This window comes from Schistocerca gregaria, chromosome 2, assembly GCF_023897955.1.
Source record: "Schistocerca gregaria isolate iqSchGreg1 chromosome 2, iqSchGreg1.2, whole genome shotgun sequence".
Lineage (NCBI taxonomy): Eukaryota > Metazoa > Arthropoda > Insecta > Orthoptera > Acrididae > Schistocerca > Schistocerca gregaria.
In genome coordinates this window covers 716,724,784-716,785,731 of record NC_064921.1, presented here as the reverse complement: position 1 = coordinate 716,785,731, position 60,948 = coordinate 716,724,784, and the positions used below count along the sequence as shown (strand labels likewise).

The 60,948-nt window shown below is 46.1% G+C and overlaps 21 non-coding genes across 21 annotated transcripts; 14 read left to right on the top strand and 7 right to left on the bottom strand.

The window, feature by feature from the left end:
• Positions 1-24,434: 24,434 nt before the first annotated feature.
• Trnav-aac (transfer RNA valine (anticodon AAC)) lies at positions 24,435-24,507 on the top strand. Its single transcript has one exon. It is a non-coding gene; the product is annotated as a tRNA-Val (tRNA).
• A 504-nt stretch (positions 24,508-25,011) lies between these two features.
• Positions 25,012-25,085, top strand: Trnav-uac (transfer RNA valine (anticodon UAC)). The gene has a single exon. It is a non-coding gene; the product is annotated as a tRNA-Val (tRNA).
• A 4,313-nt stretch (positions 25,086-29,398) lies between these two features.
• Trnap-ugg (transfer RNA proline (anticodon UGG)) lies at positions 29,399-29,470 on the top strand. The gene has a single exon. It is a non-coding gene; the product is annotated as a tRNA-Pro (tRNA).
• Positions 29,471-30,109: 639 nt separating this feature from the next.
• Trnav-uac (transfer RNA valine (anticodon UAC)) lies at positions 30,110-30,182 on the bottom strand. The gene has a single exon. It is a non-coding gene; the product is annotated as a tRNA-Val (tRNA).
• Positions 30,183-30,657: 475 nt separating this feature from the next.
• On the bottom strand, positions 30,658-30,730 carry Trnav-aac (transfer RNA valine (anticodon AAC)). The gene has a single exon. It is a non-coding gene; the product is annotated as a tRNA-Val (tRNA).
• A 15,554-nt stretch (positions 30,731-46,284) lies between these two features.
• Trnap-ugg (transfer RNA proline (anticodon UGG)) lies at positions 46,285-46,356 on the top strand. The gene has a single exon. It is a non-coding gene; the product is annotated as a tRNA-Pro (tRNA).
• Positions 46,357-46,992: 636 nt separating this feature from the next.
• Trnav-uac (transfer RNA valine (anticodon UAC)) lies at positions 46,993-47,065 on the bottom strand. Its single transcript has one exon. It is a non-coding gene; the product is annotated as a tRNA-Val (tRNA).
• Positions 47,066-47,286: 221 nt separating this feature from the next.
• On the top strand, positions 47,287-47,358 carry Trnap-cgg (transfer RNA proline (anticodon CGG)). Its single transcript has one exon. It is a non-coding gene; the product is annotated as a tRNA-Pro (tRNA).
• A 1,790-nt stretch (positions 47,359-49,148) lies between these two features.
• Positions 49,149-49,220, top strand: Trnap-ugg (transfer RNA proline (anticodon UGG)). Its single transcript has one exon. It is a non-coding gene; the product is annotated as a tRNA-Pro (tRNA).
• Positions 49,221-49,856: 636 nt separating this feature from the next.
• Positions 49,857-49,929, bottom strand: Trnav-uac (transfer RNA valine (anticodon UAC)). Its single transcript has one exon. It is a non-coding gene; the product is annotated as a tRNA-Val (tRNA).
• A 221-nt stretch (positions 49,930-50,150) lies between these two features.
• Trnap-cgg (transfer RNA proline (anticodon CGG)) lies at positions 50,151-50,222 on the top strand. The gene has a single exon. It is a non-coding gene; the product is annotated as a tRNA-Pro (tRNA).
• A 1,790-nt stretch (positions 50,223-52,012) lies between these two features.
• Trnap-ugg (transfer RNA proline (anticodon UGG)) lies at positions 52,013-52,084 on the top strand. Its single transcript has one exon. It is a non-coding gene; the product is annotated as a tRNA-Pro (tRNA).
• A 636-nt stretch (positions 52,085-52,720) lies between these two features.
• Trnav-uac (transfer RNA valine (anticodon UAC)) lies at positions 52,721-52,793 on the bottom strand. Its single transcript has one exon. It is a non-coding gene; the product is annotated as a tRNA-Val (tRNA).
• Positions 52,794-53,014: 221 nt separating this feature from the next.
• On the top strand, positions 53,015-53,086 carry Trnap-cgg (transfer RNA proline (anticodon CGG)). Its single transcript has one exon. It is a non-coding gene; the product is annotated as a tRNA-Pro (tRNA).
• A 1,790-nt stretch (positions 53,087-54,876) lies between these two features.
• Trnap-ugg (transfer RNA proline (anticodon UGG)) lies at positions 54,877-54,948 on the top strand. The gene has a single exon. It is a non-coding gene; the product is annotated as a tRNA-Pro (tRNA).
• A 636-nt stretch (positions 54,949-55,584) lies between these two features.
• On the bottom strand, positions 55,585-55,657 carry Trnav-uac (transfer RNA valine (anticodon UAC)). Its single transcript has one exon. It is a non-coding gene; the product is annotated as a tRNA-Val (tRNA).
• Positions 55,658-55,878: 221 nt separating this feature from the next.
• Trnap-cgg (transfer RNA proline (anticodon CGG)) lies at positions 55,879-55,950 on the top strand. The gene has a single exon. It is a non-coding gene; the product is annotated as a tRNA-Pro (tRNA).
• Positions 55,951-57,740: 1,790 nt separating this feature from the next.
• On the top strand, positions 57,741-57,812 carry Trnap-ugg (transfer RNA proline (anticodon UGG)). Its single transcript has one exon. It is a non-coding gene; the product is annotated as a tRNA-Pro (tRNA).
• A 636-nt stretch (positions 57,813-58,448) lies between these two features.
• Positions 58,449-58,521, bottom strand: Trnav-uac (transfer RNA valine (anticodon UAC)). The gene has a single exon. It is a non-coding gene; the product is annotated as a tRNA-Val (tRNA).
• Positions 58,522-58,742: 221 nt separating this feature from the next.
• Positions 58,743-58,814, top strand: Trnap-cgg (transfer RNA proline (anticodon CGG)). Its single transcript has one exon. It is a non-coding gene; the product is annotated as a tRNA-Pro (tRNA).
• Positions 58,815-60,604: 1,790 nt separating this feature from the next.
• On the top strand, positions 60,605-60,676 carry Trnap-ugg (transfer RNA proline (anticodon UGG)). The gene has a single exon. It is a non-coding gene; the product is annotated as a tRNA-Pro (tRNA).
• Positions 60,677-60,948: the final 272 nt, after the last annotated feature.

The following is a 60,948-nucleotide window of genomic DNA, read 5'->3' as shown; positions in this document are numbered from 1 at the left end:
GGCCAGTCAGAAAGCGAAGGGAAACTTACTGACCTTAGTTCCCAGTCTGCACGGCCACATTCCTGTACAGCCCAGCTAAACGAAAAAAATATCCATAGTTCTTCACGGGATTAGGGCTGCTTCAATAAAATTTAACGTTCCAAACAAGATTTTATTATCTTAAAGGCTCACACAAATTACTCGAAACTTCTGAAAATGCTAAAGACATTAAATATTGTTAATTCAGCCAATCGTTTAATAGTTCAGAGGCGACTTCTACAGCAAGTTCCTCCCGAATAGTTCATTACTCTAACTAACGGTGCTCTATTAATAGTTCGCAATAATGTTAAAAAAGAAGATTAATGCTCGCCTTAAAAGTGGAGTTAGTCACCACTTGCCACGCGGAATTATACTTCACACGGACGGCACAATAACAGTTTGTTACCGAAGTCTAAACGATCCAGGACGGTGTACAGTCCTCGCGATTTTCAATGTCCGTTTACATTGCTAAGTACGCGCATGTCACAGCCCGCTATGACGTCACCCGAGGCGAGGCGCGATCGGATGTTAAGCTCGCGTGGACTAGGCGTTGGTCTAATGCGGAGTGAGCTTACTACTGCCTCTGCCGCTCTTTTTATATAGCTCCGGCGCGTACCGCCAAGAGAGCATCTGTTCTTTCCGTTCGTATGCAGATGCCTGTAGCCTCCAAATGATTGATATCTCAGGCACATAATCTTAAATATCACATTTAATAATAGCTTTACAAACTTCTCAATTTTTGTATACATACATCTGAGCAGTACAGAAGCACGTAGAAAATCTCAGCCCGCTAAAATTAAAACTTTACTCTCTAGAATTTTTACAATGGAACTAACGGTAGATTGTTACCTCTGAACCATAGCTTTATCAAGACTTGTATCAGCTGTTAATTATGCTACAAGACTAAAACTTGGTGTAGCTTTGTTAATTGTCCTATCTGATCATTGGTCTTAAAGAATTTGTTTTATCATTAAAATTTAAAGTACTTAATCTATAATGCTTATGTACATTTTACTCACAAAAGTAGTTTTTACTAAATTACTAAAAAACTAGAAGAGGTAACTGATTGTGGTATTTCCATTATTATTATTAGGGTGAACTGAAGCATCCTACCAATTTTCAATATTGTAGCTCTATTATTTCGCGCCTCTGATTTTTCCTTCAAAACGTGAATTTTACGTAAACTACTAATTTTATAACATTAAGATTTGTTACCTGAAACATTATTACATAGAACTATACTTTAACAAAGTTTTACACACAAATCTTAATTTTTACTTTTATGTTAAATGTGGTGCAATACTATATGCAGGCGCGTTACGATGACGTGACGCTACTAGCAGTGAACTAGGGTAAGTCCCGTGCACTCGCTCGCCTCTGTATCTTATACATGATACAGCGCTTGCTTTGCTTCACCAGGTCCACAGTAGCGATACCCAGGGATGCGTAATGCCATGAGCAGTTTCTCTAGAATAGCATCACCTCCTCTAATGCATCTCCTAGCACACATGTTATACTTCAATGGTGGTTGTAGACTATGTACGCCCATTATGTAGCATATCGTCATCGTCAATCCAGCTGTTTTGTGTAGCAGGAAAACCAAGCCATTTGACTAGTGCTTTATTTCCCCGGCGTCTTATGAGTCTCTCCACGAGAAAAGCATTCGTTTCTGAGCTTTTCTGCAACTGCTCAGTGTAGAATCCGCCTGCAATTTCTTCACCTTTACTATACTTCAATATATAAGTTCTAGGATTCGTTCGTTGCACCTCTGAAACTGTAATTATCTCAGTTGACCAGTTCAGTAGGTATGATTTCTCAACGCCATCTTGTGTTTTGAGATACACACTAAATCACCTACATTAAATTTCTGTTTGCGTGGATCCAGCATTTTAATGCGACAGTACACTGTATCCATGAGTCCATTATCACGACTATCGATTGGTCTCATTTTTATTGTGTTATGTTTGGTTAATTTAAACTGAGCAATTATTTCCTGGGGATATTTTTCCATTTGTATGAACCATGAAGGTTAAAAAACATCCACACTCTACCTTTTTTTGTTCTGTTAAGAATCTCCGCCGTACTTGCCTTCAGGTGAGTGAATGTTGAGTCGTGATGTGTATCGTACCGGTGCACTCCCCACCATGATCAGTTTGGAGGTTGTCTGGGCATCAATTCGTCCCTGTCTGTAGAAACGCTCAAAAACATCGGCGACATTTCAACCAGTTTTTATTTTGACCAATAATGACCAGGTGGATTTGGAGTATGTATCAATAACCATTAAAATATATTTGAATCCATTATTCTCATGTGAATATTCCCTCATATCTATAAGAACAGCTTGCCACAAGTCATCCAGCCCTTTAATCATAACATGCCTACGAGGGTATGTTTTGCGTATTGGTTTGTGCAGTTCTCGAACTACTGTCTCCATACTTATTCGATGATACCTCTCTCTCAAAGCTGCGAGATTATTCAAACAACCTCATTCGAATGAGCTGTATTACCTGGAGCAGCTGATGCCATGAGCAGCCGTAGTCAATCTATTAGCTCGTTGCAGTCTGTACTGCGGGATTAGATTGTTCACTGCTTTATGCTCAATGTCAGTACCATCACAGCTGCTGCTGCTGCTGCTGCTGCTGTTGTTGTTTTCGCCTTCAAGTATTGCTTTTATAAAGGTTTTATATTTCTTGTTGATAAGGCTTTTTGAAATCTCATCTACACCAGTCATGTGCAGTATTTCACGGTACGTTTCTCTATCATTAACTGAATAATATATGGGTTTTTTGGTAGCTCTTAGGAAAATAAGATTCATTAAGTCGTGTGTTCTCTCAAACCGTTTTTCACTAATCTGTATGGTGTCATCAGTTGCAGTTATAGGATGTGTACCCAACATGAACGGTCTTCCCCTGCTTACACCGAATACTCTGTTTATCTGACAGGGGGTGTGACGAACACTGAATTCGTCAATGGCAACACCCTCGTAATCGTGTGTTTTTGTTTTTCTTAAGAGCTGTCGGAGGGATTCAGTAACTAGCTTAAAGGCCTGTCTTAGAGTTTGCTGTCAATCCATATACCCTAACCTCATCAACTGTAATTCCACACTAACTGCTTTCCGCCCTTGAATCACTCTCTGCTTCATAGACATCTCGGTGTATACTAATCAGACATCTCTGCAGCGTAAGGCTTTATATATCCGATCATTTTCTTTTTCCTCTTACTATGTACCTGCTGCCCATTCTCAACAAGGAACTCTACATCTATCTTCCCCCCAATAGCCTCAACCTTTTCAGTTAAGTCGGCTACTTTCTTACCAACTTCATTAACTAACTCATTTAACGCATTCACCATTCTCAAAAGAATCTGGTAATATGTCTCTAGTTCCATGTGCATACCTCCAACTGTATTCACAATAGCCTGAATTTTCACATCCGTCTACAGGCGAAAGTTCTGTCCTTGTACACCTACTCTCTCGGGTTCAGAGCCAGACATACGCGAGAATTTGGCCATGGGGCAGAGTTTCCTGATGTACTGACCACTCCTACCGCACTATATATGCAAAAACTCTTGAAAGTTTTGCTTGTAACTAAAATCACTCAATTTTCTTGTTTTAACAATAACGAGAAACCCATACTGTGAATTATTCCCGCAATCAGCACGTAATCCTTACAGAATCATTGAAGGACATGTCAGTTCCGACATGTGCTTGATAAATGTGTTTCAAATTCAGGTGGTCTTGTTTGAAGGCTATAATGAGATTTGCGTTATCCCTAATTAACTGGTTAGATTTCTGGAAAATGTTTGGCTTAGATGAAATACATCAGCACCCATATGACGACCGAAACAGAAATATTCTCGAATTTGCTCTTGGTTTTCCGCAGCAACATCGTCAAATATGAAGACTGTGTTTGGCTTTGCTTTTTAAGGTGGAGAGATATCATCACTTTCACTGAATGTCGTGTATGTAACATCATCTACACCATGCATTATCTCCTGCTATAAAGATACCTGGATTGAAATAGTGTTTTTGAGAATACACAAACATGTTCAAATCGGACTCCATCTACATGTGTAAGCAGAGTCATGAGGACACTAGTCTTCCCACAATTGGATGGACCTACAATAATTGCTTGTATATTATCAGGAAGGAGAATTCCATTCTTTTTGTTCTTCTTCAGGTGTTCTCTTGCAGCTTCACAGGACCAGTCACCGACAACAAAGTCCTTGTGATGAGGATGTTTCACCCACCTTGCCATTATACTATTTGTGCCAGGTACAGACAAGTAGTTGGCATATACAGAAAAATACATTGGAAAGGATAATAATAGTATGTGTAGCCACTATAAAATGGTTCTAAGCACTATGAGACTTAGAACTACTTAAACCTAACTAACCTAAGGAAACCACACACATCCATGCCCGAGACAGGATTCGAACCTGGGACCGTAGTGGTCGTGTACTTCCAGACTATGGCGCCCAGAACCGTTCGGTCACTCCAGCCGGTTGTAGCCACTATTGTTCCATCACTTATCCGACTGAGCTATATTAGCTACACAGAGAAAACAGCTATATACTTTCCTCATGAATAGTTACATGATCAATCATCATCCCAATAACTTGTGTAGCACTGAAAGAAAAACGAATAATTGTAATACTTCGACAATAATGAGAGACGTATGAAATAAAACACAAACACAGTTTCAGATTATATATACATAAATTACTTATTTACTTAAGTATCATACATGTGGTGTAGTATTTCAAGAATATCATTAGAATCTGTATATATCTTCTTCTTCTTCTTCTTTTCACCTGTACAGTATTTACCAAATAAAGCTTTCTGAAATGGAATAAATTGGCGCGTATCTCTCTCAGGCCAATAGTACTTAGGTTTTTCACTCACACACATTTAATCTGTTTCTCTTTAGGTTCAGCGTTCATGTGCGAAGAAAGGTGCCGCTTAAGATGGTCAACATGTACACTCTGTACACGTAGGGAGTTTACAACATCACTGCATGCAGAATCTTTGCTAGGGAACAATTGATCCAGTCTCTCCAACGCAAGTCGCATGGCAGTGTCCAGACCATATAACTTCATAACTGAGGCATGTCTTAGATAAACACTGTTGTCTCCCGATTTCACACATAATGCAGTCATCATACACTGTTTTAATAGAGAGTGTCACACCAGTAAGACGAAAGTCTGCGGGGGTGGGGGGACGAGTTGGATATTACTCTGTAGTCATCTGCAGATTGATGTAGCGCTCTGCACGATGTATTTCATCCCAGTCGAACTCGGAAATGGGCAGTTTAACACTTTTGGATACATTTTCAATCTCTTTTTTCGCATGCAACCCCCAAATATGATACTCTTCTATAGCAATGTTCACTCGCTTCGATCCACTGAGAGTTAAATTGTATGTGGAGGTGAAAAGCATAGATGCATTCGACTCCTTTTTATGTGCTGTAACTGCACCCTGTTGTTGCACTATCACAGGGGTATTTTGCTGGAATGGATCATATGTTGGTGACCAGTACTGACCTAAAACTTGTTGTTTAACACCGCCAGCGACACCATTTGATGTGTCAGGGGCAGATTGTGTATCCTCATCACACAAAACGATGAGTGGGACGGACAACAGCAACTCCTTCCCCTGCTCCATCAAGTGAGCTATTTGCGCTACTGGATCCCACGTGGCTGGTTCAGACATGCTGTAGGCTATTGCATCAGGTCTCGACAAGATGCGAGCCAAGATTTCCTCAGGTCAATTTTCGCAATATTTTTCTGTAATTTCAAAACGTTTTACCCAATTACTCGAACCACTGCTCTCGACTTGTCACGTCAACAAAAGGTCTCATCGAGTTGATCCAATGATGGTCTCAGCCAATGTCATTGCAGCATGACCTCAATTTCTGAATCATTGTTAAACTACCCCTTCATTACTAACTTGTGTGTGTGACGTTGATTGAAATAATACAACAAGCAATATCCCTCGTGCAAATTCCTAAATATCAAAACGTTCTCTATGTGTGTGATCCTAAAGATGCGTGTATGCAGGGACGTCAGACCTCACACTAAACGTGATTTTGCTTGCAAACCTGCATTGGTGACTACGGTGGACTTTTAGAAGAATCTGGCACTTTAATGTCACTCACGACGACCGGAAATACTAGCCTCATTGAGTGTCCTAACCCAAAAATCTTTGGGCACGTTTGACACTACTACAACAGTCTGCGTCTTTCAGGGTGCATTCATTCCTATGACGTACGATGCAGAAATGCATTTTGTGGGGAGCTCTTGGTACAACAGCAGTCATGGTCAGTATATAATTTCAGCATGTTCTAGTTCACTCATTAAAGAAAACTCGTGAGCAAATTTTACTTGCTCACTCGTTTTCTTTTAAAAAATTTGACGCAGAACCTGCTAAAATTATCTATTATCGTCCAATTTTTAGCTGTAACTCACTTATTTTCATTAAAAACGTAATTTTACTATAAAATTTATAGCAAATCAAGAGGAATGAATCTGTTTTCTTGTTATGTTACTTATTATAAAAATGATCTATTTTATAAAAAGATGTATGTAAGAAAAATAAATAAAAACTATTTTTCTATGTTCTATTCCTTACCAAAAATTCTTGTAATTATTTCCTCTTCAGCAGCGATGACATTGGTGTGAACTGTTGATTTCATATGTTTTTTTAAATGTTTTTGTGACTACAGTTCTACCACATTCACATGTTACTTTTCAGAATTCTTTTTTATATTCTTTACATACACTACAATATCCACCTTTCGATATTTATCTTCATAAAATTCATTAATATTCTTTTTATTCAGACAGTCACCATACTGCTTTAGCTGTTATGTCTTGTCCATTTAAAGAAAATAACATTTAATAGGAAAAAATAAACTTTTTTAAAAAATTCACAGAATAAATTCCAAACCGTATTTAGTACAAAATTCTCAAGTAATTCACAAAGTGAATTCCAGATTATTAAGTTCCTTATCATCAGTTTTAAGTTTCTTCATTCCTTTATATCTCAATTAAATACTCTTTTCTGAAAAAATTGAAGAGCCAAATAATCAATTATTTTTAAATATCTGTTATGTAAAACAATTTTAAAGTCATTATCAAGTTCCAAATACATATTTCTCCATATATGGTAGGTTAATATTCTTAACCATTAATATTATAGAAAGCCTTTACTTTTAACTCAGAAATCTTTCTAAATAAACTACACAGAAGAGCCAAAGAAACTGGTACGCCTTCCTAATATTGTGTAGGGTCCCTGCAGGAAGCGGAAGTGCCGCAACAAGACGTGACATGACCTTGACTAATGTTTGAAGTAGTGCTGGAGGGAATTGATACCATGAATACTGCAGGGCTGTCCATAAATCAGTAAGAATATGAGGGGGTAGAGATCTTTTCTGCACAACACATGTCAAGGGATGCCAGACAATATCAATAATGTTCATGTCTGAGCAGTTTGGTTCCTGGAGCCACTCTGTAGCAGTTCTGGGCGTGTGGTGTCACGTTGTCCTGCTGGAATCGCCCATCCATCAGAATGCACAACAGACGTAAATGGATGTAGGTGATCAGACAAGATGCTTACGTACATGTAACCTGTCAAAGTAATATCTAGATGTACCAGTGGTACCATATCACTCCAACTGTACACACTCACGCTATTACAGAGCCTCCATCAGCTTGAATAATCTCCTTCTGACGTGCAACTTCCATGGATTCATGAGGTTGTCTCCATACCCATACACACCCATTCATTTGATACAATTTGAAACGAGATTTGTCTGACCAGGCAACATATGTCCAATCATCAACAGTCCAATGACGGTGTTGTCAGGCTCAGGCTTGTTGTAAGGCTTGGTGTCAGGCAGTCATCAAGAGTACTTGAGTGGGCCTTCAGCTCCAAAAGCCCATATCGATGCTGTTTTGTTTAATGGTTCACATACTGACACTTGTTGGTAGCACAGCATTGAAATCTGCGCAGCAGTTTGTGGAAGGGTTGCTTTTCTGTCATGATGAACGATTCACTTCAGTTGTTGTTGGTCCCGTTCTTGCAGGGTCTTTTTCTAGCCTCAGTGATGTTGGAGATTTGATATTTTACTGGATTCCTGATATTCACTGTATACTTGTGAAATGGTCATATGGGAAAATCCCCCCTTCATCGCTACCTTGGAGATGCTGTGTCCTATCGCTGCTGCGCCAACTGAAACACCAGTTTCAAACTCATTTAAATCTTGATAGCCTGTCATTGCAGGAGCGGTAACGATTCTAACAACTGCCTCAGATACTTGTGTTATAAGGTGTTGCCGACCACAGCATGTTATTCTGTCTATTTACATATCTCTGTATTGAATATGTATGCCTACACCAGTTTCTTTGGCGCTTTAGTCTAGTATTGGTAACTTGCTTGAGTTTTTTCAGAAATTCTTCCATTTATATAGAAAAAAATGTATTAGATTTTTTTACAATGCATGATGTCCATGGTTATATATCTATTTCATTTTCCGGAAAACATCTTTTACCATCATGAGGACTGAATGCTTTCTTTTTTACCTCAACCATGTAGATTTCACGTTTCTCACTACAGATCATATTTATTGTTCTGTATTGTCCTCTTTTTTGTTAAATGTTCTTCTGTTTGCTGTCGTTATCCTGTATTAAATTACATGTTTCCCTTACATGTAAATATATTCGATGTTCACTGTATTACTTTAATGAAAATAATGAACCCAGTAATCCCACTTTTCACTGCTGTAGGGCTAACTGATGAAGAAGTAGCGGAACTTTTGGCAGTGGAAGATCCAAATATATCTGAATTTGAACTGCCTGAAGAAGAAGATGAGCTAGATAGAGTTGTCAGATCATGAACTCCAGCAGCTGATGAGTCATCATCCGAATCAGATGATGATGGGGTACCTTCAAGTGAGATCCACCACAGAGGTACACAATGGAGACACACGACAGAATGAGTAGTTGCTAGAGTCAAATTTGTATGACACATTTAATGTATAGTTTGCAAAGGTTTACGTTATTTTACTTCATACATCAATATACTAGGACTGGTTTTTCACTGTACACTCTTGCATGACTTTCATGCAGACATTGGTTGCACATGCTTCTATAACTATCTTTTGTGTATTTTTGTGAAGTAAAATTAACAATTGTCTTCTCTGTATTACAATAACTACACAGTTTGAATTGGATGGCTTCCATTTATAGAAAAAAATTAATTTGATCTTCATCAAAATTCTAATTTCTTAAATGTATATTTCAATATATTTACTATGTTACAAATTAATTCTGATGGTTTATTAAATCACTACTAAATGAAGGTACATTAGTTGTAAAAGATTTAACTGAATTTTGAGAGCATTCACTGTAGTCATAAATAGTATCATGCTTGAAAAATATAGTATCCATTAACATATGCGATTGCAGAATTTAATCACATTCGTAAACCTGGAAATTGTTTACTTATAATTCCTCTTGATTCATATTTAAGATCTCGTTCATCTAACTATACATAGAAAAATTCGTTAAAGAGTAAAAATGTTCTACCAGAATAAGTGGTTACTAAGTCAGATAATAACTTTTTTCATAAAAATAGAGTAACAAACCTCGTACTGTTCTCTGGGCATCAACTGCGAATCCACACAAGCCCACATGATAATGAAAAACTAGGCAAACCACCTCAGTCGCATCAGAGTTACACTGAATTTGCAATCCGATGGGCAGCTGAACCTCCTGCAAAAGGTGCAAACAGTTCGTGTATCCATTGCAAGCAAAATGTACTACATGGCCCAGGTACTTACGCCCCTTGAAACGTTGGCAGCGAATATTCAGCGCGCGTGCAGCTGGTTTCTTCTCCATGGCAACATCTTTAAAGTATAGTTCACAGCACTCGTCCTGCCTCCCACACGGGGTATCCTTGGGTTCAACAGCGTCCGACACAAGTGTCTGACGCTCCTCATCGACCAAACGGGAAAAGAAGTACAGTTTCAAGACGCATGCTTTCTTTGCAGTCTCTTAACCAGTATGAGTCCCAGGAGCCTAGCCCCACCGATACACCTTGTAACGATTTCTCCGGAATACCATCAGACCCAGAAATATTTTCTTGAATTTAGTTATGTGTGGTCCAGTACCCCAAACACCTTTCATATACTTAAAAAAACAATAAACACAAATATGGCAAAGACCTCACGTGGAAACCCCAATGAAGAAAGTGAACTACTGGTGAACTTGGCAGTACTGTGGCGAAATATTCACATCAGTTACTGCCTTCACGCTTTCGCTTATATGGTATCTGATTGTCAATGACAAAACTCCAATGGCTGACAAACCTCAGTGAAACAGCCGTCTGCCACATATGCGGAAACTTTGTCTCTCTCGAGTATAGAATTGTTTGCAGAACAGAACAGAACATGCGGAACTTTCTCAACCACCGATTAATGTGCAGGATAACAATCACCGGAAAACCTTTGACAACATTCTGCATATCATGATCAGGGGACTCCACAAGTGCTCTCCATTACGCCAGTTAATAGATCATTGACACTATGTGAAAGCAGAAACTATAGAGGAGTCACTTACAATGCTATAACTATTTCATGTAAGTGATAACAGGCGTGAGAGCAGCAATAGAAGTCAGCAAAAAAACAAGTACATAGATGAATATGAACCTACTCAAAAACAAAAAAAAATTACTTTTCATCGCTTGGAAGATGAACCTTCAGCAACATAAGATTGCGGATAAGATCTTCTCAGTTTTCAAGCTGCGTCAGTTCCAATGACATGCTTAGCTCCGCCATCGTCGTCAGGAGTAAAACTTTTCACTGCCGGGATTTTTTTTTCTTCATTGTGGTTGCACTCTCCTGCCCATATGGGCAGGGGAGTGCTGGCAGCGCACAATTCGCCGCTGTTGCCATGACATGTAATAAAGAGATTAAACGATACATATAAGGCGATAAAAATGGCGACAGAAGAACATAATAGGAGGAGAGACAGTGGGGTGTAAAACAGACACTTACACCGAGACGTTAATTGCGAGACAGTTAAAAAAGTCCACGTAAGGATATAAAACACTCGCACTCTAAAGTCACACGTACATGTTAAAAGTTGGCGTCAATATTAAAACATACAAGAACGACGACGCTTTAAAATCGTTGCATGAGACGGAGTACACACGATGAAGAGTAAAAACTGCTGGAGGAGGGGGGGGGGGGGGGGGGGGATCTGCCAAGGGATGGGAGGTGTGAGAGGAGAGAAAAGAGGGGGAGGAGGGGCACCGAGGGAGGTGGGCTGGAGTGGAAGGGATGAAAAGAAAGCGTTTCGGTGCTGTTGTCAGTTGTTAAAGTTTGCGGTTGCGCTTCACACGTCCATGGCATTAGAGCAACGAAGTGTGATTCGTTTTCTGTGGAGCAAGAGACGGACGCCCACCGAGATCTATAGGGAAATATGTCTCGCTTTGAGAACTGTGACGTGGTGGTGTTTTGACTTCGACAAAGGCCGTGAAGTCTTGCATGACAATGAGTGGTAGGGAGGCCGCGTTCGTCTCTAACTGACAACAAAATTTCCCATGTGGATGCAACAGTGAAAGCAGAGTGTCGTGTGCACATCACAGCTATTTCCCAGGAGCTTGGCATATGGTATGGAAGTGCTTACGACATCGTTTACAGGTCCTTAGGGCACTGGAAGCTTTCATGTTGGTGAGTGCCTGAGCAGCTGGATGACACCATGAAAAACAAGCGGATACTGTCTTCACTGAAACATCTGGAATGGCGCTAAGGAGGGTGATGATTTCCTGGACCGCATTGTTACTGCCGATGAATCGTGGATACTGCATTTCAAGCAGGAATCCAAAGAGAAGAGCATGGTGTGGAAACATTCAAATTCGCCTGTGACAAAACAATTCCGTTCAACGCTGTCTCTTGGGAAAGTGACGTTAATGGCCTCTAGGGATAGTCATTGATCGGTCCTACTGAATTTCGTGCCACAGGTGCAACCACTAGTGTTGACAGCTGTTGTTCCACTCTGTCACGTCTGAGGGCTGTCATCAAACAAAGATGCTGAGGGTTTCTTGATATGGAGAACGTGTCAGCCATGGTGGCGTTGCTGGCATCGTCTTTCGAATTCCTGGCGCCACTAGCTCGATGTGTCGTGTGTTGTACCTCTGATTTGAGGCCACTAAGATCTTTGCTCGAGGATGTTGAGGGTGGATGGAGCTTGTTGCGGAGTGGTAACAGAGCGAGAAATACGGAGTGAGAGGTCTATCTGGCAACTGAGGAGAGCACTTGCCCAAGTGTCTTTGGCACAGAGTAAGGCAAATGGTTGCTGGTAAGATTTGTGGGCCGCTTTGAATCCATGGCAGACTTTGAGTGTTGTCTTCGTGCATAGCCTACCCTACCAGCTCTGGGACGTGGCAAACTGATGAGAGAGTCGAACCCAGTTTCATTGTGCAGAATTCTGGGTCCCCATTGGAACCAGCAAGCTTCAGCATCGATTCATGATCTTCAGTTAAGTTTCAGATTTTCATGTCTGAACTGATGCCTATACGTCTATTGCGATGATTGTTGTTTCTACATCTACATCCATACTCCGCAAGCCACCTGACGGTGTGTGGCGCATGTATTTTACCACCAATTGGTACCTTGAATTGTGGCTCTTTTCTGCTTTTCCTGAGTCGATACTGGCCTTGGTTATTTGTTAATAGGATATCTTAAACTGTGTGAGCCAATGGTATTTCCTGAGCCAGAGCGATAATGCCTGTTTCATCTATGTTGTGGCCAGACTCCCCTGTCGTCATGCAGTACTTAGATGGTTGAGATTTAACTGATCACTCTGCCAAACATCTTCGAACACCAGATAAGTACTTTTCTCTGGTAATATGGCTGGGCATTGGTTTAGTGATAACTTCAGGCATTGTAGACATCATCGCTCTGTTTATTATATTGGCTTAGGAGTTGCTTGCGTCTCAAAATTTGCAATACCTGAGGCTATGTAATTGGGTTTGGCAGACTCTTTTTCCTTCGGGCAATTCGCCGTCGTCTAGAGGCGGTATCTTGCAGTGACATGGCTATACCATTTGGCTGGTTATTGTTGCTTTCACATAATTAACCTTGCTGTGATAATATTTTCGTTTGTCGGTCTGAAACCAAACAAAAAGGGCCTTGAAAGGCCAGTCCTCTCATTGTAAACTTTCTTGGCCTTTCTATTTGGTGTAAACTTGTGCTCCTTGCATAAAAGGTTCCTGTCGTAACCCTTGTGAGGAGGTAAGTGAAACTCTCGGTTACTTAAGTGAATCAGTTGTTCATGAAGGCCGCCTACCTCTTTTCTGTTTGGCAGTCTTACTTAACTGAATCGTTTATTAAGGAAGGCCATCTTGTTTTCTATTTGGCAGTTCTACTTAACTGAACATGTTATTATCGAATGCTTGCCTGTTTTCTATTTGTTATTGTAGCTTAACTGGAGCTGTTATTATTGAAGACTCAGCTTTTCCCTTTTAATTGAATTAAGAGCTATTTCATAATTTGGGTTAGCTGCAACTCTTATTAAACAAAATCTACCTCTTTGTATTGCCATGTTATTGAGATCTGATATCTTACTCACTCTGTATTGCAATAAACTGAAATTGTGATTGCCAAAGAGGTGCCTGTTTCAGAGGTATTTATGTCAACAAGGTGGTAACAGGAAATGACCCATGGTGGTACATGGGCCTTAACCTTTCGCCTTACATTGCTATACCCGTAATTTTAGGTTTCAGAAGGCCTGCCTGTTTTCTATTTGATAATTTTACTATTGAAGGCCTAGTTGTTTTCTGTTTGGTAATTTTACTTAACTGAGGCTATTATTAAAAAAGGACTGCCTGTTTTCCTTTTTGGTAATTTTGCTTAACAGAAGCTGTTATTATTGAAGACCTGCCTGTTGGTGTTTGGTAATTTTACTCAACCTAAGCTGTCATCGTTGAAGGCCTGCCTGCTTTCTATTTGGTAATTTTGCTCACCTGAAGCTGTTACCAAAGAAATAATGTCTGTTTTCTATTTGGTAACTTTACTTAACTGAAGCTGTTATTATTGAAGGTGCATCTGCTATTTGGCAGTTCTGCTTAACTGAAGCTGTTATTATTGAAGATCTGCCTGTTTTCTATTTGGTAGCTTTGCGTAACTGAAGCTGTTATTACTGAATATCTTCCTGTTTTATTTAGTAATTTTTCTTAACTGTATCTGTTATTACTGAAGACTGTCTTTTCCCTTTTACTTAAATTAAAAGCAATATCATAATTTGGGTTATCTGCAACTATTATTAATCAAGATCTACCAGTTTTTATTGCCCTGTTTTTGAGATCTGATACCTTACTCAGTCTCTGTTGCAATTAACTGAAATTATGAATACCAAAGCCCTACCTATTTCAGTAAGTTAGTAAGGGCATAACATTGATGGTGCATGGGCTGTAACCTTTCGCCTTACATCCCTTTATCCATATTTGTAGGTTTCAACGTGACGCTGATTCACGACAATACGAGATCGCATGTGGCAATCAGATCTGCCGGAAAGCTCCAGGGATTTCACTGGGAGATTCTGGATCACTCACAATACAGTCCAGACCCCGCTCCTAGCGATTTCCACATTTTCAGACCTCTAAAGAAGTTCCTGGCAGGACAACTGCTCACAAGTAACAATGAAGCCAAGACAACAGCCCGACGATGGTGTCATAGTCAGGCTGACGAATTCAACCACAGGGGCATATGCGGTGGGACAAATCTGTTGACAGTGTGGGGAGTATGTGTAAAAACAGTTTAAGGTATGTAGAATAGGATGTATATTTGTCTTTAACTGTACGTGCCTTACTTTGACTAATAAAAAATAAGGGCAAAGTTTTCTGATTTGCCCTCGTACTCTAGGAACTTCACTAATTTGTGGCACCTCGTAGCTGATGCCGCTGCTAACGTAGAAAAATCTGTTGCTACTACATGTGTCCCAGTAGTACATCAAAAGAATCGCCATTTCCCTGGTGTAATCAGTTCCGCTTGAGCAACGCTGGTGAGTGAACGCGTTTACTACTGCGCTCTGATAGTGGTGTTTACAGTTTTCTGTTTGCTGTTGCTCTCATAGTTGTCTGTTCGTTGACAGAGCTTGCGTTTACTCGTTTGTAATTTGCCTGGACTGTTCCTCATTACACTGCTGTTCTTCAGAATTTCGGTTTTACAATCGGAATTTCATCACTGTAAGCCAACATGACTACTAACGTCCAGAAAGACACCATGGTTTTCTCGTTTGGAAAGGAGACACGTAAGGTCCAATCAACTTCCCAGGAGATTCATGACTGGACGACAGAGTCATATGGTGTTAACTCTGACTCAGTACATACGATGCAACTGGATAATGATAAATACTACACTTTTGTTAAATTTCTGATACTGTGACTATTGATGAACTGCTAGCGAGATGGAGCAATGAAGTCGAATTTATTCACAGAGGTGACTCGGGAAGCTAAGTTTCCATCTGCGGAGCTGAAGTACGATGAGTAATTCGGTCACAATGAGACTTTTACTTTGTAGCCTCATAACTTTATTCTTAACAAAACAAGAATCAAAAATAATCAGGTATCGTATTAATGTAATAGTACAGTAAATAATAGTATGAACTTCGTACACGACTTATAATAGTTGTTAAATAATGCGCTTTAAATCAAAAATAGCTCGATTTTGTCGTTACTGAAATATTCGGACAGTTGGCAGTGTAGCAACTGTTTTGATCGTTCACGCCAAATCACTTACTCTGACTTAGAAGGCAGTATTCTTTTTACAAGCGCTGTCGACTGTCCAGATGTAACAACGCCACCTGCAACTAATACCAGGATATGGCGTGGGGTGGGTAGTCGCGTTGTTTTCTGTTGGGCATGATGGGTGTGTGTGTCGTCCTTAGCGTAAGATAGTTTAAGTTAGATTATGTGGTGTTTAAGACTATGGACTGATGACCTCAGCAGTTTGGGACCATAGAACTTACCACAAATTTCCAAGATTTTAATATATCATGCTTGTGATTTTTCAGAATGGGAAACGTAGATCATATAGACAGATTGCTACTGTGCTCAACACGAGTAAGATTACTGCGACAGGAACCCTCAGATGATTCACAGAGTAAAGAATCTATATCTCAGAAGGGTCAACCAAATGAATTGGATACACGTGGCAAGAGGAATCTAATACGAAATTTTACCCAAATTAGCAAGTGAGCTTCTATACGAGACTGTAAAGAAGGTACATCCTCAAACTATTCGCAGAACACTGAAAGACAGTGGTATTAATGAAAGACTGGCTAGTAAGAAACTACAGTCAATGAACAGAATCTCAAGATATTGTACGTTACTAAAGAGTTTATTATGAAGGAAGAAACATGTTGAAACGATATCATATTTGCCTACGAAAGTGAATTTAGCTTTTGGGTCAGGTAGATGAAGGTGTAGCGGAAGAAGAATGAAGAATTGAAAATCACCAATATTAAAGCCAACTATGAAGCATGTGGGTGGCAGTGTTCTTGTCCAGATCTCCATATCCACATTTGGAACGGGTGAATTAGTGTTAATAGACAGTATTACAGACAAATACGTATGTCTGTCTGACATTAAAACAAATTTACACAAAAGCGCTTAAAATTTGGATATCAGACACTCTAAGGTGTTATGTAAGTCAGCAGGCTTTCATGGCCATTGTCACTGGGTTATTAGGCCGCCTCGTATTTCTTCTAAAATGATCTACATTTCGACCCTTCTGTTGTGATCTTCCTCAAGATCTTCTGGTGTCCACTACTGTGTTCTATCAGTAGTGGACACCAGAAGGTCCTGAGGAAGATCCCAGCAGAGGAGTCGAAACATAGATCATTTTAGAAGAAATATGACGTGACCTAATTACCCATAAGATTTTAAATATATTCAGGTGTTACCAGGACGATGACCTGAACAATAAGACTCTCATTGTGCGGGAATATTTGGGTAACAATTTCCCGGAAGTCTTCCAATCACAACGTCAATCACCATACCTCGAACCTATTGATCACGTGTTGGGAGAACTAGAGGGACGTATTACAAACATACTGATGTCTTCCAAAGAAACTTCGAAGCTTCCATTAAAAGAATAATGGAATGTTCTATGTACCAACTATTTACAAAAAAGATCATTACCAGTATGCCACAGCATTTGAAAGGAGTGCTTCGAGTTGTGAAGCAATCATGGAACATTTAAAAAAATAGCAATAGGTTGAAGACTAAGTAGCGTGATGTAAATTTATTTTATTATTAGGAAAAAGTCAAAAAAAGATTACAATGGAAAGAAAAAGGTATCTGCACCAAAGAGAAAGGTGAGGGTGTGCACTAGCGACAAATATGGGGGAGGTATAGCGGCCAGGTCTCAGTTTCCTTGACTCCTGCCCGCTTTGCCCCCTCCTGCCAGGTACTGACAAGCTTCTCCAGAGATTAGACGTTAAATAAGAAATGAATTCCAATAAAGAAAAAAAGAACGGACTAAATTTAAGAAGCAAGCATACATTTATGAATATAAAAATTACGCTGCCGTAGATTTTAGTTTCTATTGAATAAGAGTTTACGCTCAGTTAAAACAATGTACATAAAGAGCTTAAAAATATAAATAAAAGAAGGAAAAAAGGAATACAGTGTGGAAGCTCAAGAAGGCATTACTGGGAAGCGTAAAGGACGGGCTGTGAGGGGTGGCTGGAAGGAAAAAAGAAAAACAAAGCGCAGCAAGAGCACAAGTTTGTAATTCTGGAACAAAGACTTAGTGGAGCAATTTTTAAGATTTTGCAGCAACTGCGCTATGAAACGCCCTGCTAAATCCGCAGGACAGGACAGGTACGTTGTGGAAAGGGGCCCAAAATAAGAGGCTGTCAGTTACATTCGAACATACAACCTTTTATTTGATCAAACATTACATGAGGCAAGAAATTAAAAAAAAACACAGATTTGGTTTTGGAACTGAATTAGCGACTGAATGCGCCGTACAATCTCATGCCTTAAGGGCAAGACCACTTTAATTGTAAAACTGCTGAAAGCCAATAACTTAAAGTTCAACCAAAATCATACATTTAAAAGACAAAGCCTTATCTTAAAATAGTTCCTTAATTAGGCTGAAGGTCCAAAGAATCTGACACTTTAAGAGCAAACAACTTAAATTTAAAATCGGCTTAAGGCCCAACACTTAAGACTCAATAACAATAATTTAAAAATGCCAAAGGCTTTTTGTAAAACAGTTCTTAAATTAGGCTGAAGGCCCAAACCGTCTGACGCCTTAAGGGCAAAACAACATTAATCTAAAAATCGGCTAGAAGCCATACAAGTACAAACAACAAGAACAAACAAGAAAAGGCAGTACACCCAAGGGCGCTCAGAAGATACAAGTGTCGGTCTATAAGTCAAACACTAACGATCACTTAGGTGAGACAGACAGTCGGCCGAACCATTGTCGATCCATCAACAACTTAACCGACAGACAGTGAACGGACCCACTGACAAGATAACCCTCGCTTCACCAGGCCAGCACACAACAGGGAGTTCAGTGGAACAACGTAGAAGGTGTTGGCACCCACAACCAATTACACATTGAGCTGTCAAACTAAACACCATGCTGAACAGTGACAAAACAATGAGGAAAATACACTGCCTGAACTTACCTCAACGGCCATGGCACGTAAGCGGAAAGTTAACGGCCGCAAAGCAAAAGATTCAGCTGGAGCACTTCAATTCAAATAATCAAGTAAAGTTAAACTCCACCAGAGGGTGTCTAAAATTTGCCAACTTGGAAACACACGTTGTTGCTCGCGGGAATATCCCAACAGCCGACAACGAACAGTCGTGGCATGCTGGCAGATTAAGTCAAAACTCAACTTTCATGTCCAGGATCTGTGAGCCACGAACCTCGTAGCAATGGGAACAGCACCACAAACTCCGACATCGCATACAGGCTTCCAGTGGTCCCGGCCAAACTAACCGCCACGGAGATTTCCTCGCTGATCCACGCCAGCCGACCAATTCCCAGGCCCAGAAACGGTGATAGGACCAAATATACGTCGGCCGATGAGACGGCCAATGGAACGATCAACCAACTATCGTACCGCTCCAATCACCCTCCGGCGGACAGTTCATGTGTGTCGCCAGTGGTCGGCGAGAACTGGCTGTGGGGGCCTCACCGGCGCTCCTTCCCTGACTTCGCTGCTGCAGCGTCCCGACTACACTGCTGGTCCATTTCCAACTGACTGGCAGTGCACTTATCGATACGCGCTGCTGCTGCCGCATCTACATCTACATTTATTCTCCGTAAGCCACCCAACGGTGTGTGGCGGAGGGCACTTTACGTGCCACTGTCATTACCTCCCTTTCCTGTTCCAATCGCGTATGGTTCGCGCGAAGGACGACTGCCGGAAAGCCTCCGAATCTCTCTAATTTTACATTCGTGATCTCATCGGGAGGTATAAGCAGGGGGAATATATTCGATACCTCGTTCAGAAACACACCCTCTCGAAACCTGGACAGCAACCTACACCTCGATGCAGAGCGTCTCTCTTGCAGAGTCTGCCTCTTGAGTTTGCTAAACATCTCCGTAACGCTATCACGCTCACCAAATAACCCTGTGGCAGAACGCGCCTGTCTTCTTTGGATCTTCTCTATCTCCTCCGCCAACCCGATCTGGTACGGATGTCACACTGATGAGCAATACTCAAGTATAGGTAGAAGGAGTGTTTTGTAAACCACCTCCTTTGTTGATGGACAACATTTTCTAAGGACTCTCCCAATGAATCTCAATCTGTTACCCACCTTACCAACAATTAATTTTATATGATCATTCCACTTCAAATCGTTCCGAACGTATACTCGCAGATATTTTACAGAAGTAACTGCTACCAGTGTTTGTTCCGCTGTCATATAATCATACCATAAAGGATCCTTCTTTCTATGTATTCGCAATACATTACATTTGTCTATGTTAAGGGTCAGTTGCCACTCCCTGCACCAAGTGCCTATCCGCTGCAGATCTTCATACATTTCGCTACAATTTTCTAATGCTGCAACTTCTCTGTATACTACAGCATCATCGGCGAAAAGCCGCATTGAACTTCCAACACTATCTACTAGGTCACTTATATATATTGTGAAAAGCAATGGTCCCATAACATTCCCCTGTGTCACGCCAGAGGTTACTTTAACGTCTGTAGACGTCTCTCCATTGATAACAACATACTGTGTTCTGTTTGCTAAAAACTCTTCAATCCAGCCACACAGCTGGTCTGATATTCCGTAGGTTCTTACTTTGTTTATCAGGCGACAGTGCGGAACTGTATCGAACGCCTTCCTGAAGTCAAGGAAAATAGCATCTACCTGGGAGCCTGTATCTAATGTTTTCTGGGTCTCATTAACAAACAAAGAGAACTGGGTCTCACACGATCGCTGTTTCCGGAATCCATGTTGATTCCTACTGAGTAGATTCTGGGTTTCCAGAAACGACATAATACGCGAGCAAAAAACATGTTCTAAAATTCTACAACAGATCGACGTCACGGGCAAGTAAGGCAGGAAGACAGTGACGCCAGTAAATGGAATAAGAAAACTAGGCGGCAGTACCATAATAGAAGATGACAAACAATAAATGGGATAAACGCGAGCCGTGTACAGTTCGCAGTGCTTGATCTGAAATTCAACACCCTTTCTAGCGACAAAAAAAGTGAAAAAGGTCCTCGGTTCATTCCTGCGCTGGACCGGTGTTTTATTTTTCTTATTTAAGACGATGCTTCCATGCGACACCTCACATGTGCATCTGCTATGGCTTCTACTGTTCATTGCAGGTGAGTGCGAAACGCCTACATTGTCCTCTTCCGCAAAGTCATGTTTACATCAAAATAGTGTCATTCATGCGAGTTTCAGCTGAGGTACTACTGGGCCCAGCCTCTCTGCCACTAACGAAGTGACTGCGTTTGCTGACATCTTTCGCAGTAGCGACTGGGCAAATCGAAGGCGTCTCGTACGAGAGATAAGAGCATTTCCGACTACTACTTGTGCTTTGACTTGTGATGTCATCCAGACAGTGAAAGGTGTTGGCAAATAAGTGTCTCGAGTGCAATGGAAGAGAAGCTGAGGCTACCATGCTCAGCTACACTTGAGACGCACGAGAGTGAGGACGAGTTTGCTTGAAAAAAAAAAAAAAATGGTTCAAATGGCTCTGAGCACTATGGGACATAACTTCTGAGGTCATCAGTCCCCTAGAACTTCGAACTACTTAAACCTAACTAACCTAAAGACATCACACACAGCCATGCCGGAGGCACGATTCGAACCTGCGACCGTAGCAGGCGCGTGGCTCCAGACTGTAGCGCCTAGAACCGCTGGGCCGCTCCAGTCAGCGGACGTGTTTGCTGTTGAGCTGTTGTAGTGATGTTTACGTGTTTGTGTTGCAGTCTGTTAAGTGCCGTCTGTCCGTGAAGTTAGCTGTTGAGTTTGTGTGTGTATTCGTTAGCTGCTAACCCGATGGATTAATTGTAAAACGTCGCAAATGTTTCAATAAAGAATCGTGATAGTCGAGTGCGACAAGTCTACAACATCTCTTCAACCAAGTTCGTTTGAAGTTCATGTGGCATCGTTGATATGATCGGTATTACGAGGGTCAGTCAAAAAGTAATGCCTCCTATTTTTTTTTCTACGTTTAATTGTCAGGAAATTTAAATGCAATTACATAGGTTGAAAACCACAACATTGAGGATCATTTTGTCATTTTTCAATGTAATCTCCGCCCATCTCTACAGTTTTGGTCCATCTTTGAACAAGGGCATGTATCCCAGCACGGTAAAAATCACAGCTCTGCTTCCTAAGCCATTGACGCACGGATGTTTTGACGGCCTCCTCATCTTCAAAATGAATCCCACGATGAGCTTCTTTTAGTGGCCCGAACAGATGGAAGTCTGATGGTGCCAGGTCAGGGCTGTATGGGGGATGAGGCAAAACTTCCCATCCAATTTTGACAATCTCGTCAGAGGTGTGACGACTGGTGTGTGGTCTTGCATTGTCATGCAAAAGAAGAACATCTGCCATTGATTTTGTTGGGAGAACTCGCTGAAGACGTGCTTTAAGTTTTTTGAGGGTTGTGATGTATTGAACAGAATTTATTGTGCATCCCTGCTCCAAGAAATCAACCAGAATCACACCCTCTGTATCTGTATCCCTGCCGATCGCACAGTTTTGAATTTTTTCTTCCTCGGCGAGCTTGTGTGACGCCACTCCATTGACTGCCTCTTTGATTCGGGTTCAAAAAAATGCACCCATGTTTCGTCCCCGGTCACATTTTTTTTCAGAAACTCATCTCCCTCCAAACGGAAGCGCTGCAAGTGTTGGGAGGCTATTGTTTTCCTTGCCTCTTTATTCTGATCGGTTAACATTCTTGGAACCCACCGTGCACAAACTTTTGAGTACCCCAATTGTTTAATAATCGTGATCACACTGCCTTTACTAAGAGAAATAATGCGACACACTTCATCTGCAGTCACCCGACGGTCACCACGAATGATGTCATCAACTTGCTGAATGTTGTGTGGAGTCACTGCACTCACCGGCCTGCCGCTCCGCTTTTCGTCAGTCAACGGTGTTTGCCCTTCAGCTTCCTTACAACGACGAACCCATCGTCTAACAGTGCTGACATCCACTGTCACAACACCATACACCTTCTTCAGTCTTTCATGAATGCGTATGGGCGTTTCACCTTCTGCATTCAAGAATTCAATCACACAACGCTGTCTCAAACGAACATCGATGTCGGCCATCTTACAAACTTCTGCTGTGCTGCCACCTGTTGACACAGAAAGTTACTACTGCATTGGATTGCAGAAGAAGGTTTGAGGAATGGCGCCAAATTCAAATTTTTCACTTAACTTAATTTTTTTAAGTAGAAAAAAATGGGAGGCATTACTTTTTGACCGACCCTCGTAGTTCCGATCAGGTACATACTGTATACTATGCTCTGGAACAGTACTAGCTTCGTGAAACATTTGTATGATCCTCTCATGGAACGCATTCTGCGGAATTACGATGGTGTTGAATTTCGCCGCCTTGACCATTGTGTAATAACCGTTTCTGTTTCTACTGCTGATGCTGTAAATAAAAACGTCCGTGTCTATAACCTGCACTCTGAAGTAGAAGACAAATTTTTGAAAGTTTGCCTTGTATCATTGTGGTGTAGCTCCACAAGTTGCAGTGTTTTAACGGCATTAGTACTGTTTGCAAAGCATATTAAATGCTATATTATGTCATATGCCATTTCCTGTGGATATAAGGCTTAAGGTATGTACACTGGCCAAACGCTGACAAGCCACTTACGGAACAGAAGTGGCCATCTTCGAAACTGTTCAAGCCCCATAATTGTTCTGAAGAGAGTTTTGTAACAGCGGTTGAAGACAACATTATCTTACATGCTGGTGACTGAAACGGTTGACCAGCCAGTGGTATCTCAGAAAATAAAAGACCAAGAATGGCGGATGATTTTTCTTCCGATGATGGCTCACATAGTCAGTCGCAAACATTGCCTCAACAGACAGTTACTACTGAAGAACAGAGCGCTCGAACGACGATGGAAGCAGAGCCATTAGGTCAGGAAGAAACTGCGAGTTAAAAGTTGTGGTTCAGGAAAACCCCAGAGAAGACCTTGATCAATATACTTCGATGGAATCAACACATAAGGCTACTGAGGCTGTGGACAAAGATGTGATCCAAATATTCAAAGATAATACTCGTACATCGGAAGACGAGTATCTCACCTATACACGGCACAGAAGGAAAGGAAGAAGAACAAATATGCGGTATTGTCAGTGAGTTAGTGGCTAATTAAGAACAGCAATGCGCTACGACTGACGTAGCGCCCAGCAAGCTAGAGGCGTAGCACAGTGTCACTGCTGGCAGATCTCAGGTAAAAAAAAAATAAAAAATGGTAGTGCTGATGGGGGGAGCGGGGGACATTGCGGAGGGGAGTATCCATGCGGCGCGATGGGGCGCCGGCGGCTGCTTGGCGGGGCTGCTGGTGCCTCGATGTAGAGCTGCTGCCGAGCCCAGGCGCCGTGCCTCTAACGAAGCGATTGCCTTTGGGGACATCTTTTGCAATAACGACTGCGCGAATCGACGGTATCTCGTAAGGAAAGAAAGAGCAGATGCTGCTGAGGACTTTCCCTCGAGCGTTTCCGATGACTTCTTGAGCTCTTATTCGTCATGCCATTCAGGCAGTGAAGGGTGCTGTCGATTGTTGCACACGAATGCGAAATACCTGCATTGTGCGTTTCCGAAAAAGTGATTTTTACGCCACAATGGCGATCGTCCTACAAGTTGTATCAGATGTGGAGAGCAGAGCGTAGCAGTTTCCGTAGTGTAGCGGTTATAACGTCTGCCTAACACGCAGAAGGTCCCCGGTTCGATTGCGGGCGGAAACACGTTTTCGTCGTACTCAGCAACACACTTGCTACGATCTTACTGCGACCATTTAAATCAACTTCAAACTTTCCACCAGCAGGGTGCACATGTCTCAAATGAAACATGAAACTGTTTCAGAACTGGTTGTCGGATTTAGCGCTGACTTGGAGGCCTGGAAATGCGCGACACAGCCGCCGAAATGCGATTTGTTACCACACCGTTGTACAAAACGCAAAGGCGCGTGCTGGATTTGAGCCCGGGACGTCCTGCACCCGAAGCAGGAATCATACCCCTAGACCAACGAGCGTGTTCGTTCTAAAAACGCACTGCATGTGAATGACGCCACCGTTGCTGGTCTCACCATGTACGGTTCCCCTGGCTGTCGCGGTTCGATTGTTTTCATCGACGTCTCTTACTATAGGAACTTCACGAATCGGAGGGAGCTCGTAGCTGATGCCCTTGCTAACACTGAAGAAAAACTGTTGCTACTACGACTCTCCGGGTGGTACATAAAAACAATTGTCGTTTCCGTGGTGTAGCGGTTATCACGTCTGCTTTACACCACAGAAGGTCCCCGGTTCGTTCCCGGGCGGGAACACAACAGTTTTAATCCGTATTCCGGATTTCATTTCCGGGATGTCCTCACGTCTGCGTATGCAGAGACAATCAGTATCATACGCTAGACGGATAGAGCATCATTTTAATGTCAAAATACTGTTGCTCTCTTATTGCACCGGTGTTTGGTAACTGAGAACGCCCCCAGTTCCATTATGGCCGGCAAAAGTTATAATCCGTTTCGTCAGGGCTACTTCAAGTGCGCTTCCTACTGGCTTTCTTGAGCGCGCTCTACTCGCCTTGTCACAGCTCCATCAAAGTGTGAAGCTGACTAATAATGAGAAACTGTTGGCCACGCTCAGTCTTACATCGCACCCCTTGGTTGTTGCCGTCGCTAGTAAGATGAAGGTAGACTGTCACACCAATAAGCTGAATCTCCACTCACGCTGCACATATTCCGCAAAGATACCTAGTTTCCCGTTGCAAGAAAAATTACCTTCTGCGTTTCTAGCGATTTCCACTTACGGACTTTACTGGTGCCAGATTCTTGTTATATCCACGTGCTATAACAAGCGTCTACTCTTCATTGAGGAGTTGCAACCGGGGCTGAGTTCCACCTACTCTTCAGCCACGGTCAAAATGGCAGGGCTCGTCCGGGATTTAAACCCAGGACCTCGTGCACCCACAGCAGGAATCATACCCCTAGACCAACGAGCCACCTGCCCGGGCCAATCAAGCTAATCACAAGTAGTGGATCTCCCAGGGAACACAAACTTTCACGAGAATTCGCAAGATAAGCGCTTTCTGCAGGCAGCACTCACCACTGATGAGAAGAATATTAAAGGCACCGAATAAAAAGCGAAATTACTTCATCGCACTCTGCTTATGAACAGCCGGCAGTGCCTCAGTTTCGGTATGTGGTTTCTCAGGGTTAAGAGAAGGCGGATGTACTAAACAAAAGAACATCGGGAAAGCAAGCACCAACCCATAACCAAAAGATTGCAGAATATACTGCAAGCAAAACTTCCAGAAGACGAATACTGAAGACGCCATAGAGAAAAGACTTTTTCTATGCAGCAACGATCATCTAGGAAGCGTGAATTGCATGTGATGCTGCACCATACAACTTCTTTTGATACTGGTTTAGTTATTCTAAATTTTCATTACCTGATCGTCTCTAGAATACAGTGTGATTATCACCTGGTTTCCTCCTTCCACAGCGATAGTGGTAAGTAAATCGACTACAAAGTCTTTCGAAGTAGGACACACACACACACACACACACACACACACACACACACACACACACACACACACACAAAACAATTGAGCTGCGTGTAGCTAATGTCATTCTGCTTCCAAAGGTAATTCAGCGGCTGGGAGTAGTGGCGTACTCCTGTAATCCAAGCTTCTGGGAGGCCGTTGTGTGGGAGAGATCTGGAAACAACTACAGATTCGGCCGTTTCACGAGCTCAGGAACGGCCGCGGTACCTTCATCGAGCTCTGCAGGTCGACAGATGACAGTGTGGAAATTTCGGCAAGCGGTGGCTAAGGGTTAAGACAAGGCGAACGCACTAAACACAAGAACGTCGAGAAACCGAAGCACATAATGAAAAGATTGCGGAACGCAGTGCAAAAGCAAAGCTTCGAGAAGACCGACTCTGAAGCCATCGACGCGCTAGAAATTATTCCGCGCAGCAGCGATCATGTAGGAAGAACGAGCCGAGGGTGTAGCTCGACCACACAATAAATTTTTCCTTAAACCAAATTTGCAGTACCTGTTCGTCACTAAAAGCGATAGTAATAAGCCGTGGACTGCAGCTTCATTTAGGGTAGTGAGTCAGACATGGAGAGGATGAAAGGCGGGTGGAATGTGAAACGACTGGGGGCATTGCAGGGCGGCCGCCGACTCCTTGCGCTGTGGCGACCCGGCGCCGGCGTCTGGGGCGGCGGCGTCCTGGCGGGGCTGCTGGTGCCTCCATGTAGAGCTGCCGGCGAGCCCAGGCGCCGTGCCTCTAACGAAGCGATTGCGTTTGGGGACATCTTTTGCAATAACGACTGCGCGAATCGACGGTATCTCGTAAGAAAAGAAAGAGCAGATGCTGCTGAGGACTTTCCCTCGAGCGTTTCGGATGATTTCTTGAGCTCCTATTCGTCATGGCATTCAGGCAGTGAAGGGTGCTGTCGATTGTTGCACACGAATGCGAAATACCTGCATTGTGCGTTTCCGAAAAAGTGATTTTTACGCCACAATGGCGATCGTCCTACAAGTTGTATCAGATGCGGAGGGCAGAGCGTAGCAGTTTCCGTGGTGTAGCGGTTATAGCGTCTGCCTAACACGCAGAAGGTCCCCGGTTCAATGGCGGGCGGAAACACGTTTTCGTCGCACTCAGCAACACACTTGCTACGATCTCTACTGTGACCATTTAAATCAACTTCAAACGATCCACCAGCAGGGAGCACATGGCTCAAATGACACATGAAACTCTTTCAGAACTGGTTGTCGGATTTAGCGCTGACTTGGAGGCGTGGAAATGCGTAACACAGCCGAAGCCATGATATTTGCTACAACACCGTTGTACAAAACACAAGGGCACGTCCTGGATTTGAACCCATTACGTCCTTGCGGCTGTTCCGCGCATTTCCAGCACTCCAGGTAACCACAAAAACCAAGTAGCCGGTTATGAAAGAGTTTCATGTATCATTTGAGCCATCTGCACCCAGGTGGTTGGACGTTTGAAATTGATTTAAATAATGACAGTAGAGATTGTAGCAGGTGTCTTGTTGAGTGCGACGAAAAAGTGTTTCAGCCCTGAATCGAATCGGGGACCTTCTGCGTGTTAGGCAGACGTGATAACCTCTACACCACGGAAAATGCTACGCTCTGAGCTCCAAATGTGACACAACTTGTAGGACGATCGCAACTTTGGCGTAAAAATCAATTTGCGGAAATGCACAATGCAGATATTTCGTATTCGTACGCAACAATCGACAGCACCCTTGCCTGTCTGAATGCCACCACGAATAAGAGCCCAAGAAGTCGCCGGAAATGTTCGCGGCCGAGTCCTCGGTAGCATCAGCTACTCTTGCTTTCCGTACGAGCTACCGTCAATTCGCGCAGTCGCTACTGCAAATGATGTCTCCAAAAGTAATCAGTTCGTTAGCGGCAAGGAGCCCGGGCCCAGCGGTAGCAGTAGCTCTACATGGAGGCACCAGCAGCCCAAACTGGCCACCGCCGGCGCGGCTGCGCCCGGACCCACGACCCCTAATGACGTTGCAGTCAATGTATTTCTTAATATCGCAAGCCAGGTGTAAATCACACAGTATTTTACTGATGATCTGGCAACGCAAATTTAGAACAAGTAGAACATTATATAAAATTTGTTGTGTGGTCGAGCTGTACCCACCCTTGTCTCTTCCCAGATTATCGTTGCTGCACGGAATGATTGTTAAAGCACCGACGGCTTCAGAGTTCGTCTTTCCAACTTTTGCTTTTGCAGTACATTCCGCAATCTTTTCGTTATGAGTCGTCTGTTTCGGTTTCCCGATGTAGTTTTGCTCACAGCTCTCGACTTCTCTTAGCCCAGAGCCACCACTAGCCGAAAATTCCGCACTGCAGTCTGATCAATCTGCAGAGCTCGATGAGAGCATCGCAGTCGTTCCTGAGCTAGTGAAACGGCCGAATCTGTGGTTGTCCCACAGCAACGGCCTCCCGGACGCCTGCATTACAGGAGTACGCCACTACTCCCAGCCATACAATAGCATTTGAAAGCAGAATAACATGAGCTACAGAGCAACTCCGATTTTTGTGTCTGACCTACTTCTAATGATACTGTGGTCGTTTTACTTACTACTATCGCTGCTGGACGAAGCAGACCAGTTGAAAGCCACACGGTATTCTTGTAAAGAACAGGTAATGGAAATTTAGGTAAAACGATATCAAAAAAAGTTGCGTGGTGGAGCGACACATACAGTTGGCTCTTCGTAGATGATCATTGCTGCACGGAATAATTCTTAAGGCACCGACGCCTTCAGGAGTCGTGTTTGGAAGTTTTGCTTGCAGTATATTCCGCTATCTTTTCGTTATGAGTTGGTGTTTCGGATTCCCGGTGTTCTTTTGTTTAGTGCATTTGCCTTCCCTTGACACTGAGAAACCACATGACGAAAGTGAAACACCACCGTCTGTTCATCTGCAGAGCGCGATGAAATTATTCACTCTACATTCATTGCCTTTAATATTCTTGCCATCAGTGGTGGGCGCTGCCTTCAGAAAGCGCTTTTCTTTCTGATTTACATGAAAGTTTGTCTTCCTCGGAGCTGGACTGCTTGAGAAAACCTTCACTGCTAGCAGGAGGTGGCTCGTTGGGCTAGGGGTATGATTCCTGCTTTGGGTGCAGGAGGTCCCGGGTTCAAATCCCGGACGAGCCCTACCGTTTTGACCGTGCTGAAGAGTAGGTGTAGCTCACCCACGTTTGTAGCTCTGCAATGAAGAACAGATGCGTGCCGCAGCACGCTGTGTGTGGCCCTACGGTCATGAAGGGACCGTTTGATATGGCAAGAATCTGATACCAGTAAATTACATAGGTCGATTTCTGTAGAAGAGCCGACAGTAATCTTGCATGCTACGGAAAACAAAGGTTGTCTTTGCAGAACGTGTGCACCGTGAGTGGAGACGAAGCTCAATCGTGGAGCAGTCTACCTTCATCTGATTAGCGAAAACGTCAACCAAAGGGTGGGATACAAGACTGAGCGTAGTTAAGAGTTTCTCACTGTTAGTTACGTTCACACTTGAACAGAGGTGTGACAAAGCGAGTGCAATAAGCTCAGGAAAGCCAGTATGAAGCGAACTTGAAGTAGTCTGTCTTGAAGAAATATATACTAAATTTTGCCGGCCAGAATGGAGCTACGAGGGTTCTGAGTTACTGAATACCGGTGCACTATGGAAGCAAGAGCATATGACAGTAAAATGACGAGATATCGGTGTAGCACACGACATTTATTATCCCTGCATACGCAGACGTGACGTTGTCTCGGGAATGGAATCCGAAAACGGGTTTAAGAATGTCGTATTTCTGCCCGGGATCGAACCGGGGACCTTCTGCGTGTAACACAGACGTGATAACCGCTACACCACGGAAACGACAGCTTTGCTGTTGTACAACCTGGGAAACCGTAGCGCCAACAGATTTTCCCTGCGTAAGCAAGGGCATCGGCTACGAGCTCCGTCCGATTCTAGAAGTTGCTATAGTAAAAGACATCGATAAAAACAATCAACCCGCAACAGCCAGGGAGAACGCTGGGTGAGCAGCAGCTCTGCATGGTGATAACAAGAACGGAGGCGTGAGTCATGTATATCGACCAAGCTCGTCGGTCTAGGGGCAGCCGGCACGGTAGCTCAGCGTGTTCGGTCAGAGAGTTAGCTGCCCTCTGTAATAAAAAACTGAGTTAATCGAGGAACAACGAACATAAACGGATGTCTCGCGACGTCCGCACCGAGGAAATACAACAAATTATCATTTGAGCCATCTGCACTCTGGTGGATGGACGTTTGAAATTGATTGAAATGGTCACAGTAGAGATTGTAGCAAGGTGTCTTCTTGAGTGCGACGAAAAAGTGTTTCCGCCCGGAGTCGAACCGGGGACCTTCTGCGTGTTAGGCAAACGTGATAACCGCTATACCACGGAAACTGCTACGCTGTGAGCTCCACATGTGACACAACATGAGGACGATCGCAACTTTGGCGTAAAAATCACTTTGCGGAAACGCACAATGTAGGAATTTCGCATTCGTACGCAACAATCGACAGCACCCTTGATTGTCTGAATGCCACCACGAATAAGAGCCCAAGAAGTCGTCGGCAATGAACGCGGCCGAGTCGTCGGTAGCATCAGCTACTCTTGCTTTCCGTAAGAGCTACCGTCAATTCGCGCAGTCGCTATTGCAAATGATGTCACTAAAAGCAATCACTTCGTTAGCGGCAAGGAGCCCGGGCCCAGAAAGAATATAAATTATACATCTAGCCCACTGCCTTATGTGAAAAGTGGGCCAAAATAGTTATACAAAGATAATTAGCAACTAAATCTAAGTCCTATTTAGTAACTAGTTAGTATGTAAGCAATTAGGAGTGTGCAATGGGCAACGTTAATGTTAGTCTACTACAATCATGTAATCTTAAGACTAGTTACTAAATCCTACAGCGTTACAGTTGTGTCAGCTGAATTAGTATAAACCTACTATAGAGCCTTGCTCATTGAGCTAACCCCAATGAGCGTGGCCCTGACACTGGGCAGGCCAAGATGGAAATCGCTGCAGGTTTCTAATAATAATGTCTAAAAACTAAGTCCTACAACTAACTTATCCTAAGGTCAAGTCTGGTGCGATTTCTAGTTCAGGTAGGCTGCACCCCACTCCCCCAGAATCCTGTGGCGCAGCGGATTCGGACTGAGGAAGTCGGCCTTTCCGCGCCCAGGCGGTTTGGGAGTAGGGTATCGAACTCTATCTGTGTCTAGGTTTGTCTCCTAATTGTGCTAGTATAGTTCTCTCAAGTAGTCCTTTAAGACTTTCTGAGATACCGCGTTAGCCAGTTTATTGATGGTATGGAAAGTGTCGCAATGTCTGATTAGTCTATATGTGTCGTTGTGTGGTAGTTGGTCCCACAGTACTGAGGCCACATCATTGAAAAGGGGGCACTCGTAGACTACATGGTCAGGAGTACCCTCCGGAACACCACAGTCACACGCAGGTGTCGCCTTTTTACCAAATCGACATATGTATGTCGAGTACGGTCCATGTCCAGTGAGGAAGTGGATAAGTCCCCGGGATGGATCGAAATATGACATTCCCATCCTTTCCCTGACATCTGGTAGGAGCTCAAAGGTTGGACGCCCTGTTTCTTCGTTTTCCCACGAATGTTGCCATAGTAGCTCCCCTTTTTGCCTAATCTCTACTTTATTTTCGGTCCTGCTGCCCAGAATTTCCTCGGTTTTTTCCAAATTCCCCTTCTTAGCCCAGTACCAAGCGGCCTGCTCCCGAATTTTGATATCCAGGGGGCAGAGCCCCATTATAACTAACAGGGCTCCTGCCGGTGTAGTCCTGTATGCCCCCACTGATCTCAAAATCATGTTTCTCTGCACTCTCCTCACTGTCATGGCGGGCACCACCCTCGTGAACCTCTGGGAGCCGTAACCCACTATAGATGTCAGTATGCTGTTGTGATAGAGTTTGATGAGATGTGTTGGAAGATGAAACCGTTTATTCCCAATGGAGATGAGGTTGTTGAGTACTTGTAGGGCTCTTTGAGTTACGGTTTCGATGTGTCTACCGAAAGTCCACCTTTCATCAATGATGATACCAAGGTAGGGAGTCTCACGTCGCCGGAGAACTGGTGATCCATCTATCCTGACAGTTGAGTTGCGAGCTAATTGCCCCTTTAGAAGAAGGTATGTAGACTTAGCCTGTGAAATTTTCATCTTCGTGTTACGGCACCATAGTTGTACTGTATTTATTGTTCTTTCAAGCTTGGGCTCTATATCTTCTCGGCTACGGCCGCCGACCAGTAGGAGGAGGGCATCTGCGTAGGCTATCACCTCCAGCACTTCGTCACTTTGCTGTAGTTTGTCTAGTAAGGGTTCCATGTCGATGTCCCAAAACAAGGGACCCAGTACAGACCCCTAGAGACATCCTTTTGTGATAGTTTTCCTTACTCTTGTGCTAGTAGATGATAGCCAGACCTCCCGATCTTCGCAATAGCTCCTCAGACACCCATATAGCGGCCCTGGACACTCATTCTCCCGTAAGCAGGAGAAGAGCGAAGGCCACCACAGGTTGTCGAAGGCGCCACTTATGTCCACCATGATGCCAACAACGTACTTGTACGGGGTAGAGCCGCAGACATCGGCCGCCAGGGCGATTGCATCAGATGCCGATCGTCCAGGCCTAAAGCCAAACTGCCTGCTGCTCATTCCGCACAGCACTCGGTGCGCAGCCAGTCTGTCAGCCAGAAGTCTCTCCAGAACCTTCCCAAGCAGGTCAAGCAGGCAGAGAGGTCTGTAAGATTTTGTTTCTGCTGGATCTTTCTCGGCTCCTTTCTTTATAATTACAACGTTTGCCCTCTTCCATATTCGAGGGAACTTTTTCTGCCTGAGGCATTCGTTGTACAGATGAGTTAGAGGGGCGACTATCTGGGGGGGCCAGGAATTGCACCACCTCCGCCACAATGCCGTCTGGCCCAGGAGCTTTTCCTCTCTTCAGGGAGTTTATATGGGCAGCTACCTCTTCTTCAGAGAATGGGTAAACTGCCTTATGATTTTCATATGCGTTGTTGTTGTTCTCCCGCAGCTGCCGTATCTGGGGGGGGGGGGGGGGGGGGGGCAGGAATTGCACCACCTCCGTCACAATGCCGTCTGGCCCAGGAGCTTTTCCTCTCTTCAGGGAGATTATATGGGCAGCTACCTCTTCTTCAGAGAATGGGTAAACTGCAGTATGATTTTCATATGCGTTGTTGCTGTTCTCCCGCAGCTGCCGTTGTTTGTCTGTATCATCCGCAGTGTCATCAGGCAGTAGGGAGTGGAGAAGGACCTCAGCAGTTTCCTGCCAAGACCCCGTCATCCCGTCCCCATACGGGACGGTTGAGAGCTCCATCGGAGAACGGATTTTTTCCCGGACAAGCCTGTAGGGAACTCCCCATGGGTCTAGTGCCAGTTGGTTCAGAACAAAGTGTTCCCAACTCTTTGTTCTAACTTCCCGTAGCTGTTTTTGGAAGTTATCTTTGGCTTCCTGGTAAAGCTGCAGCCATCTTTGTCTTTCTGGCCAGACGACACTGCGCTGGTAGTACCTCCTGAGCCTTCTGACCGACCGGCGCATCTCCTCTAGTTCAGCAGACCATGGTGACGGAGAGGCCGCCATGGCCCTCCTCCTAGTAGGTACGGCGGCTTTGACCGCTCGAGTTATTACTGTCACCAGTTCCTCGGCTCTATTGTCAACGTCAAGGTCTCTGTGTTCGTCACCTTCTGATAATGGAGGAATGTCGCACTCCCTAGCAAGTCTTTCCCAGTCAGCTCTTTTGTAATTATATGGTACTTCCCACCCCATGGCCAAGCCGCTCTCGGTCTCCAATGCTGAAAGTGATGAGATTATGATCACTTGTAGTGGCATTCTCCACTACTTTCCATTGCTGGATGAGGTGTGCAGCATTAGGCATAGCCAGGGTCACATCGATGTCTGTGCCTTGGCCACCTCCCGCCGCATAGGTCGGAGGGTTGCCTGGCTTGTTAGCCACCACAAGCTGCAAGGCCATGATGGCCTTTTCTGCCTTCTCTCCATTAAGGTCCCTGGTGCCGCTGTACCATAGGGGGGATTTGGCATTTATATTGGCAGTTACAAATGCTTTCCACCCCCGCAACGATGTGATAGCTGTGGTGAAGTGCGCCAGGTGTCTTTCGATGTCATCACCATATTGGAAGTACGTGTTGATAACGACAATAGCTCCTGATGGAGACTGCAGCTCCACAACGTTGCAGTGGCTGGTTGTAAACTGCGTTAGGACTGTAGCCCTTATAAGTTTGTTCGTAATAATTTTTGCCGCTCTTGGGTCTTCTCCTCTGCTGACTACTTGACAAGTCACAGCTGTGAAAGCTATCTTCCCGTTTAGGGAGTACGGCTCTTGCAGACAGACCACTTCTAGTCTCCTCTCCTCCACTTCCTTACGTAACTCCTGCATCACAAGTCTGCTGTTATGAGTGTTAAGTTGGCCAATGGTGATTTCCGTCATGTAGTTGTCTATGGACAGTATGTATGAATTCTGTCATTAGGCCATGTCTGGTTCCAGTCAAATGTGATGCGTACATTTGCCAGAACTGCTTGTCGATAAATTTCGTCCAGATCGAATTTTTCACCACGTCTGTCAAAGACTTTCTTTACTAGGTCTCGCAGGGCTCCGAAGACGGTGGGGAGATTCACTGACTTGAGTTGAATTCTGTCCACAGCCTCCATTACCGAGAAGGTGACTCTCTGACCATATTCATGTCCCTACCGAACCACGTGTCTCAAGGCAGTGGTCAGGGTAGTCGGCTGCTACAGCCTCGCCAGTTGCATGGTGAGTTCGAGGTTTGGATAGACTCTGACTGGATCGACAGGTGGCAGTCTCACGACAAGATCTGTTGTTGCAGCTGGTTCACTTGAACTAGTTATTTTATTTTCTTGAACTGGTTGTTTTGTAGTTCTATTTTCTTCTGCTGAGACTGCCACAGTCTCTGGTACAGGATGATGTTGCAATAGGTCTTTAGTCGGCCTTGTTTTCCTGCTTGGGGAGGAGGGGAGCATGACTGCCCGAGGCCTAGTTTGTGTACCTCTATCCGTAGTGGTAGAGTCGGTTTGAGTGCCTATATCAGTGGTTCTAGTTGTGGTGCCCGTGAGCGACCTCAAGAATAAGTTGAAGGCACTCGCCCTCATGGCATCCCCCCTCCTTTTACTTGGGGATTTTCTTTTGAGCATCCTGTTGGCTTTGGTTTGATCAGCCATAGTCTATTCTTGAAATGAGCCTTTGTTCCAGAAGTCTGTAGGTGGGGCAGTTACGTCCTGTGGTACCATAGGGTTTTTTACCCCGTCTCTTGCAGGGGATGCAAACTGCTGCAGCCCTACAGTCCTTCCTGACATGGCCATCCTCGCCACATTTCGAGCAGGCCGACCCCCTGGTACAGTGCCTCAGAACGTGGTCGAGATCTCCAAAATTGTGGCAACGCGGTACAACCAGAAAGTCGCGTGTATTTATGGCATGAAAGCCGACGTATAATTTGCCCATTGCTGTTATTTTTCTCCACATTTGTGCGGAGACCTCGGCAACGTGATGCACCACATCACGGTCCCGAGGCCTCGTTTTGAATCTCAGATTAAAATTTCCTTTGAATTCTTCTTCTGACACGTCCTCAAAGTTCTGTGCCTTTATAGCTTTTTGCAGTTCCTCGTTTGTCATAATTGTTGGTACATCATATAAGATGACCAACCGGTTCCTTTTCCTTAGTGGCTCGCATTTGAGCACCGAGTTTAATTTTGCATTGTTTAATAATGTTTCTTTGTCCTCTTCTGATGCGACTTCGACAATAACAGAGTTTCTACTTGGTTTGACCTTGTTGATTTTAATTTTATCTTTCGCTGGATTTATAGTGGTTGTAAGCAATTCCTGAATTCTTTTTACGCCAGTGTCCTGACCAGGCAGGGTCCTTAGAAAGACCGTTGTGTCTGATCTTTTAGTGACTTTGGCAATGGCTTCCTTTGTTGTCTGCGGTTTTGGTGGCGCTTGTGCGACCACCGCCGCCTAGGTCTTTCCAGGTTGCTTTCTTAATCTTTCGTTTTCTTTGGTAAGTTCTTCGACACGGCCCTCAAGCTTAGCGTTAGCGATAGCCCACGCCGCCAGTTCATTCTTGATTATCGTTAATGCCGCTTGACTGATTTTTCCATTTTTAATGTGTTGCTCGAGGAGCAACGTGATTCTTGTATGTCTTTGCAAGACATTTTCCTCGGTTGCCTGTCCCGACTCGTCCTGAGGAGCGGGTTCAGACATCACAGAAGCTCGCGATAGCGCACTCCAATCACTCGTTTCTGGTGTCGCCATGTTGAACGAGTGATAAAAAGGGGGGGTTGGAGCCCGTCTCTTGCCCCGGACCGACTCCTCTGGCATGGGGGGGGGGGGGGGGGGACTTCTGCATCTCGCCCACCGACCTCGCCCCTAGGTCAAGAGCACTCCAGAGCTGCTGGGTTCAGCGCACCGTTTCCAGCACACTGGTCCCCCTCGGTGACTCCGTCATCGACGATTTCACGCGACGCACCGCGGCAACTGCACCCCGCACTCCGGAGAGGCGGATGCACCTCTCGCCCTTCGCCGCCTACTTGCCCGAGTTTCCACCTCTCGGCCAGGGACCCACTCCTACTCAGGTGGCGGGCCGGTCCCCCAGGCGTTCGGCGGTCTGGACCCATCTAACTTGGCCCAGGCGATGTTACCACCACCTGTGTTTGGCAGAACACGCCCCGGTTACCCAGGGGCGCGGCGAAGCACCCTTGCCGACACGTGCCGCGATCCCACGCCGAAAAACGAGATCACCGGCATGCAGAGCACCTGTTGGTCTGTGTCCTGAGAAAAGAAGGGACTGATGTACGGTCCCTCGACACAGCTCCCCCTGTGCCATGCACCCTTCGCTTTCGCATCGGGTTGGGTCCCAGCTCTCCCTTTCGTCACAAGGCAGAATGCCAAGCTTAACGTCTGGCACCACGGGAAGGGGGAAAGAGCAGATATTTTGCATTCGTATGCAACAATCGACAGCACCCTTGCCTGTCTGAATGCCACCACGAATAAGAGCCCAAGAAGTCGTCGGAAATGCTCGCGGCCGAGTCCTCGGTAGCATCAGCTACTCTTGCTTTCCGTACGAGCTACCACAATTCGCGCAGTCGCTTTTAATAATGATGTCACCAAAAGCAATCACTTCATTAGTGGCAAGGAGCCCGGGCCTAGCGGTAGCAGTAGAGATTGTAGCAAGTGTCTTGTTGAGTGAGACGAAAAAGTGTTTACGCCCTGAATCGAACCGGGGACCTTCTGCGTGTTCGGCAAACGTGATAACCGCTACACCACGGAAACTGCTACGCTCTGAGCTCCGCATGTGACACAACTTGTAGGACGATCGCAACTTTGGCGTAAAAATCACTTTGCGAAAACGCACAATGCAGATATTTCGCATTCGTATGCAACAATCGACAGCACCCTTGCCTGTCTGAATGCCACCATGAATAAGAGCCCAAGAAGTCGTCGGAAATGCTCGCGGCCAAGTCCTCGGTAGCATCAGCTACTCTTGCTTTCCATACGAGCTACCGCAACTCGCGCAGTCGCTTTTACAAATGTTGTCACAAAAAGCAATCACTTGTCTGGCGTGGGACCTGTCGTCTAGCGGTGCGTTTTTTGGCGTGGGCCAGTCCGCGCCGGCGCACCGTAAGGCACAGAGGTTCGCACTGGGGCGTATCGCTTCCAGTCAGATGTGCCCACAGGGGAAGTGATGCGTCATATATAGCCTCTCCTTCTCAAGTGGCTCTTTCCGCCTTCAAGTGGTGCCGGATGTTAAGCTCGGCATTTCTCGGGCTTGCCCGGGTGTGCCTTGCGACAAAAGGAAGAGCTGCGACCCAACCCGATGCGAAAGCGAAGGGTGCGTGGCACAGGGGGAGCTGTGTCGAGGGACGAACATCTGTCCCTTCTGTTCGCAGGGCCCAGACCAACAGGAGCTCTGCATGCCGGCGACTTCGTTCGTCGGCGTGGGATCGCGGCGCGAGTCGGCAAGGGCGCTTCGCCGCGCCCCTGGGTAACCGGGGCGTGTTCTGTCAAACCCAGGAGGTGGTGACATCGCCTGGGCCAGGTTAACTGGGTCCAGACCGCCGAACGTCTGGGGAACCGGCCCGCCACATGAGTAGGAGTGGGTCCTTGGCCGAAAGGTGGAAACTCGGGCTAGTAGGCGGCGAAGGGCGAGAGGTGCATCCGCCTCTCCGGAGTGCGGGGTGCAGTTGCCGAGGAGCGTCGCGTGAAATCGCCGATGACGGAGCCATCGATGGGGACCAGTGCGCTGGCAACGGCGCGCTGAACCCGGCAGTTCGAGAGGGCCCTTGACCTTGGGGCGAGGTCGGTGGGCGAGCTGCAAGAAGTCCCCCCCCCCCCCATGCCAGAGGAGCCGGTCCGGGGCAAGAGACGGGCTCCCACATTTTTAATATCACTCGTAAATCATGGCGACGACAGATACGAGTGATTCGAGTGCGCCTCAACGTGCGTCTACTGCGCCTGATCCCTCTCCTCAGGACGAGCTGGGACAGGTCGAGAATGAAACAGTAATGCAAAGGCTTGCCAGAATAACTACGCTCATGGAGCAGACTGTAAAAATTGGCAAGATCAGCCAAGCCGGAATGTCAGCCATTAAAAATGAATTGGCAGCTTGGGCCATCGTCCATGCAAAACTAGAAGGAAGGCTAGAAGAACTAGAAAAAGAAAACAACAGACTAAGAAAGCAGCCAGTGAAAACTTGGGTGGCAGTGGCAGCGCAAGCTCCCACCAAGCCCAACACCACTAGAGAGACAATAGACAAGGTAACTAAGAGGCCAGATACGGCAGTCTTTTTGAGAACACTTCCTGGACAAGACACTAGCATAAAGAAAATACAGGAGTTATTCACGAAAACCGTGGACCCTGTGAAGGAAAAAATAAAGATAAAGAGAATCAAACCGAGTAGGAATTCAGTCATCGTAGAAGTTGCCTCGGAAGAGGATAAAGAAAAGCTGTTGAAGAACCAAAAGCTGAACTCAGTGGTGAAATGTGAGCCACCAAGAAAAAGAAATCCTCTCGTCATACTTTATGACGTGCCATCTATTATGACGAACGAAGAGCTGTCAGAGACAATCAGGGCACAAAATTTTGAGCACTTAAGCGTTGATGAATTTAATAATTGTTTCAAACTTAGATTTAAAACGGGTCCACGAGGTCGTGATGTTGTACATCATGTCGCTGAAGTGACAGCACAGATGTGGAAGGATATCACAACAATGGGCAGGATCTATGTTGGCTTCCATGCCATCAACACCAGAGACTATGTCGTGGTACCTCGTTGCCACAACTGTGGTGACCTGGACCACATTCTCAGGCTGTGCACCAGGGAGTCGGCGTGCACCAAGTGCGGAGAAAGTGGCCATAATCGCAAGGACTGTAAAGGTACACAAATCTGCATACCATGTAAAAGTAGAGGGAAGAAGTCTTGTGGAGCCGTAGGTCGGAATTGCCCAACATACAGAATGTTGGAACAAAGATTAATCTCCAGAACTGATTATGGCTGAACTCGGCATACCGAACAGGATGCCGAAGCATAAGTCCCCGAGCAAGAGGAGGAGGGACGCTATGAGGGCAAGTAAATTCAAGTTATCTCTGAGGTCGCTTATGGGCGCCGGAAAAACGGAAACAACAGATATAGCCATTCAAACTGAGCCCCAAAGGGTGAACATAGCTATACAAACAGATCTCCCTATAGCAGCAGCTCCCTCCTCTGAAAGCCGGGGAGCAGAGCCGATAAAACATCAGAAACGGCAAGGGCATCCTGCGGCCATAACAGTCTCTGGAGAGAAACAGAACAAGCATGAGAAACCGATTCAAGAAAATGAAATAACTAGCTCCAGCATAAATTCTACCGAACAGAGTACTCCAGTGGTCAGATTGCCACCTGTGGATCCTGTGAGGGTCTACCCTAATTTAGAATATACTATGCAGCTAGCAAGACTTGAACAGCCGGCTACCCAGACCACAGCCCTGAGACATGTGGTTCGTGTAGGGCATGAAGAAGGAAGAAGGGTAACCTTCTCGGTGATGGAGGCTGTTGACAGAATCCAACTGAAATCAGTGAATCTCCCCACCGACTTCGGAGCCCTGCGGGACCTGCTACGAAAAGTCTTCGAAAGGAGAGGGGAGAAATTCGACTTAGATGACATTTACGAGCAGGCAGTTCTAGCCAATGGAAGAATTGCATTTGACTGGTCTAAAACCTGGCCAAATGACCGTATACATACATACTTCCCTTGATGACAAAGTTTACCATAGGACAACTAAATACACATAACAGCCGACTCGTAATGCAGGAACTCCGAAGGGAGGTGGAGGAGAGGAGATTGGATGTGCTCTGTCTACAGAAGCCGTACTCCCAAGCTGGAAAGGTCGCTTTTGCTGCCGCAACATGGCAGACAATTAGTAAAGGAGAAGTCCCGAAAGCGGCGATAATAATAACAAATAAGCTCCTGAGAGTCACCACGCTCTCTCAATTCACAACTACCCACTGCAACGTCGTGGAGTTGCAATCCCCAACTGGAATCGTCTTCATAATAAACATGTACTTTCAGTACAGTGATAATATTGAAACACACTTAGATCACCTAACGAGAGTGACCACGGCGTTGCGGGGGAGAAAGTTGATAATTACAGCTGACATAAATGCCAAATCCCCCCTGTGGTACAGTGGCACACGAGATGCAAATGGTGAGAAGGTAGAAGAATATATTATGGCAACACAACTTGTGGTGGCTAATAGGCCGGGCAATCCTCCTACCTACACGGCGGGAGGAAGACAAGGGACAAATATTGACGTAACTCTAATAACACCAAATGTTACAAACATACTCCAAAATTGGAAGGTAATAGGGAATGCCACCACAAGCGACCATAATTTAATAACTTTCACCATAGGGGATAGACAGTGCCGCTGGGCCATGGGGTGGGAGTTGCAATATAACTTTAATAGAGCAGATTGGGAGCGGCTAGCGAGGGAGTGCGACATTCCTCCTTTACCGGAAGGGGACGCACAACAAGATATAGACGTAAACGACAGAACTGACGACATAGTGACCGCCATAACTAGAGCGGTGAGGGCTGCTGTACCAACCAGGAGGAGGGCCATGGCGGCCTCTCCGTCACCATGGACGCCTGAACTAGAGGAATTGCGTCGGTCTGTCAGAAGGCTAAGGAGGTACTACCAGCGCAGTGTCGTCTGGCAGGAGAAACAAAGATGGCAGTTGCGGTATAGGGAGGCCAAGCAACAGTTCCAAAAGGAACTACGCGAGGTCAGGATGCGGAGCTGGGAACGCTACGTGCTCAGTCAACTTGTGCTGGATCCATGGGGACTTCCCTACAAGTTAGTGAGGGAAAAGATCCGCTCTCCTATGGAGCTATCAACTGTCAGGCACGGGGGCGGGATGACGGAGTCCTGGCAGGAAACTGCTGGGGTCCTCCTCCAGTCCCTGTTGCCTGATGACTATGCGGACGGGGAAACTGAAGCACAGCGGCAACTGCGAGAGGAGGATCAAGTGCAATATAACAACGATGCAGCGGTCTGCCCCTTCTCCGAAGAGGAGGTGGCGGCCCACATAAAATCTCTCAAAAGAGGGAAAGCTCCTGGGCCAGACGGCATTGTGGCGGAGGTGGTGCAATTCCTGGCCCCCCAGCTGGTTGCGCCATTAACGCATTTATATAATGAATGCCTAAGGCAACAACAGTTCCCAAGGAGATGGAAAAAGGCAAATGTTGTCATTATAAAGAAAGGACAAGATAAAGATCCAGCGGAAGTGAAGTCATACAGGCCAATCTGCCTGTTGGACTTGCTTGGTAAAATATTAGAGAAGTTGCTGGGTGACAGACTGGCGGCACACAGAGTTTTGTGCGGGATGAGCAGCAGGCAATTCGGTTTCAGGCCGGGGCGATCGGCATCTGATGCAATCGGCCTATCAGCCGAGGTCTGCGCCTCAACCCCGCATAAATACGTGGTGGGCGTCATGGTGGACATCAGTGGCGCCTTTGACAACCTGTGGTGGCCTTCGCTCTTCTCCTGCTTGCGGGAGAAAGAGTGTCCAGGGCCGCTATATGGTTGCCTGAGGAGCTATTGCGAGGAACGAGAGGTCTGGCTATCATCCTCTAGCGAGAGAGTTAGTAAAGTGATCACGAAAGGATGTCCCCAGGGATCGGTCCTTGGACCGCTTTTTTGGGACATCCATATGGAGCCTTATTGGACAACCTACAACAATGCGAGGATGTGCTAGAGGTGATAGCCTACGCAGATGACTTCCTCCTGTTGGTCGGTGGCCGGAGCCGAGAAGACATTGAACCTAAGATATAAAGGGCCATAGACAAACTTCAACAGTGGTGCCACACCACCAAAATGACAGTCTCACCAAGTAAGTCAACTTACTTACTGCCGAAAGGACAACTAACCAGGAAACCGACAGTTAGAATCGACGGTTCACCAGTATTACGAAGACGTGACACACGATACTTAGGAGTCATCATTCATGAGAAATGGAACTTCGGGAGGCACATTGAAACCGTAACCCAAAAGGCCCTACAAATTCTAAATAATCTCATTTCCATAGGACATAAAAGATTTCACCTCCCTCCACACCTCATTAAACTATATCATAATAGTATCTTAACCTCAGTGGTGGGTTACGGCTCGGGATTCTGGGCGCACAGACTCACGAGGGTTGTGCCCGCCATGGCAGTGAGAAGGGTGCAAAGAAGCATGATATTACGATCTGTGGGGGCTTATAGAACGTCTCCAGGGGGATGCCCTGTTAGTCATAATGGGGCTCTGCCCACTAGATATAGAGATAAGGGAGCAAGCAGCCTGGTATTGGGCAAAAAAGGGGAATCAAGGCAAAATTGAAGACATTATGGGGGTGAGGGTGGCAAATAAGAGGGAAATTATGAGAAGGGGAGAAGAATTATGGCAGGGGACTTGGGAAACGGAGGAAACCGGACGTAGAACTTTTCAGTTCATTCCGGACGTGAGGGAACGCTTGCAAATGAAGTATTTTGAGCCAACAAGGGGATTGATCCACTTTCTCACTGGACATGGACCCTACCCGACATACCTATGTCGGTTTGGGAAGAAGGCAACGCCCGCGTGTGACTGTGGCGTTCCGGAAGGTATTCCTGAACATGTGATCTACGAGTGTCCTCTCTTCAATGATGTTGCAGCCACACTCCGAGATAGACTACCAAACCAAGACACATACCAACTTCTAAGACGCGAAGATACCTTTCAACTGCTTAACACTCTGGCAAACGAGGTATCACGTAAGGTGTTGATGGAATATCTGAGGGACATGAATTAACATAAACTCAGAAATATACACCGATTTCGTCTGGATCCCTGTTCCCATACCGCCTGTGCGCGGACTGGCCGACTATCCACCATAGTTGGGATCCGCCGCGTGCAGGAATAGGGGGAGTAGGGGTCACCTTTACAAAAATGTAAAGCACCGGATTTGACTTAGGATAAGCTTAGTTTGTAGGAATTAGACTAGGATATTTACGTTTAGGAAACTGCAGCGTAATAACATCTTGGCCTGCCCAGTGCCAGGGGCATGCTCTTCGGGTTTAGCTCGAAGAGCAAGGCAATTATCAGTAGGTTTATACTCTCTGCTGGCATATATGTGACGCTGCAGATGTTAGAACTTAGTGATAAGAAGTAGTATTTAATTGTAGGTATAGACAATAATATTAGTAGTGCCCATTATTGTGAAACACCTGTAGCTCACTTAGAATTAAGAGCTGCATATTTGTAATAATCATTGTATAATAATAAAGGCCCACTAATCAACTAAGGGAGTGGGTTATTATGTATAATTATTATTGTCGTAGAAATAAAGATTAAAAAAAAAGCAATCACTTCATTAGTGGCAAGGAGCCCGAGCCCAGCGGTAGCAGTAGATATTGTAGCAAGTGTCTTGTTGAGTGCGACGAAAAAGTGTTTCGACCCTGAATCGAACCGGGGACCTTCTGCGTGTTAGGCAAACGTGATAACCGCTACACCACGGAATCTGCTACGCTCTGAGCTCCGCATGTGACACAACTTGTAGGACGATCGCAACTTTGGCCTAAAAATCACTTTGCGGAAACGCACAATGCAGGAATTTCGCATTCGTACCTAACAATCGACAGCACCCTTGCCTGTCTGAATGCCACCATGAATAAGAGCCCAAGAAGTCGTCGGCAATGAACGCGGCCGAGTCCTCGGTAGCATCAGCTACTCTTGCTTTCCGTACGAGCTACGGTCAATTCGCGCAGTCGCTATTGCAAATGATGTCACCAAAAGCAATCACTTCGTTAGCGGCAAGGAGCCCGGGCCCAGCGGTAGCCCGGTGACGTTCTGCGTGTTGGCAGACGTGATAACCGCTACACCACGGAAACTGCTACGCTGTGAGCTCCACATGTGACACAACTTGAGGACGATCGCAACTTTGGCGTAAAAATCACTTTGCGGAAACGCACAATGCAGGAATTTCACATTCGTACCTAACAATCGACAGCACCCTTGCCTGTCTGAATGCCACCATGAATAAGAGCCCAAGAAGTCGTCGGCAATGAACGCGGCCGAGTCCTCGGTAGCATCAGCTACTCTTGCTTTCCGTACGAGCTACCGTCAATTCGCGCAGTCGCTATTGCAAATGATGTCACCAAAAGCAATCACTTCGTTAGCGGCAAGGAGCCCGGGCCCAGCGGTAGCTCTACATGGAGGCACCAGCAGCCCCGACAGGCCGCCGCTGGCGCGCCGGCGCCCGGACCCGCGACCCCTAATGACGTTGCAGTCGATGTATTTCTTAATATCGCTTTTCGAAGAAGCAAGCCAGGTGTAAATCACACAGTATTTTACTGATGATCTGGAAACGCAAATTTAGAACAAGTAGAACATTATATAAAATTTTGTTGTGTGGTCGAGCGGTACCCACCCTTCGCTCTTCCCAGATTATCGTTGCTGCGCGGAATGATTGTTAAAGCACCGACGGCTTCAGAGTTCGTCTTCTCCAACGTTTGCTTTTGCAGTACATTCCGCAATCTTTTCGTTATGAGTCGTCCGTTTCGGTTTCCCGATGTAGTTTTGCTCACAGCTCCCGACTTCTCTTAACCCCGAGCCACCACTAGCCGAAAATTCCGCACTGCAGTCTGGTAAATCTGCAGAGCTCGATAATAGCATCGCGGTCGTTCCTGAGCTAATGAAACGGCCGTATCTGTAGTTGTTCCCAGATGTCTCCCACAGCAACGGCCTCCCGGACGCCTGCATTACAGGAGTACGCCACTACTCCCAGCCACACAATTGCATTTGAAAGCAGAATAACATGAGCTACAGAGCAACTCCGATTTTTGTGTCTGACCTACTTCTAATGATACTGTGGTCGGTTTACTTACTACTATCGCTGCTGGACGAAGCAGACCAGTTGAAAGCCACACGGTATTCTTGTAAAGAACAGGTAATGGAAATTTAGGTAAAACGATATCAAAAAAAGTTGCGTGGTGGAGCGACACATACAGTTGGCTCTTCGTAGATGATCATTGCTGCACGGAATAATTCTTAAGGCACAGACGCCTTCAGGAGTCGTGTTTGGAAGTTTTGCTTGCAGTATATTCCGCTATCTTTTCGTTATGAGTTGGTGTTTCGGATTCCCGGTGTTCTTTTGTTTAGTGCATTTGCCTTCCCTTGACACTGAGAAACCACATGACGAAAGTGAAACACCACCGTCTGTTCATCTGCAGAGCGCGATGAAATTATTCACTCTACATTCATTGCCTTTAATATTCTTGCCATCAGTGGTGGGCGCTGCCTTCAGAAAGCGCTTTTCTTTCTGATTTACATGATAGTTTGTCTTCCTCGGAGCTGGACTGCTTGGGATACCTTCACTGCTAGCAGGAGGTGGCTCGTTGGTCTAGGGGTATGATTCCTGCTTTGGGTGCAGGAGGTCCCGGGTTCAAATCCCGGACGAGCCCTACCGTTTTGACCGTGCTGAAGAGTAGGTGTAGCTCACCCACGTTTGTAGCTCTGCAATGAAGAACAGATGCGTGCCGCAGCACGCTGTGTGTGGCCCTACGGTCATGAAGGGACCGTTTGATATGGCAAGAATCTGATACCAATAAATTACATAGGTCGATTTCTGTAGAAGAGCCGACAGTAATCTTGCATGCTACGGAAAACAAAGGTTGTCTTTGCAGAACGTGTGCACCGTGATTGGAGACGAAGCTCAATCGTGGAGCAGTCTACCTTCATCTGATTAGCGACAACGTCAACCAAAGCGTGGGATACAAGACTGAGCGTAGTTAAGAGTTTCTCACTATTAGTTACGTTCACGCTTCAAGAGAGTTGTGACAAGGCGAGTGCAAAGAGCTCAGGAAAGCCAGTATGAAGCGAACTTGAAGTAGTCTTGAAGAAATGGATACTAAATTTTGCCGGCCAGAATGGGGCTACGAGCGTTCTGAGTTACTGAATACCGGTGCACTATGGGAGCAAGAGCATTTGACAGTAAAATAACGCGATATCGGTGTAGCACACGACATTTATTATCCCTGCATACGCAGACGTGACGTTATCTCGGAAATGGAATCCGAAAACGGGTTTAAAAAAAGTCGTGCTTCCGCCCGGGATCGAACCGGGGACCTTCTGCGTGTAAAGCAGACGTGATAACCGCTACACCACGGAAACGACGGTTTTGCCGTTGTACTACCTGGAAAACCGTAGTTCCAACAGATTTTTCCTGCGTAAGCAAGGGCATCGGCTACGAGCTCCGTCCGATTCTAGAAGCTGCTATAGTAATAGACAACGATAAAAACAATCAAACCGCAACAGCCAGGGAGAACGCTGGGTGAGCAGTAGCTCTGCACGGTGATACCAAGAACGGAGGCGTTACTCATGTGCATCGAGAAGGCTCGTTGGTCTCGGGGTATGATCCCTGCTTCGGGTGCAGGAGGTCCCGGGTTCAAATCCCGGACGAGCCCTTGCGTTTCGTGCAAACGTGTGGCGACTACTGGCATGCCGGCGGCTGTTCCGCGCATTTCCAGCCCTCCAGGTAAGCACAAAAACCAAGTAGCCGCTTCTGAAAGAGTTTCATGTATCATTTGAGCCATCTGCAGCCTGGTGGTTGGACGTTTGAAATTGATTTAAATGTTCACCGTAGAGATTGTAGCAAGTGTCTTGTTGAGTGCGACAAAAAAGTGTTTCCGCCCGGAATCGAACCGGTGACGTTCTGCGTGTTGGCAGACGTGATAACCGCTACACCACGGAAACTGCTACGCTGTGAGCTCCACATGTGACACAACTTGAGGACGATCGCAACTTTGGCGTAAAAATCACTTTGCGGAAACGCACAATGCAGGAATTTCGCATTCGTACCTAACAATCGACAGCACCCTTGCCTGTCTGAATGCCACCATGAATAAGAGCCCAAGAAGTCGTCGGCAATGAACGCGGCCGAGTCCTCGGTAGCATCAGCTACTCTTGCTTTCCGTACGAGCTACCGTCAATTCGCGCAGTCGCTATTGCAAATGATGTCACCAAAAGCAATCACTTCGTTAGCGGCTAGGATCCCGGGCCCAGCGGTAGCTCTACATGGAGGCACCAGCAGCCCCGACAGGCCGCCGCTGGCGCGCCGGCGCCCGGACCCGCGACCCCTAATGACGTTGCAGTCGATGTATTTCTTAATATCGCTTTTCGAAGAAGCAAGCCAGGTGTAAATCACACAGTATTTTACTGATGATCTGGAAACGCAAATTTAGAACAAGTAGAACATTATATAAAATTTTGTTGTGTGGTCGAGCGGTACCCACCCTTCGCTCTTCCCAGATTATCGTTGCTGCGCGGAATGATTGTTAAAGCACCGACGGCTTCAGAGTTCGTCTTCTCCAACGTTTGCTTTTGCAGTACATTCCGCAATCTTTTCGTTATGAGTCGTCTGTTTCGGTTTCCCGATGTAGTTTTGCTCACAGCTCCCGACTTCTCTTAACCCCGAGCCACCACTAGCCGAAAATTCCGCACTGCAGTCTGGTCAATCTGCAGAGCTCGATAAGAGCATCGCGGTCGTTCCTGAGCTAATGAAACGGCCGTATCTGTAGTTGTTCCCAGATGTCTCCCACAGCAACGGCCTCCCGGACGCCTGCATTACAGGAGTACGCCACTACTCCCAGCCATACAATTGCATTTGAAAGCAGAATAACATGAGCTACAGAGCAACTCCGATTTTTGTGTCTGACCTACTTCTAATGATACTGTGGTCGGTTTACTTACTACTATCGCTGCTGGACGAAGCAGACCAGTTGAAAGCCACACGGTATTCTTGTAATGAACAGGTAATGGAAATTTAGGTAAAACGATATCAAAAAAAGTTGCGTGGTGGAGCGACACATACAGTTGGCTCTTCGTAGGTGATCATTGCTGCACGGAATAATTCTTAAGGCACCGACGCCTTCAGGAGTCGTGTTTGGAAGTTTTGCTTGCAGTATATTCCGCTATCTTTTCGTTATGAGTTGGTGTTTCGGATTCCCGGTGTTCTCTTGTTTAGTGCATTTGCCTTCCCTTGACACTGAGAAACCACATGACGAAAGTGAAACACCACCGTCTGTTCATCTGCAGAGCGCGATGAAATTATTCACTCTACATTCATTGCCTTTAATATTCTTGCCATCAGTGGTGGGCGCTGCCTTCAGAAAGCGCTTTTCTTTCTGATTTACATGAAAGTTTGTGTTCCTCGGAGCTGGACTGCTTGGGATTACCTTCACTGCTAGCAGGAGGTGGCTCGTTGGTCTAGGGGTATGATTCCTGCTTTGGGTGCAGGAGGTCCCGGGTTCAAATCCCGGACGAGCCCTACCGTTTTGACCGTGCTGAAGAGTAGGTGTAGCTCACCCACGTTTGTAGCTCTGCAATGAAGAACAGATGCGTGCCGCAGCACGCTGTGTGTGGCCCTACGGTCATGAAGGGACCGTTTGATATGGCAAGAATCTGATACCAGTAAATTACATAGGTCGATTTCTGTAGAAGAGCCGACAGTAATCTTGCATGCTACGGAAAACAAAGGTTGTCTTTGCAGAACGTGTGCACCGTGATTGGAGACGAAGCTCAATCGTGGAGCAGTCTACCTTCATCTGATTAGCGACAACGTCAACCAAAGCGTGGGATACAAGACTGAGCGTAGTTAAGAGTTTCTCACTATTAGTTACGTTCACGCTTCAAGAGAGTTGTGACAAGGCGAGTGCAAAGAGCTCAGGAAAGCCAGTATGAAGCGAACTTGAAGTAGTCTTGGAGAAATGGATACTAAATTTTGCCGGCCAGAATGGGGCTACGAGCGTTCTGAGTTACTGAATACCGGTGCACTATGGGAGCAAGAGCATTTGACAGTAAAATAACGCGATATCGGTGTAGCACACGACATTTATTATCCCTGCATACGCAGACGTGACGTTATCTCGGAAATGGAATCCGAAAACGGGTTTAAAAAAAGTCGTGCTTCCGCCCGGGATCGAACCGGGGACCTTCTGCGTGTAAAGCAGACGTGATAACCGCTACACCACGGAAACGACGGTTTTGCCGTTGTACTACCTGGAAAACCGTAGTTCCAACAGATTTTTCCTGCGTAAGCAAGGGCATCGGCTACGAGCTCCGTCCGATTCTAGAAGTTGCTATAGTAAAAGACAACGATAAAAACAATCAAACCGCAACAGCCAGGGAGAACGCTGGGTGAGCAGTAGCTCTGCACGGTGATACCAAGAACGGAGGCGTTACTCATGTGCATCGAGAAGGCTCGTTGGTCTCGGGGTATGATCCCTGCTTCGGGTGCAGGAGGTCCCGGGTTCAAATCCCGGACGAGCCCTTGCGTTTCGTGCAAACGTGTGGCGACTACTGGCATGCCGGCGGCTGTTCCGCGCATTTCCAGCCCTCCAGGTAAGCACAAAAACCAAGTAGCCGCTTCTGAAAGAGTTTCATGTATCATTTGAGCCATCTGCAGCCTGGTGGTTGGACGTTTGAAATTGATTTAAATGTTCACCGTAGAGATTGTAGCAAGTGTCTTGTTGAGTGCGACAAAAAAGTGTTTCCGCCCGGAATCGAACCGGTGACGTTCTGCGTGTTGGCAGACGTGATAACCGCTACACCACGGAAACTGCTACGCTGTGAGCTCCACATGTGACACAACTTGAGGACGATCGCAACTTTGGCGTAAAAATCACTTTGCGGAAACGCACAATGCAGGAATTTCGCATTCGTACCTAACAATCGACAGCACCCTTGCCTGTCTGAATGCCACCATGAATAAGAGCCCAAGAAGTCGTCGGCAATGAACGCGGCCGAGTCCTCGGTAGCATCAGCTACTCTTGCTTTCCGTACGAGCTACCGTCAATTCGCGCAGTCGCTATTGCAAATGATGTCACCAAAAGCAATCACTTCGTTAGCGGCTAGGATCCCGGGCCCAGCGGTAGCTCTACATGGAGGCACCAGCAGCCCCGACAGGCCGCCGCTGGCGCGCCGGCGCCCGGACCCGCGACCCCTAATGACGTTGCAGTCGATGTATTTCTTAATATCGCTTTTCGAAGAAGCAAGCCAGGTGTAAATCACACAGTATTTTACTGATGATCTGGAAACGCAAATTTAGAACAAGTAGAACATTATATAAAATTTTGTTGTGTGGTCGAGCGGTACCCACCCTTCGCTCTTCCCAGATTATCGTTGCTGCGCGGAATGATTGTTAAAGCACCGACGGCTTCAGAGTTCGTCTTCTCCAACGTTTGCTTTTGCAGTACATTCCGCAATCTTTTCGTTATGAGTCGTCTGTTTCGGTTTCCCGATGTAGTTTTGCTCACAGCTCCCGACTTCTCTTAACCCCGAGCCACCACTAGCCGAAAATTCCGCACTGCAGTCTGGTCAATCTGCAGAGCTCGATAAGAGCATCGCGGTCGTTCCTGAGCTAATGAAACGGCCGTATCTGTAGTTGTTCCCAGATGTCTCCCACAGCAACGGCCTCCCGGACGCCTGCATTACAGGAGTACGCCACTACTCCCAGTCATACAATTGCATTTGAAAGCAGAATAACATGAGCTACAGAGCAACTCCGATTTTTGTGTCTGACCTACTTCTAATGATACTGTGGTCGGTTTACTTACTACTATCGCTGCTGGACGAAGCAGACCAGTTGAAAGCCACACGGTATTCTTGTAATGAACAGGTAATGGAAATTTAGGTAAAACGATATCAAAAAAAGTTGCGTGGTGGAGCGACACATACAGTTGGCTCTTCGTAGGTGATCATTGCTGCACGGAATAATTCTTAAGGCACCGACGCCTTCAGGAGTCGTGTTTGGAAGTTTTGCTTGCAGTATATTCCGCTATCTTTTCGTTATGAGTTGGTGTTTCGGATTCCCGGTGTTCTCTTGTTTAGTGCATTTGCCTTCCCTTGACACTGAGAAACCACATGACGAAAGTGAAACACCACCGTCTGTTCATCTGCAGAGCGCGATGAAATTATTCACTCTACATTCATTGCCTTTAATATTCTTGCCATCAGTGGTGGGCGCTGCCTTCAGAAAGCGCTTTTCTTTCTGATTTACATGAAAGTTTGTGTTCCTCGGAGCTGGACTGCTTGGGATTACCTTCACTGCTAGCAGGAGGTGGCTCGTTGGTCTAGGGGTATGATTCCTGCTTTGGGTGCAGGAGGTCCCGGGTTCAAATCCCGGACGAGCCCTACCGTTTTGACCGTGCTGAAGAGTAGGTGTAGCTCACCCACGTTTGTAGCTCTGCAATGAAGAACAGATGCGTGCCGCAGCACGCTGTGTGTGGCCCTACGGTCATGAAGGGACCGTTTGATATGGCAAGAATCTGATACCAGTAAATTACATAGGTCGATTTCTGTAGAAGAGCCGACAGTAATCTTGCATGCTACGGAAAACAAAGGTTGTCTTTGCAGAACGTGTGCACCGTGATTGGAGACGAAGCTCAATCGTGGAGCAGTCTACCTTCATCTGATTAGCGACAACGTCAACCAAAGCGTGGGATACAAGACTGAGCGTAGTTAAGAGTTTCTCACTATTAGTTACGTTCACGCTTCAAGAGAGTTGTGACAAGGCGAGTGCAAAGAGCTCAGGAAAGCCAGTATGAAGCGAACTTGAAGTAGTCTTGGTGAAATGGATACTAAATTTTGCCGGCCAGAATGGGGCTACGAGCGTTCTGAGTTACTGAATACCGGTGCACTATGGGAGCAAGAGCATTTGACAGTAAAATAACGCGATATCGGTGTAGCACACGACATTTATTATCCCTGCATACGCAGACGTGACGTTATCTCGGAAATGGAATCCGAAAACGGGTTTAAAAAAAGTCGTGCTTCCGCCCGGGATCGAACCGGGGACCTTCTGCGTGTAAAGCAGACGTGATAACCGCTACACCACGGAAACGACGGTTTTGCCGTTGTACTACCTGGAAAACCGTAGTTCCAACAGATTTTTCCTGCGTAAGCAAGGGCATCGGCTACGAGCTCCGTCCGATTCTAGAAGTTGCTATAGTAAAAGACAACGATAAAAACAATCAAACCGCAACAGCCAGGGAGAACGCTGGGTGAGCAGTAGCTCTGCACGGTGATACCAAGAACGGAGGCGTTACTCATGTGCATCGAGAAGGCTCGTTGGTCTCGGGGTATGATCCCTGCTTCGGGTGCAGGAGGTCCCGGGTTCAAATCCCGGACGAGCCCTTGCGTTTCGTGCAAACGTGTGGCGACTACTGGCATGCCGGCGGCTGTTCCGCGCATTTCCAGCCCTCCAGGTAAGCACAAAAACCAAGTAGCCGCTTCTGAAAGAGTTTCATGTATCATTTGAGCCATCTGCAGCCTGGTGGTTGGACGTTTGAAATTGATTTAAATGTTCACCGTAGAGATTGTAGCAAGTGTCTTGTTGAGTGCGACAAAAATGTGTTTCCGCCCGGAATCGAACCGGTGACGTTCTGCGTGTTGGCAGACGTGATAACCGCTACACCACGGAAACTGCTACGCTGTGAGCTCCACATGTGACACAACTTGAGGACGATCGCAACTTTGGCGTAAAAATCACTTTGCGGAAACGCACAATGCAGGAATTTCGCATTCGTACCTAACAATCGACAGCACCCTTGCCTGTCTGAATGCCACCATGAATAAGAGCCCAAGAAGTCGTCGGCAATGAACGCGGCCGAGTCCTCGGTAGCATCAGCTACTCTTGCTTTCCGTACGAGCTACCGTCAATTCGCGCAGTCGCTATTGCAAATGATGTCACCAAAAGCAATCACTTCGTTAGCGGCAAGGAGCCCGGGCCCAGCGGTAGCTCTACATGGAGGCACCAGCAGCCCCGACAGGCCGCCGCTGGCGCGCCGGCGCCCGGACCCGCGACCCCTAATGACGTTGCAGTCGATGTATTTCTTAATATCGCTTTTCGAAGAAGCAAGCCAGGTGTAAATCACACAGTATTTTACTGATGATCTGGAAACGCAAATTTAGAACAAGTAGAACATTATATAAAATTTTGTTGTGTGGTCGAGCGGTACCCACCCTTCGCTCTTCCCAGATTATCGTTGCTGCGCGGAATGATTGTTAAAGCACCGACGGCTTCAGAGTTCGTCTTCTCCAACGTTTGCTTTTGCAGTACATTCCGCAATCTTTTCGTTATGAGTCGTCTGTTTCGGTTTCCCGATGTAGTTTTGCTCACAGCTCCCGACTTCTCTTAACCCCGAGCCACCACTAGCCGAAAATTCCGCACTGCAGTCTGGTCAATCTGCAGAGCTCGATAAGAGCATCGCGGTCGTTCCTGAGCTAATGAAACGGCCGTATCTGTAGTTGTTCCCAGATGTCTCCCACAGCAACGGCCTCCCGGACGCCTGCATTACAGGAGTACGCCACTACTCCCAGCCATACAATTGCATTTGAAAGCAGAATAACATGAGCTACAGAGCAACTCCGATTTTTGTGTCTGACCTACTTCTAATGATACTGTGGTCGGTTTACTTACTACTATCGCTGCTGGACGAAGCAGACCAGTTGAAAGCCACACGGTATTCTTGTAATGAACAGGTAATGGAAATTTAGGTAAAACGATATCAAAAAAAGTTGCGTGGTGGAGCGACACATACAGTTGGCTCTTCGTAGGTGATCATTGCTGCACGGAATAATTCTTAAGGCACCGACGCCTTCAGGAGTCGTGTTTGGAAGTTTTGCTTGCAGTATATTCCGCTATCTTTTCGTTATGAGTTGGTGTTTCGGATTCCCGGTGTTCTCTTGTTTAGTGCATTTGCCTTCCCTTGACACTGAGAAACCACATGACGAAAGTGAAACACCACCGTCTGTTCATCTGCAGAGCGCGATGAAATTATTCACTCTACATTCATTGCCTTTAATATTCTTGCCATCAGTGGTGGGCGCTGCCTTCAGAAAGCGCTTTTCTTTCTGATTTACATGAAAGTTTGTGTTCCTCGGAGCTGGACTGCTTGGGATTACCTTCACTGCTAGCAGGAGGTGGCTCGTTGGTCTAGGGGTATGATTCCTGCTTTGGGTGCAGGAGGTCCCGGCTTCAAATCCCGGACGAGCCCTACCGTTTTGACCGTGCTGAAGAGTAGGTGTAGCTCACCCACGTTTGTAGCTCTGCAATGAAGAACAGATGCGTGCCGCAGCACGCTGTGTGTGGCCCTACGGTCATGAAGGGACCGTTTGATATGGCAAGAATCTGATACCAGTAAATTACATAGGTCGATTTCTGTAGAAGAGCCGACAGTAATCTTGCATGCTACGGAAAACAAAGGTTGTCTTTGCAGAACGTGTGCACCGTGATTGGAGACGAAGCTCAATCGTGGAGCAGTCTACCTTCATCTGATTAGCGACAACGTCAACCAAAGCGTGGGATACAAGACTGAGCGTAGTTAAGAGTTTCTCACTATTAGTTACGTTCACGCTTCAAGAGAGTTGTGACAAGGCGAGTGCAAAGAGCTCAGGAAAGCCAGTATGAAGCGAACTTGAAGTAGTCTTGGAGAAATGGATACTAAATTTTGCCGGCCAGAATGGGGCTACGAGCGTTCTGAGTTACTGAATACCGGTGCACTATGGGAGCAAGAGCATTTGACAGTAAAATAACGCGATATCGGTGTAGCACACGACATTTATTATCCCTGCATACGCAGACGTGACGTTATCTCGGAAATGGAATCCGAAAACGGGTTTAAAAAAAGTCGTGCTTCCGCCCGGGATCGAATCGGGGACCTTCTGCGTGTAAAGCAGACGTGATAACCGCTACACCACGGAAACGACGGTTTTGCCGTTGTACTACCTGGAAAACCGTAGTTCCAACAGATTTTTCCTGCGTAAGCAAGGGCATCGGCTACGAGCTCCGTCCGATTCTAGAAGTTGCTATAGTAAAAGACAACGATAAAAACAATCAAACCGCAACAGCCAGGGAGAACGCTGGGTGAGCAGTAGCTCTGCACGGTGATACCAAGAACGGAGGCGTTACTCATGTGCATCGAGAAGGCTCGTTGGTCTCGGGGTATGATCCCTGCTTCGGGTGCAGGAGGTCCCGGGTTCAAATCCCGGACGAGCCCTTGCGTTTCGTGCAAACGTGTGGCGACTACTGGCATGCCGGCGGCTGTTCCGCGCATTTCCAGCCCTCCAGGTAAGCACAAAAACCAAGTAGCCGCTTCTGAAAGAGTTTCATGTATCATTTGAGCCATCTGCAGCCTGGTGGTTGGACGTTTGAAATTGATTTAAATGTTCACCGTAGAGATTGTAGCAAGTGTCTTGTTGAGTGCGACAAAAATGTGTTTCCGCCCGGAATCGAACCGGTGACGTTCTGCGTGTTGGCAGACGTGATAACCGCTACACCACGGAAACTGCTACGCTGTGAGCTCCACATGTGACACAACTTGAGGACGATCGCAACTTTGGCGTAAAAATCACTTTGCGGAAACGCACAATGCAGGAATTTCGCATTCGTACCTAACAATCGACAGCACCCTTGCCTGTCTGAATGCCACCATGAATAAGAGCCCAAGAAGTCGTCGGCAATGAACGCGGCCGAGTCCTCGGTAGCATCAGCTACTCTTGCTTTCCGTACGAGCTACCGTCAATTCGCGCAGTCGCTATTGCAAATGATGTCACCAAAAGCAATCACTTCGTTAGCGGCAAGGAGCCCGGGCCCAGCGGTAGCTCTACATGGAGGCACCAGCAGCCCCGACAGGCCGCCGCTGGCGCGCCGGCGCCCGGACCCGCGACCCCTAATGACGTTGCAGTCGATGTATTTCTTAATATCGCTTTTCGAAGAAGCAAGCCAGGTGTAAATCACACAGTATTTTACTGATGATCTGGAAACGCAAATTTAGAACAAGTAGAACATTATATAAAATTTTGTTGTGTGGTCGAGCGGTACCCACCCTTCGCTCTTCCCAGATTATCGTTGCTGCGCGGAATGATTGTTAAAGCACCGACGGCTTCAGAGTTCGTCTTCTCCAACGTTTGCTTTTGCAGTACATTCCGCAATCTTTTCGTTATGAGTCGTCTGTTTCGGTTTCCCGATGTAGTTTTGCTCACAGCTCCCGACTTCTCTTAACCCCGAGCCACCACTAGCCGAAAATTCCGCACTGCAGTCTGGTCAATCTGCAGAGCTCGATAAGAGCATCGCGGTCGTTCCTGAGCTAATGAAACGGCCGTATCTGTAGTTGTTCCCAGATGTCTCCCACAGCAACGGCCTCCCGGACGCCTGCATTACAGGAGTACGCCACTACTCCCAGCCATACAATTGCATTTGAAAGCAGAATAACATGAGCTACAGAGCAACTCCGATTTTTGTGTCTGACCTACTTCTAATGATACTGTGGTCGGTTTACTTACTACTATCGCTGCTGGACGAAGCAGACCAGTTGAAAGCCACACGGTATTCTTGTAATGAACAGGTAATGGAAATTTAGGTAAAACGATATCAAAAAAAGTTGCGTGGTGGAGCGACACATACAGTTGGCTCTTCGTAGGTGATCATTGCTGCACGGAATAATTCTTAAGGCACCGACGCCTTCAGGAGTCGTGTTTGGAAGTTTTGCTTGCAGTATATTCCGCTATCTTTTCGTTATGAGTTGGTGTTTCGGATTCCCGGTGTTCTCTTGTTTAGTGCATTTGCCTTCCCTTGACACTGAGAAACCACATGACGAAAGTGAAACACCACCGTCTGTTCATCTGCAGAGCGCGATGAAATTATTCACTCTACATTCATTGCCTTTAATATTCTTGCCATCAGTGGTGGGCGCTGCCTTCAGAAAGCGCTTTTCTTTCTGATTTACATGAAAGTTTGTGTTCCTCGGAGCTGGACTGCTTGGGATTACCTTCACTGCTAGCAGGAGGTGGCTCGTTGGTCTAGGGGTATGATTCCTGCTTTGGGTGCAGGAGGTCCCGGCTTCAAATCCCGGACGAGCCCTACCGTTTTGACCGTGCTGAAGAGTAGGTGTAGCTCACCCACGTTTGTAGCTCTGCAATGAAGAACAGATGCGTGCCGCAGCACGCTGTGTGTGGCCCTACGGTCATGAAGGGACCGTTTGATATGGCAAGAATCTGATACCAGTAAATTACATAGGTCGATTTCTGTAGAAGAGCCGACAGTAATCTTGCATGCTACGGAAAACAAAGGTTGTCTTTGCAGAACGTGTGCACCGTGATTGGAGACGAAGCTCAATCGTGGAGCAGTCTACCTTCATCTGATTAGCGACAACGTCAACCAAAGCGTGGGATACAAGACTGAGCGTAGTTAAGAGTTTCTCACTATTAGTTACGTTCACGCTTCAAGAGAGTTGTGACAAGGCGAGTGCAAAGAGCTCAGGAAAGCCAGTATGAAGCGAACTTGAAGTAGTCTTGGAGAAATGGATACTAAATTTTGCCGGCCAGAATGGGGCTACGAGCGTTCTGAGTTACTGAATACCGGTGCACTATGGGAGCAAGAGCATTTGACAGTAAAATAACGCGATATCGGTGTAGCACACGACATTTATTATCCCTGCATACGCAGACGTGACGTTATCTCGGAAATGGAATCCGAAAACGGGTTTAAAAAAAGTCGTGCTTCCGCCCGGGATCGAATCGGGGACCTTCTGCGTGTAAAGCAGACGTGATAACCGCTACACCACGGAAACGACGGTTTTGCCGTTGTACTACCTGGAAAACCGTAGTTCCAACAGATTTTTCCTGCGTAAGCAAGGGCATCGGCTACGAGCTCCGTCCGATTCTAGAAGTTGCTATAGTAAAAGACAACGATAAAAACAATCAAACCGCAACAGCCAGGGAGAACGCTGGGTGAGCAGTAGCTCTGCACGGTGATACCAAGAACGGAGGCGTTACTCATGTGCATCGAGAAGGCTCGTTGGTCTCGGGGTATGATCCCTGCTTCGGGTGCAGGAGGTCCCGGGTTCAAATCCCGGACGAGCCCTTGCGTTTCGTGCAAACGTGTGGCGACTACTGGCATGCCGGCGGCTGTTCCGCGCATTTCCAGCCCTCCAGGTAAGCACAAAAACCAAGTAGCCGCTTCTGAAAGAGTTTCATGTATCATTTGAGCCATCTGCAGCCTGGTGGTTGGACGTTTGAAATTGATTTAAATGTTCACCGTAGAGATTGTAGCAAGTGTCTTGTTGAGTGCGACAAAAATGTGTTTCCGCCCGGAATCGAACCGGTGACGTTCTGCGTGTTGGCAGACGTGATAACCGCTACACCACGGAAACTGCTACGCTGTGAGCTCCACATGTGACACAACTTGAGGACGATCGCAACTTTGGCGTAAAAATCACTTTGCGGAAACGCACAATGCAGGAATTTCGCATTCGTACCTAACAATCGACAGCACCCTTGCCTGTCTGAATGCCACCATGAATAAGAGCCCAAGAAGTCGTCGGCAATGAACGCGGCCGAGTCCTCGGTAGCATCAGCTACTCTTGCTTTCCGTACGAGCTACCGTCAATTCGCGCAGTCGCTATTGCAAATGATGTCACCAAAAGCAATCACTTCGTTAGCGGCAAGGAGCCCGGGCCCAGCGGTAGCTCTACATGGAGGCACCAGCAGCCCCGACAGGCCGCCGCTGGCGCGCCGGCGCCCGGACCCGCGACCCCTAATGACGTTGCAGTCGATGTATTTCTTAATATCGCTTTTCGAAGAAGCAAGCCAGGTGTAAATCACACAGTATTTTACTGATGATCTGGAAACGCAAATTTAGAACAAGTAGAACATTATATAAAATTTTGTTGTGTGGTCGAGCGGTACCCACCCTTCGCTCTTCCCAGATTATCGTTGCTGCGCGGAATGATTGTTAAAGCACCGACGGCTTCAGAGTTCGTCTTCTCCAACGTTTGCTTTTGCAGTACATTCCGCAATCTTTTCGTTATGAGTCGTCTGTTTCGGTTTCCCGATGTAGTTTTGCTCACAGCTCCCGACTTCTCTTAACCCCGAGCCACCACTAGCCGAAAATTCCGCACTGCAGTCTGGTCAATCTGCAGAGCTCGATAAGAGCATCGCGGTCGTTCCTGAGCTAATGAAACGGCCGTATCTGTAGTTGTTCCCAGATGTCTCCCACAGCAACGGCCTCCCGGACGCCTGCATTACAGGAGTACGCCACTACTCCCAGCCATACAATTGCATTTGAAAGCAGAATAACATGAGCTACAGAGCAACTCCGATTTTTGTGTCTGACCTACTTCTAATGATACTGTGGTCGGTTTACTTACTACTATCGCTGCTGGACGAAGCAGACCAGTTGAAAGCCACACGGTATTCTTGTAATGAACAGGTAATGGAAATTTAGGTAAAACGATATCAAAAAAAGTTGCGTGGTGGAGCGACACATACAGTTGGCTCTTCGTAGGTGATCATTGCTGCACGGAATAATTCTTAAGGCACCGACGCCTTCAGGAGTCGTGTTTGGAAGTTTTGCTTGCAGTATATTCCGCTATCTTTTCGTTATGAGTTGGTGTTTCGGATTCCCGGTGTTCTCTTGTTTAGTGCATTTGCCTTCCCTTGACACTGAGAAACCACATGACGAAAGTGAAACACCACCGTCTGTTCATCTGCAGAGCGCGATGAAATTATTCACTCTACATTCATTGCCTTTAATATTCTTGCCATCAGTGGTGGGCGCTGCCTTCAGAAAGCGCTTTTCTTTCTGATTTACATGAAAGTTTGTGTTCCTCGGAGCTGGACTGCTTGGGATTACCTTCACTGCTAGCAGGAGGTGGCTCGTTGGTCTAGGGGTATGATTCCTGCTTTGGGTGCAGGAGGTCCCGGCTTCAAATCCCGGACGAGCCCTACCGTTTTGACCGTGCTGAAGAGTAGGTGTAGCTCACCCACGTTTGTAGCTCTGCAATGAAGAACAGATGCGTGCCGCAGCACGCTGTGTGTGGCCCTACGGTCATGAAGGGACCGTTTGATATGGCAAGAATCTGATACCAGTAAATTACATAGGTCGATTTCTGTAGAAGAGCCGACAGTAATCTTGCATGCTACGGAAAACAAAGGTTGTCTTTGCAGAACGTGTGCACCGTGATTGGAGACGAAGCTCAATCGTGGAGCAGTCTACC